Genomic DNA, 72089 nt, shown 5'->3' on the forward strand with positions numbered 1-72089 from the left:
AGAGCCTGTGACCAACCACTCCCCCCCCCACACACAGTCAAAGGCCGTGTGCAGAGTGGGTTTGGCTGCTTGCAGTGAGTTGACTTCAGGTATGGTATTAAAATATTACTTTAAATAAAAATAAAAAATCCTAGAAGTTCACTAAAAAAGGTTAAAGTTACTTTATAGTTAGGTAACAAGGTAACACTTTAAGCTAAACAAAACCCAGAAATTCACCAGTTCTAGTTCTAGTTACCTCAAGTAAATATAGTTACTGCAGGATTCTGGAGAGGGTAGGCAAGTCTGAAGCCAGGGGGAGATTTAAGCATGCTCCTGTGTCCTGGAGGCAAACCCCTCCTCTTATTTCCTGCCCACACAGCTGCAGGCAAGGAAACAGAAAAGATATTGCTCTCACCCAGAGGGAACAAGCATAAAAAGTTGCTTCCTCCGACACAGAAAAATACCACTCCCTACTAGGCGGGAAGCCAGCTTGGGCAGTGCAGACCCTGTTGCTCTCCTCCATCCTCCAATGTCTTGTTTGTGGGTGCCATAGGTGGGCACCTGTGACCCTGGGTATTGGGGTCCTCAGGTTCCAAAAAGGCTCAGGAAGGGGAGCTACATGTCCTTTCCCCTTAATTAAGCATTTTGGCCCAGGGAGATGGGGTCCTTGGGGCCTAACAAGGCTCAGTGTGGGAGGCCACATGCCTCCCTTCCTTTAGAATCTGAACCCAGGGGATGGGGTTCCCAGGGCCCAGGAAGGCTTGGGAATGTGGGCCACCTGCTCCTCTCCTGTAATTATTTGGATTTTGCCTTAGGGAATTGTGACCATGGGGTCTATTAAAGCTTAAACTGGATTTAGCCCCGGTATGCTCCCTCCCCTTTCGTTAAAATATGACCCCAGCGATGGGGCCCCTGGCAATGGTGTCCTCAGGGGCCATTTGGGTTTAAGGAGAAGGACAAACTCCCCTCTCTACTAATGTTAATGTATTTGACCCTGATAGATGGTTTCCTATGGAAAGAGATCCCTGGTGCTAATAGTGGGTGGCTTGAGGAGGGGGCCTGCGTAAACTCCATCCCCTTTTCAAAAACAAAGGTTCTCAGCATCCCCAGGACAGTAGTGACTTGGAGAAGGGGCTGTGTGACCCCATCCCCCAGCACAGGAATTGGGTGCTGGGGAGTTGGACGCAGGGCCATGCACGGCAGAAGGAGATATGTGGTAATTGACTTCAAGAGGTTAGCGTCAGCCATGCTGTGCAACAGAGGTTGGCTTTACATAAAACAACCCTAGAAATTCACTGAAAAAAACAAAGGTTAAAGAGACATTATAGTTAGGTGAGATTACAATATCAGATTTTCTTTAAAAAACATAGAAATTGAAAAAAACAAAGGTTAAAGTGACATTAGAGTTAGGTGAATATATCAGGGCAAACATACCAGATTGTACACAATAAAACCACAGAAATTCCCCCGGTATACTTAGCGGAGCTAACTATAACTTGTACCCTCACCATTGACTGCCTTTTACCTCACAAATTAAATCACTCAATGATATGTTGCATGGCATCACTATTGACATTACTAATGACTTCATTAATGAAATCACTGATATCATCACCGATCACATCATGCAAGCTCTGTTTGTACACATTACTAAATAAACAAGCATACATTAGAGGTCTGAAAGTAAGTACAGAATAGCTCAGAATATTATGAAGCATCATTAACACTATAACACATACAACCCACTTAGGTGGAGCAAGGTTGTGTTATTTGTAACATTGACTCTAAACCACACACCATACAATCCATGGGTAGCTGAGTTCATATTAGCCATCAACCACATGTAGATGGGTAACCCCTACTGCACATGGTGTTCAATCTATGTACAGTTGTTCAGAGAGAACCAATTTTCTCCAGGTACTCAATTTTTATTACATAAGTGTGAGGAAGTTATCCTTTTAGCATGTGCACCCCTATTTTCTCTGACTGATACTAGTGATAACTGACCCTGACTGTGTCCTGAGCTCTGCTACCCAGGCCCAAGGCCTGTGCTTTGATCAAAATGTATATGGCAATGTGGTACAATTACAAATTGGCAACAACAGACTCCTGTAAGTCCTTAGTATTTAATAGGGAATGCCATATTAGTAGTCAGGATTGGTTTGACCTTTATTCTGTTATCTTTAGTTATGGGGGAGAGTCAGTAACTCAGAGGGGAGTCCCAGTTTTCCCATTTAATACAGTTAGCAATGAATGGCTTGCTGATATTATTAACCATACTGACGTTGTCAATCCAATTCACAGTACAACCATCAGCTAAGCACTAGGTCCAGATGGGGTCACAATTGATTTATATAAACACAATATTGACCTATCAAATCAAATCAAATCATTAACATTTATAAAGCGCGCTACTCACCCGTGCGGGTCTCAAGGCGCTAGGGGAAAAAAAGAGGGGGTTAACGCTGCTCGAACAGCCAGGTCTTTAGGAGTCTCCGGAAAGCGGAGTGGTCCTGGGTGGTCCTGAGGCTGGTGGGGAGGGAGTTCCAGGTCTTGGCCGCCAGGAAGGAGAAAGATCTCCCACCCGCCGTGGAGCGGCGGATGCGAGGGACAGCAGCAAGTGCGAGGCCAGAGGAGCGCAGGTGGCGGGTGGGGACGTAGAAGCTGAGGCGTCTGTTGAGGTATTCCGGTCCCTTGTCGTGGAGGGCTTTGTGTGCGTGGGTGAGAAGTCAGAAGGTGATCCTTTTGCTGACTGGGAGCCAATGCAAGTGTCTCAGGTGTGCGGAGATGTGGCTGCTGCGGGGTACGTCTAGGATGAGGCGGGCTGAGGCGTTTTGAATGCATTGCAGGCGATTTTGGAGTTTGGCTGTGGTCCCGGCGTAGAGGGTGTTGCCGTAGTCCAGGCGGCTCGTGACGAGGGCGTGGGTCACGGTTTTTCTGGTGTCGGCGGGGATCCAGCGGAAGATCTTACGGAGCATGCGGAGGGTGAGGAAGCAGGCGGGGGACACGGCGTTGACTTGCTTAGTCATGGTGAGAAGAGGGTCCAAGATGAAGCCGAGGTTGCGGGCGTGGTCTGTGGGGGTCGGTGCGGTGCCGAGGGCCATGGGCCACCAGGAGTCGTCCCAGGCGGACGGGGTGTTGCCGAGGATGAGGACTTCCATTTTTTCAGAGTTCAGCTTTAGGCGGCTGAGCCTCATCCAATCTGCGACGTCCTTCATACCCTCTTGTAGGTTGGTCTTGGAGCTGGAGGGGTCCTTGGTGAGTATAAGTTGGGTGTTGTCGGCGTAGGAGGTGATAATGATGTTGTGCTTGCGTACGATGTTGGTGAGGGGGCTCATGTAGACATTGAAGAGTGTCGGGCTGAGTGATGAGCCTTGAGGTACGCCGCAGATGATCTCGGTGGGTTCTCAGCGAAACGGAGGGAGGTAAACTCTTTGTGAACGGTTTGCGAGGAAGCAGGTGATCCAGTCCAGGGCCTGGCCTTGGATCCCAGTGGAGCGGAGGCGGGTGATTAGGGTGCAGTGACAGACGGTGTCAAAGGCAGCCGAGAGGTCGAGGAGAATGAGGGCGACTGTTTTACCGTTGTCCATCAGGGTTCTGATGTCGTCTGTGACTGAGATGAGGGCGGTTTCAGTGCTGTGGTTGGTTCGGAATCCGGTTTGTGAGGGGTCGAGCAGGTTGTTGTCTTCCAGGAAGGTGGTCAGCTGTTTGTTGACGGTCTTCTCTATTACTTTGGCTGGGAAAGGCAGAAGAGAGATGGGGCGGACGTTTTTCAGGTCGCTCGGGTCAGCCGTAGGTTTCTTTAGTAGGGCGTTGACTTCGGCGTGTTTCCAGCATTCGGGGAAGGTAGCAGAAGAAAAAGAAGAGTTGATGACGGTCTGGAGGTGCGGGGCGATGATGTCGTCGGCTTTGTTAAAGATGAAGTGCGGGCAAGGGTCCGAAGGGGCTCCGGAGTGGATAGAGTTCATGATGGATTTGGTTTCTTCCGTGTTGATGTGGGTCCAGTTGTTGAGGGTGATGGCCGGGGGTGCGGGTTCGGTGGTGTTTGGTTGGGTCTGGTGTCTGAAGCTGTTGTGGAGGTCGCTGATCTTGCGATGGAAGAAAGTGGCGAGGGATTCGCACAGATCCTGTGAGGGCGTGACGGCGTTGGCGTTGGCGCTGGGGTTGGAGAACTCCTTGACGATGCTGAAGAGTTCTCTGCTGTTGTGGCTGTTTTTGTCCAGTCTGTCGGTGAAGAAGTTCCTTTTGGCAGCGCGGATCAGGTGGTGGTGTTCGCGGGTAGCGTTCTTGAGGGCGTTCATGTTGTCAGCGGTGTGGTCCTTGCGCCAGGCTTTCTCAAGGGCGCGACAAGTTTTCTTTGATTCTTTGAGGGTGTCAGAGAACCAGAGAGGTTTTTTGGTGTTGGTCTGTCGATGCGTGCGTTTGAGGGGAGCAAGGTTGTCTGCGCAGTTGGAGATCCAGTTTGTGAGTTTGAGGGCTGCGTCGTTGGGGTCGGTGGTGAGGGTGGGTTGGTTGGCGGCTAGTGCGGAGAAGAGTTGCTATTCAGGGATCTTGTTCCACTGTCGATGAGGGATGGGTTGAGTGCGGAGGTGGCGGGTCTCGCGTCGGAATGTGAAGTGGACGCAGCTGTGGTCGGTCCAGTGTAGGGCGGAGGTGTGGCTGAAGAAGACGTGTTTGCTGGCGGAGAAGATAGGGTCGAGCGTGTGTCCGGCGATGTGGGTGGCGGTGTTCACCAGTTGTTTGAGGCCGAGGTTGGTGAGGTTGTCGAGCAGGGTGGTGGTGTTGGGGTCGTTGTTTTGTTCCAGATGGAAGTTGAGGTCGCCTAGGAGGATGTAGTCCGGTGAGGCGAGGGCGTGCGGGGAGATGAAGTCGGCGATGGCGTCGCTGAAAGGGGCGCGTGGTCCGGGAGGACGGTAGACGAGGGATCCTCTGAGGGTGGTCCTCGGGTCAGTGCGAATCTGAAAATGCAGGTGTTCAGCGGCGAGAGGGGTGTCTTCGGTGGAGGTGGTGACGCTGATGGAGTCTTTGAAGACGATGGCGATACCTCCTCCTGCTTGGTTGGTGCGGTCTTTCCTGGAGATCTTGTAGCCTTCGGGGATGGCGGTGGCGATGTCTGGCGCAGAGGAGGCGTTCATCCAGGTCTCCGTGATGAAGGCGACGTCCGGTGCTGTGGAATCCAGGGGGTCCCAGAGTTCGACGGCGTGTTTGTGGACGGAGCGAGCGTTGACTAGGATGCACTTGAGGTGGTTGATGGCGCGTGGGCTTGTGGTCGTGGTAGTAGCGTGGTGGAAGATGCGTTTGCAGGAGTTGCAGGCGAAGGGTCCATGGGTGCGTTTGGGGTGAGCTTGGAAGCAGGTGTAGGAGCGTCCTGGGTTGAGGGCGTGGAGGGTGGTGGGGTCGTAGCGGATCAGCGGGGCTTGGGAGAGCTTGGGACCAGGGGTCGTGGCGCTGGGCACGGGCCAGGCGCAGACGGGCGCGCCAGCGGCGCGGTCGCGCAGCGGCCGCCATATGAGGTAGGAGGGGGGGAGGGGTCAGCTGGGGGCGAATGGGAGCTGGGGGGCGGGGGCGTGCAGGAGGTCGCGGCGGGAAAGCGCGAGGGAGGGGGGGGACAGGTAGAGTGAGAAGAGCTGGGGGAGGAGGGTTTAAGGGTGGAGGGGGGTGAGTGTTAGGAGGTTTAGGAGATTAGGGAGAAAGATAGGAGTAAGGTTGTGAAGATAGGGGAGGGGGGGTTGTAGAGATGGGTGAGGGTGAGAGGTAGAGTGAGAGGATAGGAAGATAGGTAATAGAGGGGGTGGCGGGAAGGGGGGGAAAGATAGAGAAGTAGATAGAGAAAATAGATAGATAGAGAAATCGATAGATAGGGAAATAGATAGAGAGATAGGAAGATAGGAGGAGGTGGAGAGTGAGGGAGATTAGATAGTGGGATAGAGAGATAGAGAGATAGGTAGATAGGAGGAGTGAGGGAGGTAGATAGTGAACGGGTTAGATAGGGGAGATAGAGAGAGGGATGCGAGTGAGGGAGGGGGATGAGGTAGAAGAAGAAGACGGAGGAGGCAGAAGAGCCGAAGGCAGAAGATAGAAGACCAGAGGACCAGAAGAACAGAAGAACAGAAGAACAGAAGAACAAAAGAACAGAAGAACAGAAGAACAGGGAACAGAAGACCGGAAGAACACAGAAGAACACAGAAGAACACAGAAGAAGATACAGAAAATGAAGAACAGAAGGCAGAAGACCACAGAAGAAGATGAGGAAGAAGAGAAGAAGAGAGAAGACGGGGAAAAGAAGAGTACAGCAGAAGATTACAGACGAGGAGCGAGGAGGAAGAGCAGAGAAGAAGAAAAGAAGAAAAGAAGCAGGAGAGAGGGTGAGTAGCGCGGGGCAGAGCGAGGGGCTGGGAGGTGGGGGGTACTTACTGTTAGGTGGGTCTCAGGAACTCAGGAACCTGGAGGAGCTGGAGGAGCTGCAGCGGCAGGGGGAGCGACCTACCCTTGGGTCAAGGGTCGCTACCACTGTCGCGCAGCGGCCGCCATATGAGGTAGGAGGGGGGGAGGGGTCAGCTGGGGGCGAATGGGAGCTGGGGGGCGGGGGCGTGCAGGAGGTCGCAGCGGGAAAGCGCGAGGGAGGGGGGGACAGGTAGAGTGAGAAGAGCTGGGGGAGGGGGGTTTAAGGGTGGAGGGGGGTGAGTGTTAGGAGGTTTAGGAGATTAGGGAGAAAGATAGGAGTAGGGTTGTGAAGATAGGGGAGGGGGGGTTGTAGAGGTGGGTGAGGGTGAGAGGTAGAGTGAGAGGATAGGAAGATAGGTAATAGAGGGGGTGGCGGGAAGGGGGGGAAAGATAGAGAAGTAGATAGAGAAAATAGATAGATAGAGAAATCGATAGATAGGGAAATAGATAGAGAGATAGGAAGATAGGAGGAGGTGGAGAGTGAGGGAGATTAGATAGTGGGATAGAGAGATAGAGAGATAGGTAGATAGGAGGAGTGAGGGAGGTAGATAGTGAACGGGTTAGATAGGGGAGATAGAGAGGGGGATGCGAGTGAGGGAGGGGGATGAGGTAGGAGCAGGAGGGCAGGAACGGGGAGAAGAAGACGGAGGAGGCAGAAGCGCCGAAGGCAGAAGATAGAAGACCAGAGGACCGGAAGAACAGAAGAACAGAAGAACAGAAGACCGGAAGAACACAGAAGAACACAGAAGAAGATACATAAAACGAAGAACAGAAGGCAGAAGACCACAGAAGAAGATGAGGAAGAAGAGAAGAAGAGAGAAGACGGGGAAAAGAAGAGTACAGCAGAAGATTACAGACGAGGGGCGAGGAGGAAGAGCAGAGAAGAAGAAAAGAAGAAAAGAAGCAGGAGCAGGAGAGAGGGTGAGTAGCGCGAGGCAGAGCGAGGGGCTGGGAGGTGGGGGGTACTTACTGTTAGGTGGGTCTCAGGAACTCAGGAACCTGGAGGAGCTGGAGGAGCGGCAGGGGTCCCACTATTAACTAATGACCTTAGGGCAGCTGTTAAAGGCAACTTGAAGGACTCCTGGAAAGAAGCTATCATAGTTCCCAACTTTAAAAAAGGTGATCGGAGTTCATCTACATGCTATTGTCCGTTCTCCTTATTAGACTCAATTGTGAAGATCCTTGGGCGGGTCATCTTCGATAAATTAGAGATTTGGGCTGAATCCTCTGCTTTCCTTCCACTATTACAATATGGCTTTAGATCTAAATTGTAGACAGTGGAGCAGGCGTTAAATCTAACCCTCATTTGTGGAAAGTACGTGGAAGCCAAGCGAGGTTTGCTTTATATGGCATTCATGGACCTCTCCTCTACTTTTGACCTGGTGGACAGGGATACATTATGGGTCTTAATGGATCAGACAGGGATTGATCGTCCTCTTGTGGATTTAGTTCAATGCCTTCATACTGGTACAACTACTAATGTGCGTTATACTCTTTCTGGTGATTGTACAGAATCGACTGGGGTATCCAAAGGAGTAAGACGGCTGTATTCCTGCTCCTTTTTTTTTCATTATACATTAACTCCTTAGGTCCCAGTTCTTCTTCATGCAGATGATGCTATTCTTTTGGCCTTAACCGCCAACGGCTTCCAAAAATTGGTAAATGGGTTTTATGACTTTTGTTATAAATGAAAACTTAAGGTCAATTTTCAGAAATTGATTATTATGACCTGCAGCCCTAAAGCAACCAAAACAAAGACCTTCTCCATTGGAGGGACCAAGTTAATGAAAGTCTCCTCCTTTTGTAATCTGGGTATTCTGTCTGATGCTCGTGGGTATAGGGAGAGGCAGCTCGCCCAACAGCACTCAAAATGGGGGCAGCCTCTGACACCCTTTTTAGATTTGCTAACTGGTTTGGCCACAAACCTAATAGGGAGTTAGTCCAGGTGTACAGGAGTAAATGCTTCTCACTTGAGGTGTATGGCGCTGGGGTGTAGGAGTTGTGTATCACCGGGGGAGTGCAAGCAGTCGAGAATACATTTTTATGTTGACTGCTAGCACTGCCACAAAATACTGCAAGCTTTATTCTTCATCTAGAATCAAGTATGGACTATATCGAGAATTTTGTAGCTATGGCACCTTTGTTGTTTTGGATAAAAATATGGGGCATCCCAAAGGCTAATGTTTCACAGCTAGTATTAGCAGACTGCCTAAAGCTAGATAATTGAGATATCATCCCATGGTTGATATATGTCAAAAGCCTCTTCTATAACCTTGATCTAAATGCAGTTTTGATCTTTCTGCTAAGATTCACTTCCTTCTAAAAGACTGTGTTAAAAGGCATTATCTCTCTTAAGCTGAAGAAGGGCGCATTGCAAGGGCCCTAAGTATGGTCACAGTGATGACTTTTATGCAACTTGATAATATCTCAGGGGCAAACATGTACTTGTTATGGTTATTTAATCCCCAACACAGGTTTTATATGACAAGGCTGAGGCTCAACAGTGGCTGGTTCAAGAGCAACTATGTGCAGCCGATGCCCCTGTGATGGTGTTTCAACACAATCCACGAGGCACTTTATGCTCTTCTGTAAATTGTATTCGGAGCCTCAAGGTTGTTTTCTTTGGCCCATTTTAAAAAGTATTCACTTTATAAGTCTCACATAAATGGCTTGAGGTATTTGCAATCTGCTGTTACACCAGAAGTCTCTTATGATGTTGTCAATTTTATTAGGGCCGCATTAAAATCACGGAAGCTATATGGTTACGGGGTTGGAATATTTAGTCAGTCTTCAAAATTTGAACGTTTAAGACAAATATTTTAAATATTCAAATATTGTGTTTTAACGCATTTCCTTAAAACAATGATGATGATTCCTTAGCATGTTGTCAGTTCTATGGGATGTACTGTTTATGCACTTTTAGATGGTAAGCTATCCGCAAGCCTATTCAACTTATGATATACTCGGATAGTATAGTTTTTTTGATTATAAGTATAATTTCTGTTTTTAATGTTTTATGTTTTTAGTGTCCTGGTCTTAAATATTTATGGATATGTTGTTGTTTTTGCACTTTATGGCACAATTGGGGCCATATAAAGTTCTTTTGATGATGATGGTGGTTGAATAGGGCAAGGAGGATCAAACTACCTATATGTCCCTATTATATAAAAGGGTAGCTAGGTTTAGAGGCCCCTTAGATTTCCAGCACACAAGTGTGCACTGCTGTGTTGCCTGCTGTCATTTTAAAGGCAGCCCTGCCATGCAGAATGTCTTTAAAAAGTAAAATGTGGGCTAATTTGACTTTGGAATTAAAAATATTTCTAAAGAGGTAATCTACTGTATTTTATATATGTCACCCCAAATGTTTCCCCTTATCTTATTTGTACATGTGCCACCCAAAATGTCTCCCCCAGGTGCCTCAGAGGTGGGGTGCCATGTAACTATAAGCAGGGACATTGTAAAAGATGTTTTATATGCCCTGGTGAGCAAAAAAGTGCCCATTTCATTTTTCCAATTGCAAATACTTAGCTCCAGAGGATAAAATTTGAATATTTCCTACAAGCATAAATATTGCTAGAGAGAAGCTTGTCTCATTCAAGGACTCAAATTATTGGTAATGATAACTCAAACAACTTGCCACTGTTGAATTTATCATAACCAACACAGAAGAGAAGTTATAGGACTTTCTTTACTGTAAACCAAAATCCAGCCTGCTTGTGGCCTCTCCTGAATGGTCAGCCTTAACAGGATTAGCCAGGCCGCTTTGATGAGGTGATAAGTGGTCTGCAGAGAGCAAAAGGTATCTATGGGAAGGAGCTCTGCAGCTGCAGGGCTCAGACCAGGAAGGGGGCTGGGTAGATCATACTGGGCTTCAAAGAGAACAGGCCAGCTAAGAATGCCAGCCAGGACTGTCCCCTCTTCCTGCACACCTCAGAAAGATGGCAGGCCCAGGAAAGGAGTTTGCAGAGGATCTGAAAGGAAGTGGTAAAGGAAATGAGACATACTAGTAGGTTTGTTTAGCCAGGTCTAACTCTACTGGAGTGAAATCATCCATCTTGGATGATAAAATGCAGTGCTTGTGGGAGAAGAAAATGCCACAGTTTGGAGGAAGCTGTTATGCTTTTAGTTGTCACCCTGCATCTTATTGGACAGGGATGACCACCTGCTTGTCCCCCAAGAATATTGAATTAATATTTCTAAGCTGCATTGCAACTCAGATCTGGTGCCTGGAACTATAAGGAGAAGGACTGTCCTGCTGGAACCATGGACCATAGCCCAAAGGACTGCACTCTGCAAGACTGCTCCTGTTGAAAAACATGCCTAAGGACTTTGATTTGGTTAAAAGGGACTAAGGAGTGGATTCCCTGAAAGTAACAGGTTAACAGAGGTTGCCTGCACCATCTGTCACAAATGTCCCCAGCCTGGAGTCCGTCCAGTGGATTATTAAGAATTTGGCCAAGTGCATTCTGGAATTGAAATCCCAAATTTCCAAGGGCAATCTCAGTGCTACTAGACCCTTGGATTTGTGTTCTGGACACTTTGAGACCCAAAGGAGAACTTCTAGAAGGAGATTCAGAAGTTTGAAGAGCTTTGAGAAAAAGCTCCATAAGGAGACCAACCCATCAATGAGAATCAAGCCGCTGCCGACGAGCCGTGAGCTGATCTGAATTTCAAGTTTGCCCTGTTGAAGTTCCAGAGCTTTACCCCATCAAGGAGACTTTCAGGATTTGATTGTGGCTTTGCAGAAACTCAAGCCAATGACATTGTATGGGATCCTGGCGTGAAGAAGAGCATAGCCCGATGAAGACAGAAAAACATTGCTAGATAAACTGACCCTTGAGGTGAGCAAACCTTGTGTCACTGGTGTTGCTGGGTGCTCCTTACTGGAGCTGCTCTCCACCTAATCTTGGGCACTACCTAGAGTTCTCTATTCTGTTTTGTATAATTTATGCATCACTCTAATCCTGCAAGGGTTTTGTTTTGACTTATACTGGGTACTTCCTTGTGTCTGGACAAAGCTAAACCCCTCTGAAGTGCTATAATGATAGCAAAACACATGTCAGGGATTGCTTTTACTCTTTCCAGGTTAGCTTGAATATCATTTTTCCAGTTCAAAGCTGTAATATAGTACTTGGAGTGGTGAATGGCTTTTGTCATTTTACAGCTCGGCAAGGATGGCACTGTGTTAATTCTATGCTTAAAGATTTTACTGTACAATTGGCAAAATATGTTTTCCCTATCTAGCCCAGCGTGGCTAGCACTGTGCTGATCCCATGTTTATAAAATTTGCTAGATAAACAGACCCCTGAGGTGAGGAAATCTAGAGTGCCGCTGGTGTTGAAAGGTGCTCCTTTCTGTAGCTCCTATCCACCTAAACTTGGGCACTACCTAGAGTTCTCTTTATATCTAGTTGTGAGACTATTTCAGTGAGCTTTTTACAGGCACGTTATTTTTGCTGTCTGCTGCTAATGCCCTTTAGCCTAATAATAATTTATTTTATTCATTTTAATTTCTGAACAGAAGCTGCATCCTGCTGTGATGTTTTATTTCTTTTATCGCATACACTTTTAGCCTAGAAACCGATTTCATTCTTGTTAGTAAGACATTCTCATTCTGTGCTCCGCTCAAAGCTCTACCTGATATTGCTGTCAATAGAAAATGTAACACCACTATCTTTGCCACTACACAAGAAGCATACATATTCTAACGTAAGGGCAGTTTTCTTGGAACATCAACTGTTTCATTACAATGCATCTCTCTGCCCCTATATGTTAGAGGGAGTGTTCCAGCCAGAAGAATTTCCACTGCATGATGTCGCTTTACTGCAGCTGTCTGCTGAGGCGACACATCTTTCTTCCCCACATGGGAAAGGACTATCAGTAAAATTTATTGAACCAGTTCTTGCTTCTGTTTGTCTTTGCATGTGTGAGATGAATGTAACTGAGAGAAAAGGATGAGATCTGTTAGACCATGATTTCCATGATAAATCAAAAATACTATGCGCATGGCTGCCACAAATCACTGCAACTTTCCTGTTTTGGTGAGGTACTGGTAGCTGGCTGAAGGTGTAGGCCGACAGTTGTCACACGGTGTCGAATTAGACTCACTTCCCTACAGCCTGATAGTGCTGCCAACACAACAATATATGATAAATAAATAATAATATCTATATGTCTATATGTCTATATGTGTATATATCTATATATCTCTATCTCTCTTTAGATATATATGTATATATATAGAAATCTATATATAAATATAAATCCATACATATTGAGGTATAGAGATCTGGAGGGGGTGATGTGGCTGCGTCTGTATGTGTGTTGCTTGCATGTGGCTCTGTGTGTTTTCTTGTGTGTTGTGTTGCTGTGTGGAACATTCAGGTGAAGGTGGTTTGTTGTGGTTGTTGTTGTGATGTGTGTAGTTGTGCTTTTTTGTGAGTGCATTTATGTAGCTGAGTGTGTCTTTGTGTTCGTAATTGTGGTTGTGTTGTGTGTAAGTATTGTAGGTAGTAGGTAGTGCCAATAGTGTGTGTATGTTGAGATTAGAATGTATGGCATTGTTTTTTTCCTGCATGTAAATGTTGTGTTGTGGTGGAATAGCAAAGGATTGTGGTGTGTATGTAGTGTGTTTTGTAGTGGGTGACACAGGTGGACACATATGGCTAAAGCTCATGGGATGTGTGTAATTTGCCTCTTTTCCATAGCCACTGCAGGTGCCACTGCCATTGTACAATGGACATTGTCTACCACGACTAGCTCACTCACATCAGCAATTTACCATCAGTACATCACCTGCAGAACTGTAACATCTAAATATGGTCAGCGAGAGTGCTGTACTGTGGTGGTCAGCAGTTCACCCACAATCCATCTAAATATGGCAGTCAGAACTCTGTTCGCTTGATGGAGTACATGGGACTGCCACTGCAGCGGGACAACAGTATTCCTGCCAAGAACTAAGGGCCCCATTATGAGTCTGGCAGTCTTAAGACCACCAGACTCACAGTGGTGGTTGGACCGCTGCACTCCTGGCTCTCCAACTGCCAGATTATGGCCCTGGTGGTTGGCCCACCAGAGCACCGCCACCACCACCAGGAACATCGTTCCTGACGGGAAGGTGGCGGTCAGAGTCGTGGTCAGCCATGGTGGCACTGAGTTTAGGGCCCCCATGCTGATCACGAGCCCCTTTTCTGCCAGCCTTTTCATGGTCACCATGAAAAGGCTAGTGAAAAGCTAATGCTGGGGTCCACAGGTGGGCCCTTGCATTGCCTGTGCCCATGGCATTGGCAGTGCAGGTGCCCCCCTGCCAGCACCCTCAGAATGCTCACTGTCTGCAATGCAGACAGTGCGCATTTCGAGGGTGCTGTGGTGCCACGGCATTGGACTTGGCTTCCTTAGGGGAGCCGAGGCCAATGCTGTGGCTCTGTTTCTGCCAGGCTGACTGGCAGAAACAACGTATTACGATGTTTCTGCCAGTCAGCTCAGTGAAAACATCATAAAACGACTGTGGGAGGGGGTCCTCCGGTAAGATGGCAGCCTCCTCCCTGCAGCTTTGGCGGTCTGATGATTATGACTGACAAAGTCATAATAAGGCCCTACTTGAGACCCTATGTGTCCTACCAACAAGACTCTGCTGCTGACTTGAAAGACAAAAGTATACTGTCATCCGTATATTAATGTAGGAAAGCGTTAATAAAAATTAGGCTATTGGGTCTTTTAGATTTATTATCTAATAATCAAATATTAATATTTATTTTTACACAGTTTTAAAATGCTGAATTAAAAATTGCCTTCCAGTTTTTTTGTAACACAAGCATAATAATTATATCAAAAGTGAACTAGTAGCGACAAAGGGAAAGGAATAATTCTGACAATACTTTTAAAAAACATACATTCTTCCTACAGGGATCAAAAAAATTATTCATCTAAAAATACCTAGTTCCTTTTATGCTAAATACAAGTAATTATTAAAATGAATGACATATTGAATTGCAATTATTATTTCCTTTTGTAGTTTTTAGACTATTCACTGAAAATAGAGTTATCCTTTCCATTTTAATGATCATCATTTAAAAAAAAAATATTAACACAATAACAATTTCTTAAACAGGGCAAATTGAAAGTAAAAGATTCTACAGCAAAATGTTTCTCTCTAGGTACTAATGCTAAAAGAAGGTTTTCACAAAACATGTATGGAACAAACAAGTAGAAATATTAAATGTATATATGATTTAATATAAACAATTATTCTTCATTGCCAAAAACAAATAAAACAGCAGAAGGGCACCTTCCACAATTATACAGTATCTTGACAGTTTAAAATAATCACTATTACTCTTAACATTTTTTAAAGTTTGAAAAATGATTATAACTAGGTTATACCTCTCTTTATGTTCTCAACACAGGTTCCACGGAGTGAAACAAAGGATCCAAAACATAAAATAAACATAAAATAAAAATAACTATTAAACAATTAAATAATAATGCTTTTCTCCAGAATATAAACATGGAAATATGCAATAATTATGCAATTTTGAAGATACAAAAATATACTGAATACATTCATTGGAAGGAGGGAAATAATGAGTCTCGGCCTCCATGGATGTGTGTGGACTACTTCACGACTGTCTGCAAAAGCTGAGCAGTTACTGTTGGTAATTTTTGGGGGAAAACAATGGAGCAAAACCTCTGCGTCAGAGTGAAAATTTAGAACAAATATTCAACATGTTAAGACTTTAGGTGCAACCACCAATGAACCCTGTGGCTCAGTGCTGGGGGAAGGTAGCCCAAAATATAATTATGAATCTTGAAAGAGAACTGTCCACAAATGCAAATTTAAAAAGAATAATTTATTTTAAAAAAAAGATAAACTGCAAATAATATCCAATTAACACAACCCAGAGCATATCATGATGTTAGCATTTCCCCAGGACAGAATCCTTCAACCATGAGCTCTTTCTTCTGTTTATAACAAGGATCCTTATGCAAATGACTAATATTTGCAACTTCACTTAATACGAATAGGTTTAGAGAATAATGAAGTCTGGATGATGTATAGGATGTTAAAAACTGCTCCCCATACATTTTCACTAATTTACACTATTCAGGCTAATGTAAATAACACAACACTACCTAGAATACACGCTTTGCTACCTGCTATTCTGGTATATATATTTGATTTTTCTTCAGTAATAAAAGAGACAGCTTTAAACAAAAATCCTAGGAAAATAATAATTGAATTTGAATCATTTATGATCTCTTCAGTTAACATAATCTGTCCTGCAATAGTTTGAATATTCTATGATTTCCCTAGTTAATATATTATGTCTGAAACTCAAAGTCAAAGATATTATTTTCAGACATATGGGAAAAACATTAAAAACATATTAGCAGAAGAATATAGTTCTAATAGCTAACTACAATTTAAATTAACAACACTTGGCGCCTCATTAAGGGTCTGGTGGTCACTAGACTGCCAGGCTTACGGTGGAAGTCAGGACCACCACTGCTGTGGCACTGCGACAATGACACTATAACCCTGGTGTTCCACCGAATTGGTGATCCCGACAGGCTGACGGTGGCAGAGGTCGGAACCAGCCAAAGCAGTGCTGAAATCAGCCCCTCCCTGCTGATTATGACCTGGATCTCTGCCAGCCTTTTCACGCCGGTTTCAGCTTTTCCAAACTTTGTAGCATTATTTAAGAATGTTATCAAATAACTGATATTTTTACTTGGACTGTATTTATAATTTCAGTTTCATTTATTGATATATTTATATGATACCATGTAACTTTCTTACCACTAGCATAAATCCTTTGCCAACTTATTGAACACATTCCGGTGTTTGACTGAAAAGTAATATGAGACAATTGGGAGTAGCAAATGTTATCTAATGTTATAGGAACAGATCACATTCGCCATGAGCCTGAATGTTATGTAATGTTACTACATTTTGTAACCTGGTCATCCACAGAGCTTTTTTGTCAAAATACAGGAAAAGCAAAAATATAAAAAGTGAGACCAATCCAAAAGATGCCTTTTCTTACACTTTCCATCTTAAAATGCCTGCACACAATGTGCATTTAATTGCCTCATATCTATAATGTCTCCAACCCTTGTCTTTTAATCTCACTAGATAAACAGATCTCTTGAAAGAACTATCCTTGAACCTAAATAATTACTCACTTCTAAAGGATTTGCTCATTTTCTGAACTCTGCATGCAGTGCTGCCTGGTGGATAAGGACCGCCAGCACCGCCAGTCCCTCCAGTGGAGGGAAACTGGCAGTGCTAGCCGTCTGACTGTGGCTGAACCGCCACAGTCAGATGGTCATAATGTGGCAGTCTGACCGTTGCCAAAGCAGTCTGACCACCGCTTTGGTGGCGGTCAGAACGCCACCACGCATCTGGCAACCCTAGGATCACCAAATTCGTAATGAGGGCCTCCGTCTTTACACTTTCAAACACATATTCATCATGTTCATCCTCACTCCCTGCTGAAAAGGTATGAATGGAACAAACAGCGATGTTAGACCCCATAGTATTATACTGGCTCCTTTTAATGCACTTCTGTTTTTTTGTTTTGTGAAGGCTACAATCTCCAATTGCTTACAAGTGAGTGCATTCCTCAGTAAGTGGAACATTCATCCTTGCCAACTTTCATACACCCTGTGGCGCTGATTCCAAATACTTAACGGTGATTTCACTTTTCTATCAAGTTTATTTTTTCTTTCTGACCCATCATAATCACCTTCGGGATAAAAATCACAATTCGAATTCCAAAAATCACTTTTTATCTATTGCTTTCCTACTGCGACTTTATCTTCCCATTTTCCAGAAGTCTGAATGCCTCTCAGGAGAAATCTCTTGAAATTGTTTTCATTCTGCTCAGCCCTAGAAATTGCCTTAGGTGTTACAGCACCATGTGGCTACTTCATTTCGTGCTATTATGGAAAAGCTTAATACAAATGACACTGATATTAGGCTTTGTAAACTGCAGATACCACCAGAAGCCACTGCGCTAAAAACCCCAGCCTTGCCTCTTCAACATCGAGCTCCTGTCATTCAAACACTGCTACCTGCTTAATATGTCTCCCTGGAAACAAAATGCTTCCTGCGAGATTTGCTCCCCATCTCCTCTTTTTTAATTATATTTGCTTTAATCATTTGTGTACTTGTTTCATGAATCTTTGATTCTGTATATTTGTGTTTTATGGTTCAAATTTAAAAATGCTTAGGCATGGGATACAAAGATATCAAAGAGTTAAGGACCACTCTAATTCAATATGGCCAGCATTTGTACTAAACCCTGCAAATATACAAGATCTTATGCTGGGAGCCATTGACTAGATAGCAAATAAAGATGGAGCACAGGTGGCCCGCTCCTCTCAAGGTGGCATCCCCAGGGCTCAAAATAGCTGCTGAACACTGTGAGCCACAAAATAAGCTTCTTCATATGCTGCACAGTCTGCCTAAATTAAATGCGTTTTCTTACCTGATAACATTGTGTAGAATGTAGCACATGTGTTTATGAAGGACGTTTCAGTAGCATTAGGGTCTGCAGAGGACTGTGGCATAATGCAAAATGATGTGACCCCCCTGCAGAATGTGACGAGGGGTCCCTGAGTCTCTCACAGATATTCATTGATCAATGGGAGGGCCCCTGCAACGCACAGGCTGTGGGGGTTTATGTTACAGGACTGTTTTTTTAAGTTTGAGATGCGGGATTCCACAGAGTCCCTGGGGCTTAATGAATATAGCCTTCCATCGTAACGACATATGGTTTTCTGCAAACCCAGTGAGTAAGCAAGCTCAGCTTCTTAAAATGCAAACACGTCATTTGTTGAATCCGGACTGGGGAAAATCAACATTCACAATAATTAACTTGTGCAATGGATATTCTTTGCCCATGTTATCATACCATAAGATAATACCTAAAAATAACATAGTAAAATGCTTGTTAGACGAATAACCAATTCTTGAAAACAGAAAAAATATATGTATACTCACCTGTCTGAGAGGCATCATTCAAAAGAGTGATATTCTAAAATATAGCTAGTCCAGGTACTCTGGTGCACATTCGTCATTCATGGTGTTCTGTGTGTTCTTTAAATGAGGTTATGGCATTAATGAGTATGCTGCATAATTCCAGCCTCCAGACCTGACAACAAATCAGAGAACATGGCTTCTAAAGGAGAAGAACTGCCCTCTTGCTGATTTGTATGGCTTGCCTTCCTAAATGAAAATGACTGCACTTGTCAAGACGCAAGAAACTTGTTCTTAAACTAACAATAAAGGAGGAATGGCTAAAAATGATAACTTAATTGAAGCTGTAAGTAAGTGGGCCCAATAACGGAGCTAACCTAATTGAAATCATATGCAAATGGGCCCAACACAAAATTTAATTTAATCGTCGAGGGTTTGTAATAAAAAATGCAGTCATAGTTTGTTTCATTTTATGCTGTTTTAGGGAGGGACTGAATAATAATGTATTTCAGGAAATGAGGATGATATTATGAACAAACCAGGGCTATGATCGAGTTGACATATTTTTGTATTCTTTGAGGTTTTGTGCAGACAACATTTGGATGATGGTTGCAGTGTTAAAGAGTGCAACTTGCTTTCTAAATTACAAAAGATGATTTACTGTATGGTATGAATGTGTTGAGTACAAAATACTTATTACCAAGATCAAAACTAAATTGTCCATTGTTAGACCTGGTATCGTTTATGTGGTGTTCCACCTAAAGTTTTGCCTTCAGACCACCTTTTTTTACTGGCTTTAGGACTGAGCAGTGCTGAGTGCTTGTGATCTCTTCTTAAAACAGTAGTCTCTAGTAAAAATCTCACTACCAGTGTCCAGGGCCTGTAAATTAAATGGTACAGGTGGACCTGCAGCACTGATCCTGCCACTCACGTAAGTCGCACTTGAAATATATCTCAAACCTGCCATTGCAGCTTGTGTATGTGCAGTTTTAAACTACCACACCTAAACCTTCCTTTTTTTAATACTTATAACTCATCCCTAGATTAGACTCTGGACAGGCCAGAGGGCAGGGTGCAGTGCATTTTAAAAAGTTAGACATTTACTTTTAAGTTTTACGTGTCTTTATAGTGAAAAACCCGTAAAGTCGTTTATCAGTACTGCAAGCCCTACCTCTCCCATTGGATAAAATTGGAGTTACCTTATTACTTTTTATATGTGCAATTTCCAAATCAGACCAAGTAACCAGTTCATCTTTGGTGTCTCTGCAATTGTAATGAAACATCCTAATATGATAAAGTTGGATTTTAGGCCTTATTTTTGTAAGTGCCAGATAGTTAGCATTTTCTTGCTTTAGCCATTTGTTGCCTGCAGGCTGTCTCTGGGTCACATGACTGGCTGATGGTGACTGTTGGGCTTTGTGCAATCCTCCTAGACAGCAACATGCAATGGTGAGCTTAAGAGTGACTGGATGTGATGAGATGGGAGAGAGGTGCTGGGCCAAACTCCACTTACCCTTGAATAGGCTGTGTCCTGTCTCCACACAAAGGGCTGTATACCCCCTTCAGCTCATCTGGATCCAGCAGGGCCCCTGTGTAGTTCAAAGGGATGTCTCTCCTCACTTCAAAGGCACAAACAGGTATAACTACTAGACCTCAGACACCAACTTTCCAGTACACTTCTGGAGAGTAGGATACTCTGCCAGGAAGAAGGGCTGCTATGCTCCTGAATGGACTGTTTTTCTGCTGGACTGCTGCTCTAAAGGAACTGCTGTCCTACTGCCTTCTTGCCTGGGTGAGAAGGCAACTGGACCTGCAACTTCACCCTTGAGCCTAGGACACCAGAAGGACTTGAAGGGCCAGTCAGCAGGCCTCCAGATCTAAGCCTTAGTAACACCCCTGCTGGTCTCTGTTGGAGTTAGTTCCTCATTCCCAAGAGGTGCCCTCAGGGCCTGGACCTTTGGCGTGGCATCAATGGAGCTCCTCCTCAAAGAAAAGGACAAATTCTGAAGTTTGCGTCTGTTCACAACTGTGAACTGGCCTGTTCACGCCAAGATCTTACTGCCTAAACCATGTCACCCATCGACACAAAGTTGCAGTGAACCTGATTCTCCAAGATACAGCAACCACCAGTGATGCCCGGCAATGCAAGAGCTGCACTTCATGGTACAGCTTCTGCACCCTGCAATGACCACCAAAATAAATCTCCAGCAAAGACTATCCACAATGCCCAACAAGATCATTTTGCTAATGCAACAACCAATTGTGACACCCGTCCTGCTCTTTGCACTACATCAACAACCATCTGTGACACTCTCCCCATTCCTTATGGGCTTCTCTACCATGAACCGAACTCTTCACTTTGGTCTTTTGAAGGTAACCTTTTACGTGGGTTAACCTGATCCTTATATCTGGCCTGAGCTCCATCTTAGTTGGCCTAAAGTTGAAAACTTTCATATATTCAAGTATGACCAACTGCGAGTGGTGCTCTGTGCTTTGAGACACAATACTTACCTTAAATCTTTAAAATGGCATATCACTTGTTATACTGATTGGGTTTTGCCGTTCTGGTCTCAAATAACTGATTAAATGTTACTCTCTTTTTCTAAATTGGTGTGGGATTTTTCTTGTGTTGGTTTTTACTTTATTTCTGTTTGAAGTGAGAGTTGCATACTTTACACATTGCCTCTAAGTTAAGCTTGGCTGCTTTAGTGTCACAAAACCAAGGGGTTTTGCAAAGGTTAATTTGGGGATTGCTTGTTTTTCACTCTGACAGAGATTCTGGTTACTGCTTCAGAAGAGTTTCACCCATCTCAAACAGTATCTCAATTTGCTACAGTTACATGTGGAACAACAGACATATCATGAAGAATTTGACACTGTGGTGTCAACAGAATGCCCCCTGCATATTCTTTTGAACTCAGGGGAGTCATCACCGTCCATTCAGGTCAGTTTATTGTGTGCTTCTGGAAGGAATTACACACCTCATTCTCATCTTTACCCAGGCTCAGCACAGGCTGGGAGTTGTTGGTGAATTAATGTAAATTACCCTCCAGGAATTTCTGGCAGGGAAACAGTAATAATTATTAAACATAGGGGCATATTTATGAGCCCTTTGCACAGCCAGAGCGTCACTTTTTCTGATGCTCTGGTGGGGCAAACTGTAAAATCATATCTATGAGGCCACACAAAGCCACTTTGCATGGCTTTCAATGGCCTTATAGATATGGAGTAAGCAAGGAAGCACACATTGCTGTGTTGCCTTACTCTGCGCTCAGGAGGCATTCCATGGGGATTGGATGGGTGTTCCCCTGCAACACCCATGGATTTTGATTCTTCCCTAGATTTTCAAAACGGGTAAACCTGGGGATGTGCCAAAACCTTACTCCTCCCAAGGTGAAGCGTAACAAGGAGAAAATCCTCCTAATTGTTTTCCTCTTTCCTTGTTTTCTGCATTCTGCAATACACATAGAAAGAGGAAAATGCCTCTCATGATTGTTTTTTGCAGGAAGGTGCCCCTTACAATCCTACGATCCTGCCGACAGCAGAGTCTCCCTTCCATCTTGCATTGGCTCTAGGCTGCCGAAGCTGTGCCAGTGCAGGGGGAAAAGACAGTAATGTGCTGTATTGCATACATACAGTGCATTCCTGTCCATTCATATTGATGTAGGGCAGTGGAACAAGGGGATTTGTTGTGCTGCCATTCGCCAAATCCCCCTAAATGAGGGTTATTGTGCTTAGCTATTGTGCTAGCTTGTTCCCTCTCTAGAAAAGCTGTATTCATACTTTATTCTGTATTCTGATTTTAAACATAGGACATCCCGGCCTGGTAAAGTGAAAATAGCTTTTAGGGCCTTGTCACTGGATGGACATGATATTTTACCTGTCCCACTTGTAAATATCATGCATCCTGCAATGTAGATACAAAGCTTCCAAAGAATTGACATTATGATTTGAAAGGGAGGTCTGTACCTATCAGAAAGGCATATTTCGAACATCGTACTGCAGGTTTTAGACTGCAGCAGTCAGGCTACACAGGGCAGGCCTGTAGATCGGGTTGCACTTTCACTTTCACTTTCAGTGTAGTAAATGGCAAAATAGGTGTAGCAGTCCACAAGTGGAAATTAACTTTCAGGCCCTAAGTGAGCTTTATACACTATGAACTGGGGGCTTACAGACAAGTTAAGTGTGCCAATTAGGAACAGGCCAATTTAACGATGTTTAAAGAGAGAGCACAGGAACTTTAGCAGGGGTAAAATGAAAACCAGCAAAGCGGATAGGGCAAAACGAAACAGGCCAACAAAAGATGGTCATTTTCAACACCCCACATTTTTTACTGACACTTGTCCACACTCTGCAGACATGCTAAAATTAGTTAATGCTTATTTGGTCTACCTCCGTAGCACGACTGCTGCAGCTTTTAAACCACCTGCAGGCAGCCTGTCAAAAACCCTTCTTGACAGGAATGAACCCTACTTTTAAATATTAAATGTCACCCCTAATTGAGTCTAATTAAGTCTTGTTGCCTAAACGGTAGGGTACCTGCCATTTAAATGAAGTACTTGTAAGAATTTAGCATTTAGCATTGGCCTGTAACTACAGTGACTAGCCCCAAAAAGCTGTTTTTACTGGAAATAGTTATAGCTATCCTACTATTAAAACTAAAGTTCAGAGTAAACTATTTTTATCTGCAATCTATGGTTTGATATACAACACAGGAAATATTCAACCACTATTTAATATTTATTAAAATTGCAATAAATAAATGTTTGATAAATATTCAAGAAAACTAACTTGTCAAAAGGTGGAATTGTTTGCATGAACCGCCAATGGGCTAATTAACATCAGGCTGCCAGCACCTGGCCCCTGTCTGTCCTTCCCCTTAGTGAGATGTGAAAATTGCACCCAGAAAATAATACAATGGCTTAGGCCTTTTGGCATGAAGACTTAGGTTCAAGGTAAGTGACTCCTCTCAGCTCAGGAAGGGTAGATGGACAGGGTTCATAGACTTCATCAACGTGAATGGGACCTGGGTAAGGCCTTTCCATTCATAGTTAAGTGTAAAGGGAGACTTAGGAAAAAAGCCTTTTTAAAAGGAGAAACTGTTTGCATGAACCTCCAATAGGCTAATTAGCATTAGACTGCCAGCACCTGGCCCCTCTCTGTCCTTCCCCTTAATGAGGTGTGAAAACTGCACCCAGAGCAGAATTAGCTCAGGAAGGGCAGATGGACAGGGTTCATAGACTTCATCAACGTGAATGGGACCTGGGTAAGGCCTGTCCATTCATAGTTAAGTGTAAAGGGAGACTTGGGCAAAAGAAGCCTTAGCTGGGCAGAGAGTTGCCAGTTAACCACCAGCCACTGGGAGTGGACTTAATCCTAGAACTAGTTTGGTGGGGTGAGGAGGAGACAGCTGCTCATATCCCAAAAGGCACTCTCTATAGAATACCAGAAACCTTCAAGGGCAGAACAGTGCTGTCTGGATAGTGAATCCCACAAAGGTGCACCTCACCCACACCTCAGCAGAGCAATTTCTAGACCTGTGGAAGAACAGAAAACAATTAGACTTGATATCAGTGATATGGATAAAGACCTGATGGGCTGGACCTGCACCCACTTGCACCAAAGCCTGAGGAGTGGACTCCAGGCATTGGTTGACTGACTTTCTTTGTGGTAACAAATGCACAACAAGTTGCAAGAGGCTTTCTTTCTGGAGTGACTGGCTGAGCAGTTACAGTTTGACCAGGACTCTGCTTGTGGCCGCTGCTGGAGTGATTGTTGCCCCTTAAGTGCTGTCCCTGAGGTCATGGGTGCCTTTGAAGGGGCCAGGAGGAACTGCTCCAAAGGTTCTGGAAAGTTGGGTCTTAGAAGACACTTCCATGGCCTTAATGTTCTCAGTGGAAACTTGCTGCAAGAATGTCTGATTTCAAGGGGACTTCGTTACATACAGCTTACACACTGGCGAATTTTTGGCTCCAAAAAGAGTCTAATAGGCTGAATTAGAGTTTGAAAGATGGCATTTTACTCCATCGGGGTAATGGAATGAAGTACTCACTGCCAAATTCTGAGATGTCCAATGGCGATTCAGGTCAATGCACAGTAAGTTTGACAGATGGCCCTGTCAACATGAAAGAGCCTTACAGGGAACTTAATTTTTTTTTTTTTTTCCAAAACAGAAACCCCAAGGTTTTTTGTTTGTTTTGCAAAACAAAATTTCAAAAAACAATGTCCCGCTCACCATGGGAGTTTTCTCCAATGATGAGGGGGGCATTTAGCATTTTTTTCTGCCGGCTGCCATCAGTTTTTAACTCGATAAAATGGACAGTTAAAACTAGCCATGTGTTCATTGACTCTGAATAAGGTAGGCAGACACATGGCCAAACCACCGACGGCCCTTAGTTCATCATAGTAGTTTCCGCCAATGACATAATGAAGGTCCACCCATCTCCAAATGAGGAGGGCAGACCTTCAGTTTGAGGGAGAGGGTACTCCATCACCTTTTTGACTTAATAGCCTTTTGACCAAACTCTAAATCGGCCGCTAAGTGTGAAGGTATAACTCTTGACTGAAGAAGGTGTGAAAAGTACCTGACTAATGAGAAGACTTTGTCAGGTGGAAAATTTGAATATTCTCACTCCAACATTTTTTTCCCTTAAATTGAATAGTTTCACCAGGGCCTGATCCAATGGCTATAAAAAATCAAGCAGACTTTACCAGACATAGCATTCAACCTTCCCCACTGGAGGTTTCAGGCTTCTATTTCAGAGACTAATTCAGAAGGCAAAATATTTGACTGGGATGGCCTCCTTGGTGTATATGACTTCTGCCTTTTGCTGGTTGATCTGAATCAAGGTCCCAGCTAACCAAAAACCATATGATCAGTGTCATATTTTGTATTGGTGATTAAAATGTCCCAGAACTTTAAAACTTTGTTTTGGTGTCATTTTTCTTATTACGCTTTTCTCAATTTTTAAAAATCGGTTGTGGTGTTTTTGATTATGTTCTGTTTTGACTTTTTAAATATTTTATTGCAGCTGAACAGTTTACACACTTTTCCTTACGTTAAGCCTGTCACCTCTGTGTTACAGCATAGTGTGTTGGACCTGCCAAAGGTTTGGATTTATCACCTGAAAATGACTCACATCCTCAAGGATTATTAACCCATTTTTCTGCAAGGTTCTGCTGACTGAATTGTGCAAACAATTTGTACATGAATTTCAGACTCCTAAACTTCTCTCTCTATTCTTCTGACCAGGAAAAACCTTGTAATGTCAGTGCAGGAATAGCTGCCTGTCAATAAGATACAATCATTGAGTTTGTAGTCAAATGTTTCAGGAATAAAGAAGTTACACAAATGTAGTAGCAATATAGTAGTTTATGAAAGACTAATACGGCTGGGAGCACAGCACCGTTCTGTAACTGAAAACTCTACTCAGCTCTTACAAACAGCAAAACAGCATCTTTTATATTCTTGGTCTACCATTGAAGTTCCACTTATCTTATGTGTTACAATTAACACAGTAGCACAACTATCTGTTGTCTTTATTCATTTTAGCAAAAAGCAATAACTCTCTAATAAGCATCTGACTACTTGTCACTAAAATGCAGCTGTGGCATAGATAATATATGTATGCATCTTTTAATGAGCACAGTGTACTTCTAATCTCATTTTCTGAACCCTATCAATATGTTCTCCCTACACGACTACTAGGCTTTTAAGTTTTACAGTCTGTCTCTCTTTCCCTGCCAACCTTGAAACACACAAGCATCCTGTGTTTTCACTTGTAGGAATGCCATGATGTAAGCTTCCCCTTTAGCACAACTTTTCAGGAAATAACTCAAACTCTCATGTGTATGCAACCTTCTAAGTTATCTGTGGTATGTGAGGTCTGGCTGTAATTGCTTTACCCTGCACCTAGCCTCTCTCTTCATTTTCCTTCCTGTCCTTACATTCCAGTCTAACATCATACCCAGATTGAGGCCTGTACTTTTCTCGGACCATGTACATTTCTGCACATTTCTCTTCTAAGTCATGTGTTGACCAGAGTAGCCCTTCTTTTGTTTTCTTGAGGCCTATTACATTCCCCCACTAGTTAAATCTCAACTATTTGCTCACCTTTCTTGTCCAATGCACCTCAGTGTATGCATTCTGCTTCTCCTTCCACATTTTACTAACTAGTCTACTAGTGAACATCCCTCCCAACTTCTGACTACTGGATTTACAACACCCTACGATAATCTGAACAGACAATGCATCAAAAGGATCACCAAAAGGGTTGGAAAAAGTCTTTTGAGCAATTCTGGTAACAGGATGGCATCCACGAAAACAACCCTGGATACCACTCGTTGGGGGCACCCCCTTCTTCCACCATTCTCTTCTGCAGATTATGCAAAGTCTGTATGGCCTCTTTTATTGTTCCATTGTCCGCATCATTAGCCGACACGTATGTACAGCAAGCCGTACCGATCTTGGCACAAGCCCCTCCCTCAATGGCCATCATCAAGTCTAACACATACCTTTGTTGCATAAGCATTACTCGCACTGCCCACTACTCTTCTTTGACTGCACTGAAACCATCTTCCAGGGCATTGATGGCTTTCAGCAGTTTCCATCGTATTATTTGCAACCAACGAGCAGTCCTTTCGCATGGATGAATGGGAGGATGCTTCCAAAAAACAACTGGGCACCATTAAACAACTGATTTCCTGCAGAATGTTTGCCCAAGTTGCAGTGCCAAAATACTCTGTAGCTCTTCTCCTCTGATGATGATGTAACAAGGTAATTGCACGGCTCATATGATGGTCATGTAGCCTCAAAATGTCCACTCCTGGAATCACCAACGAGGGTGTGTGCACAGTAACTAAGGAACAGAGACCTTGCCATCCTGAAGGAAGTTGTGTATATAGCCATTCTTCACACTGCCAATAGTAGTTCATCAGACTGGAGGTGTCCCATTGCATGTCAGCATTATACCTTGTGGTGATACAATTGACATTCTTCCCTACCGAGGCCGTTCTGTTTCCCCTAAAACATAAACAAAAGACAATGGGTGTTCGGCCTACTCGAAGAGTTGAAGGTCCTTCTACCCAGGTTAAGCGTTATATGTTCTCATCCCAGATAGCCTGACAGTTCTGTTGTGTGATAGTGTTGTTTTTACTCCCTATCCATAAGGAGAGAGCTCTGCATGCAAATGTCGTGCCATGGTGTTGTTGACCATGAGCATATACTGAGCCATTCACCTTAAGATATGGCCTCTCTTGACAATCATTGGGCCTAGGTGTGGCTGAATAGTAGGTTGTGATACTTCTAGGAATCCCTCCTCTAATATTCTAGCCTTCCACCTGTCCCCCTTGTACATTGGAACCCCAGTTCCAGCCATAGCCTCTATCTTCACTTCTATTTCTTCACGGTCGGTCAAAACATCCATTATGTCAGCTATCTCTTCCGCATATTGTGTGATGTTCACAAAAAATGTTCCCTGGTATACCTGTGAAGGTTGCATCCGTGCCCTCATCCTACACAAGAAAAGATGTAAAAGACACTGTGTGACATTAGGAGATACTTCTTTAGATAAATGTAATCTATCGGAATCACTGGCATGTGGAATTAAGGAACATACTAGATAAGACTCTTTAGTACTTTGCATGCGTACTTCTGTCATATGCTGGTACCACATATTATCTAATAAACTAGCATGAATATTATGAGATACATTAAGATATTCATATACTTCTCTTTGCAAGCGCACAATATGTGAGCATGATGCTATACATGAACCAAAATACCATTGTAATACAACCGTAAATATAATAAAACACAAGCAAGAATTCCTCCTTCTGTGCACTCTCTTCTAAATGTTCCTGTACCAATGACGATATTTGACACAGAGCAGGGGCTAGTCGAATGTCCAACAAATGGATCCACGGTTTCCTGTCCTCCACTTTCATTGCAGTGGGGGTGCTCTGAGTGACCTGATAAGGCCCCTCAAACTTGCTGTCTTTCCATCGCCTCACAAAATTGCGAATGTACACTTGTTGACCCACAGTAGTTGGACTGATCTGCTGGACTGTGGTGGTGCACTTCTGATATTGTGTCGCCTGTTTAGAGAAGAACTTAGCAGACTTCAGCAACTGAGTCAAATAACTTATTTCATCCCCCAGAACCTCAGCTGTTTTATGAGCATCCGTTTTTTGCTTAGTTATTGTTAAGGGGGTTGTCCTGGGATGCCTTGTTACTATCTGATGCGAGTTCAGGTGAGGATCACTTCCTGGTTGATTTCTAAGAGCATACAAGGCTAATGGAATGCAGTGGAGCCTGTTCTTATGCAATGTAGCACACAGGTTGCTCATTTTGTTTTTCAACAGGCCATTGAGGTGCTCCACTATACCATTACTTTGGGGGTGATAAACAGAAGATAATTTACGTTTTATTCCTAGGGAGGTGCAGATATGTTGGGAAAGGGCATTGGCAAAATGAGTTCCGTTATCTGAACAGATCGCTTCTGCTATTCCCCACCTAGGTAGTCCTTCTCATATCAAAAAGTTAGCTGCTGCTTTGGCATCATTATGTACACAGGGTCCTGCCTTAATCCACCTTGAGAAGGGACAGATGACTACTATTAAATACCTGTAGTTGTTACGTCTATCAATCATGTCAACAAAGTCTAAATGTAGATGTTTAAATTGACCTGTTGGGTGGGGAATTGTTGATGTAATAACTTTTAGTGTGGGTTGTGGGCCGTATTGTTGACATACTGTGCATTCAGCAATGTAAATAGTAATAATTTCAGATAGTTGTGGGATAATGTAGCAAGAAAATATTCTTTGGCTGTGTGTGCAGAGAGATGCAGTTGCTCCAGCGCTGTATACAACAGGGCTTGTGGCATTACTGGTTTCCCTGTACTTTCCTTCCTATAGATGAAATCTGTTGGTGATTTATGCACCCTCGCTTTTCCCATAATTCCCTTTCATGTGATTGTGCCTGTTCTTGCAACACACATAGATGTAATTGTGCTGTTTCTGTGTATGGGGTTGGTACTTCAGTATCATTCCTTTGTCCACTCATCATCATTTCTATTGTGTGCTCTTCTGAGTCCGTATAACTTGGAGATGTTTTGGCGGCTACTTAGGAGGCCCAGTCTGCTACAGCATTACCCCGGGAGACAAGGTCTTGCTTGTTTGTATGTGCCCACATTTTATCACTGCTACCTTGGATGGTAGAGTTAAAGCCTGTATCAATTTTGCCAGTAAGTCTCTGTGCATCACAGGGGATCCATCAGATTTAAGAAAACCTCTCCTTTCCCACTTGTGAATGCTAGAATGTACAGTGGTGGTGACAATGCTGAATTTTAATAGATGATGACTTCTAACTCCTCAGCATGATGCAGTTTTTCAATAATGGCCACTAGTTCTGCAGCTTGTGCTGAAAAATGAGAGGGTAGTGGTATGTGACTCACTATCTGCAAGGTATCAGACGATCTCTGCTGTTCGGCTCTTACAACTGCTGCTCCTGACAGTCTAATCCCTGTTTCCTGGTGTATGAAAGAGGATCTATCCACAAACAGCAGCATGCTCCCAGGGATGGGGTCCTCTCCCACCTTGCTCTCTTCGTCTGGCACATAATTGGCACAGTCATGTGCTGTTTGTCGTCAGTAACTGTGTGTGCAAAGAATGTTGCTGGATTCACTGTGTGACATCTGTAAACTTGCAAGGATGGTAATGAAAGTATTACTTCATAACCAGATACTCTTTGAGTTGTGAGAGTGCTTTTGCCTCTTTGCAAGATAGCGAATACCGCATGCTCTACATAGAGTGTTAAAGGTGATCCCATCACGATAGTGGTGCTCTTCTGGACTGTAACGACTGCTGTATCCAGGGCTTGCTCACATGGATAGTGACATTTCATGACATGATCTAGCAGACCACTGTAGTAGGCAATTGGCTTATGTCCCATAGATGTCTTTTGAGACAGTACTGCAGTCATTGTGATTCTGTTACAATGACAAAAGAGGTAGAATTGCTTTGTGTAGTCCGGTGTACCTAACACTGGAGCATTCATGATTGCTTTCTTTAGCTCCAGGTACTCTGTTTCCCCCTCCTCTGTCTAACTTATTTTATTTGCCGTCGAGTGAGACCCCTTTAATACAGTGAGGAGTGGTGCTGTTAGCGTAGCATAATCAAACACCCACTTTAGGGTGCTAAAAAGTGTTGCACTTGTTTAGTAGTGCTGGGCTTAGGCATGTTTCCACTGCTCTCTAATAATGGACCTCTGTCTGCTTATATTGTAACTTATTTTTGTCGACCTTGAACCCTTTGTCTGCAAGTGTGCAGAGGAGGCCAATGGTATCTTTTCGACATTTGTCTTCAGTAGTGCTACAAACCAGTATGTCGTCTGCATTTTGTAAAAGCGTACTCTTGCATTGGATGTTCGCCAAGTCTTTTTTAACTGTCTGATAAAAAATGCTCGAAGACTCGCAAAAACCTTGTGGGAGCCTCCTGCAGTAATATTGTTCATCTTTAAATACAAATCCGGTCAAATATTGGCTGTCTGAATGTAATGGATGCTGAAAAACACATTTTTCAAATCGATTACAGAGAAGAAAGTGGCATCTTCAGGGATATTTGTCAGTATAAGTGATGGATTGGGTACTACCGTGAACTCTGGAATGACTATGTTGGTCAGAGAGCGCAAATCTTGAACCATTCTCCAAGTTCCACCCTTGGCCTTTTTTTTTGCAAAAATCGGTGTATTAAATTGTGTCGGACTCTCATATATCGTTCCCTGCTCAAGTAATGCCTGAATTGTAGGTAAGATACCTTCCTCTGCTTCTTTTGACAGGGGGGACTGACGTATCCTGGGCAATATGGCTCCAGGTTTCAATGTAATTTTCACAGGTTGAGCTCCTTTAATTAATCCTACGTCATGTAGCCCCTTTGTCCATAACACTTCTGGTACTTTTCTCTTTCTCTTATTGTAGTGTCTTGTGCGTGTTTTGACACTGTCCTATACTGCAACTGCATTATTAGGGAAAAGTCCATTTCAAACACAACTGTTCCAATCAGGGGGCATTCGCTGAACAGTTCCTCATCTGAGATGTCCCTCAATTTAACCCTGGGATCTGTAAACAGTATTGATGCCCACATTTCCTGCCTTCTGTCAAATGTGATGAGCACCGCATATGTTGGTCTTATTTTGAGAACTGATATTTCCAGCATCTAGCATCTCTCGCTCTGTTATTGGGCCTATGGGTTCGCAAGTTCTGAACACCAGTTCTTTTGGTAATTGTACTATCTTCCCTTGCAGCACTGGTGTGTGCGCTATCAGAGCATGTGTGCCACGCAAGAATGCCTCTGTACCAACTGGTGCTGCTCTAACCTGCTGCCCTGATTCCTCACGAGCTACGAGGGACAGAATTCTGCCTGGCATGACACCGGGTGTAGAACACACTATCGATCCGTCTTCCAGGAACAAAATGGTCATATTCAATTTGCTCATTATGTCTCTCCCAAGGAGGTTGACTGGCTACTCTGGGGAATATAACAATGGCCCGTCAATGTATGCATCACTGACAGTCATGTTTAGTGATCCTGTGAAAGGAACCCATCCAACAGCCCCAGAAATCCCTTGTCTGTCCATAGGAATGCACAAGAGTGGTAATGTTCCTTCCTTTATGCAAGACTTGGTGGCCCCGGTGTCAATTAAAAACAGGGATGCCCTTCTATGGCTACTGTCACAGCGGGTTCCTCTTTTGACCTGTGAGTTACCGATAGTATTGGACACATAGGCCCTCACTGTTACACTGGCGGTAAATCCCGCTTACCTCCATGCTGACGGCCACCAACTTACCGCTGCGGTGGCAGATATCCATATGAGAAAACACACACACCAATCCAATATAATACAGCCACAATCAATTAATCAAGGATTTGTAAAGCACACTACTCATCTGTGAGGGTCTTAAGGTGCTGAGGAGGGGAGTGGGGAGAAGGTGGGGGGGAAGGTGCTGCTACTGCTCGAACAGCCAGGTCTTGAGAAGTTTCCTGAAGGTAAGGAGGTCTTTGGTCGGGCGCAGGTGGGTGGGAAGAGTGTTCCACATTTTGGCGGAAAGGTGTGAGAATGATCTACCGCCAGTTGTAGTTCTGCAGACACGTGGGATGTTTGCGAGGGCGAGGTCGGCGGAGCGGAGATGCCGGGTCGGGTGTAGAAGGAGAGTCGTCTGTTGAGGTATTCTGGTTCGGTGTTGTGCAGTGCTTGGTGAGAATGGGTGAGGAGTTTGAAGGTGATTCTCTTGTTGACTGGGAGCCAGTGCAGGTTTTTCAGGTGGTCTGTGATGTGGCAGTGGTGGGGGATGTCCAGGATGAGGCATGTGGAGGTGTTCTGGATGCGTTGCAGCCTCTTCGGAGTTTGGCTGTGGTTCCTGCGTAGAGGGCATTGCCGTAGTCCAGTTTGCTGCTTACGAGGGCTAGGGTGACTGTTCTTCTGGTTTCAGTGGGTATCCATTTGTAGATATTTCGGAGCATGTGGAGGGTGTTGAAGCAGGAGGAGGAGATGGCGTTGACTTGCTGGGTCATGGATGGTGCGGGGTCCAAAATGAATCCTAGGTTGTGTGCATGGTCAGTGGAAGTCGGAGCGGTTCTGAGAGTGGCAGACGACCAGGAGTCATCCCATGAGGAGGGGGTGGAGCCGAAGATGAGGACTTCCGTCTTGTGGGAATTGAGTTTGAGGCAGCTGCTCTTCATCCATTCGGCGATGGCCTTCATTCCTTCGTAAAGGTAGGTCTTGGTGGAGTCCTTGGTGAAGGAGAGGATCAGCTGGGTATCATCAGCGTATGAGATGATGTTAAGGTTGTGGGATCAGGTGATGTCAGTGAGTGGGGCCATGTAGATGTTGAAGAGGGTCAGGCTGAGGGACGAACCCTGGGATACGCCACAGATGATTTTGGTGGCCTCCGAGTGGAATGGGTTCTGCTGGTGAAAAAGGAGGTGACCCAGTACAGGGCTCTGTTGCGGATTCCAGCATTGCTGAGGCGTGAGCGTAGGGTTTGGTGGCAGACGGTGTTGAACACGGCCGAGAGGTCCAGGAAGATGAGGACTGTGGTTTTGCCGCTGTTCAGTAGGGTTCTGATGTCGTCGTCGGCGGCCGTGAAGGCGATTTTGGTGCTGTGGTTGCTGCAGAATCTGGATTGGGAAGGGTCCAGGGTGCGGTTCTCATCGGGGAAGCAGGTTAGTTGTCTGTTGACAGCCTTCTCAATGACTTTTGCCGGGAAGGGGAGCAGGGAGATAGTCTGGAAATTCTTGAGGTCCTTTGGGTCCGCCTTGGGTTTTTTGAGGAGGGTGTGTTTCCAGCTCTCTGGGAAGGTGGGGGATTCAAAGGAGCTGTTGATGATCTTCCGTAGTTGGGGAATGATGACGGAGCTTGCTTTGGTGAGGATGTGGTGAGGGCAGGGCTCAAATTGAGAGCCAGAGTGAATGGTGTTCATGATTTCCATGGTGTTGTTGTCGTTGGCGCGGCTCCAGGAGATCAGGAGGTTGGTCGGAGGTGACTCTGTGGTGTTGGTGGTCACCAGGGGTTCTGGGTGCTGAAGCTGTCGTGGATTTCTGCAATCGTGTGGTGAAAGTAGGAGGCTAGGGAGTTGCAGAGATCTTGGGATGGCGGAAGGCATTGGTTTTGGAGCTGGGGTTGTAGAGTTCCTTCACAACGTTGAAGAGCTCCTTGTGGCTATGTACATTGTTGTTGATTCGGTCTTTGAAGGGGGTTCTTTTGGTGGCTCAAATGAGTTGGTGGTGTCTGCGGATTGCGTTTTTGAAGGCTGTGTGGATGTCCAGAGTCTGATCTTGGGGCCCCTTTCTTTCGAGTCTTCAGCAGCTTTGCTTAGATTCGTGGAGGTCGGCATTAAACCAGAAGGCCTTTATGTTGATGCATCTATTGGAGGGATTTGTGATTGGGGCAAGAGTATTGGCACAGGTGTTGAACCATTGCCTGAAGTTGCGGGCAGCTGCATCAGTGTTGGTGGTGTCATGGGTAGGTTCTGGGAGAGGGTTGCGATAAGCTGGTCTTCGGTGACCTTGTTCCAACTGCGGTGGGGGATCATCTGCGGGTGGTGGTACATTGTGGGATTTTTGAAGGAGAAGTGGATGCAGTGGTGGTGTGTCCAGTAGAGTTTGGTGGTGTGGCTGAAAGAGGCGTGATTGCTGGCGGAGAAAATAGGGTCAAATGTGTGTCCTGCGGAGTGGGTTGGTGTTGCAATGAACTGTTTGAGGCCGAGGTTGGAGAGGTTGTCGAGCAGGGTGGCGGTGTTGTTGTCATTGGAGTTCTTGAGGTGGAAGTTTAAGTCTCCGAGGAGTATGTAGTCAGTGGATGCAAGAGTGTGCGTGCTGATGATGTCGGTAATGGAGTCGCTGAACTGCTGTCATGGGCCGGGTCAGTGTGGATTTGGAAGTGCAGGAGTTTGGCGGTGCTGAGGGTGTCTTCGGTGTTGGTTGCGATCCTGAGCATGTTCTTGAGGATGATGGCGATGCCGCCTCCTGGTTTGTTGGAGTGGTCACTGCGGGTGATCTTGTAGCCGTCCGGGATGGCTATGGCAATGTCAGGCACTGTGAAGGGGTTCATCCAGGTCTCGGTCAGGAAGGTGACATCTGCGGAGGCTGAGTCGAGTAGATTCCATAGCTCTACTGCGTGCTTGTGGACGGAGCGGGTGTTGAGGAGGATACATCTGAGATCGTTGGGTCCTGCCTTGGTGGGTGGGTCATTGTCATGGATGCTGGTGAAGGTGCAGTTCCAGCAGGAGAAGGGTCTGCGGGTGGTCTGCAGGGAGGCTTGAAGGCAGGCGGGAGAGCAGCCAGTGTTGAGGGCACAGAGGGTGGCAACGTTGTAGTGAAGACATGTGTGGCAGAGGTGGGGGGGACAGGAGTCAGGGGTTCCTGCGCTGGGCGTGGTCCAGGTGCGGACGGGGTCAAATGGGCTCACCTTTGGCGCACCTTCGGTGCACGAGAGGTGCGTCTGCTGTGTGGCCACACAGCAGTTACCATTAAGTTGGGAGGTGGGGGAAGAGAGGACAGCTGGGAGGCAAAAGGGGGATGAAAAAGGGGGCAAAGAAGGGGGTAGAGCTGAAAAGGGGGTTGGGCCGCGGGGAAGCAGCAGCGGGGGAGAGCGAAAGTGAGAGAGAGAGAGAGCGTAGTGAAAGAGAAATGAGGAAAAGGAGCACTAAGGGACAGTAGTGGAGCAGAGAGCAAAGCAAAGCAAAAGGAGGAGAGAGGCAGAAGGTAGCCTAATAGGAAAGCAGAGCTCTCCACTAGACACCAGGGATGAGGCGCAGGCAGAAGCCTGCGAGTGAAGGAGGGCCTCGAACTCCTGACAGGGGTCAGGAATTCAGAGGAGCCAGGGAAAGGGCTTTACTTAGAGGGTGGAGCCACGGGAGGTAGAGCAATGCACTGACCAGGTCAGTGGTATTGCTCAGCCTACCACGCAGCGGCCGTCATTGAGTAGGGAGGTGGGGGGAGAGGACAGCAGGGAGAGGGACAAAAAATGGCGCAAAAAAGGGGGCAGACCCAAAAAAGGGGGCAGAGCAGCGGGGCAGCAGCGGCAGGGGAGAGTGAGAGGGGGAGAGCATAAGTGAGAGGGAGAGAGAGCAGAGTGAGAGACAAACGAGGAAAAGGAGCACTAAGGGACAGTAGTGGAGCAGAGAGTAAATCAAAGCAAAAGGAGGAGAGAGGCAGAAGGTAGACTAGTAGGAAAGCAGAGCTCTCCCATTAGACACCAGGGCTGAGGTGCAGGCAGAAGCCTGCGGGTGGAGGAGGGCTTTGAACTCCTGACAGAGCTCAGGAGTTCAGAGGAGCCAGGGAAAGAGCTCTACTTAGAGAGTGGAGCCACGGGAGGCAGAGCAATGCACTGACCAGCCACATACACAAATCCGCTGGCAGTCTCAAAACCCACACCGTTACAGCAACAGAACAACGCCCATCATATTATGACCCACGAATCACCACGGCAGACATTCAATGGTGGATATTCCATTGGCAGTACATACTGCCACACTCACAATGGACACCCACATACAAAACAGCACCACATTGGACATTTCAAACAACACACACCTGACAACCATACACACCACACTCACACACCCACACCACTATAAAACACCCACCCGCATTACAAACAACCCTTTACGATTACAAATCATTGCCACAAGACTGACACCAACACAACAGTGACAACTAGACCCACACACCACTCACACCCATACACCCCTCACGCACTCCACATCACACACCCCAACATATTACCCAACACACCCTCACCAACACACATCACATAACAGCCATGGCACCACAAAGGCACCCCCGTTTCACTGAGCAGGAGTTAAGGGTCATGGTGGGGAAATTGTCAGGGTAGAGCCACAGCTATTTGGAGTATAGATGCATCAGATATCAATAGGACAGCACTCCAGAACAAGGGAGGACATCAGGAAGAGGTGGAATGACCTACGGGGGAAGGTACGTTCTATAGCAGTAAGACACCAGCTCGCTATAGAGAGGACTGGCGGTGGACCCCCACCTCCTCCCCCACAACTCACAGCATGGGAGGAGCAAGTTTTGGCAATACTAGACCCTGAGGGCCTGCCCGGAGTTGGAGGAGGACTGTACTCTGGTAAGTCAACTATCAACAATTGTCAGCCCCCATACCTGCATGCCATCACACACCATCACCCTCACTCCCATCACTCCACTCCATCCCAAACACTCCACCAGCACATCACACTAATCCCAATGCCAAGCCCTGCATGCTGCACGAATGCATGGACACCCATCACAGCCTTGCATGGACCATCATCACTAAAGCATGCACAGCATAGGGAAACTAACAATCCCACCATACACAAACATACACAAGCAAAAGCTGGCAGGACAACATCAACCATAGAGGAGAAGATACAGAAGTACAAATGTCAGACACCTAAAGTATAATACATAATTTACATCCCCACAGGTACTCCAGCCAATGTCACTGGAGAGGAGGTTCCACCACTATCCAGTCCTCCAACAGTAGAGGCCTACAGTGATGACATTAACTCTGGACTTCAGGATCTGGATGATCTACCTGTCCCATCAGGGACCACTGGACAGTCGGTCACCCAAGCCCACTCACAGACCACCACAGAGCCTCCCCCATCAGGAACCAGCACCACAGCAGCCACCCAGCATCCCCAAACCTCTATCCCCAAGACACGTCAATCAGCAGTGTGCCCACCTATACAGGGACCCAGGCCACACCTTGCACACAAGACAATCAGGGACCTGGGGTCAGTGGCAGTGGGAACACCATTCAGGGGACAGAGGCACGGGCCAACAGGAACACTGGGAGGACTGCTGTGCACCAGGGGGAGGACAGGACCAGGGAACGGACTCTCCTGGAGGCACTCTTAGAGATCCTGGGAGCCTACCAACATTCCCAGGACACGATGGGCCAGATTCTAGACAATGTGCAGGAGAACAGGTGGCTGCAGGAGGGACAGTATCAGGGGATCAGGGAGGACTTGCATGCCATCAACAACACCCTGATCTCCATTGCAGGGGGGCTAGCAGACATGGGCAACATTATGAGGTAGGCAGTGTCACACCAGCGGGCCCCTGCCACTAGCCAGTCATCTGAACAGCCCTCCACTTCCGCTGCCGCTAGCGACCAAGAGGCCCTGTCACAGGACCATCAGGCCACTAGCACCCCTCCTCCTGCAGAAGGTGAGCCACCTTACAAACGTTCCCTGCAAACCAGACAGAAGCAAGAGACCCTTGCCAAGTCCACCGCCAGGAAATGATATTCTCCTGATTGTCCCCCTTGTGTCCCAATCAGTCACCTTGTCCACCTTGAACTGCCATTGCTCCCCTTCCTATGTGCCCATGGACAATTCACCTGTGCTACAAACAGACTGGAACAATACCCTGAACTTTCCTCCATCATCACCCCATCCCATTGCACTTTCCCCTCCTTATATTAGCACTACAATAAACACCCGTGGATAAAAAATTACTATGAGTATTTCATGTATTTCAAATCTGTATTTGAAACAGCTACAACCATTGCAAATGAACTGTACATAGAAGGAGCATAACGTTAATGAACTGTAGCTGGCTGAATATCCAGAGGTAACAGTAAGTGGCAAAAGAAGTGGAAAATGCCAGCATGCCAATGCCACACAGAATACAACCAAAGTTATAGAAATGTAAAGTTGCACTGTCTCACCTGTGTGTCATTGGAAGTACTGACGTATCACAGATGTTCTGTTGTCCACATCCTCATCCTCTGCCCCCTCGTCCTCACTGTCCTCAGGGTCCACTGCTATCACAGGGGCATCTCCAGTCTCCTCCTCCTGCACAAAAGGCACATGTCGTCTGAAGGCCAGGTTGTGCAACATGCCACTACTATCTGGCAGACCTTCCTGGGTGAGTAGCACAGGGATCCACCTGTTAGATAATGGCACCGGAACCTGGCCTTAAGGAGGCCAAAGGTCCTTTCAATGATACTTCTGGTTCACCCATGTGCCTCATTATAACGTCCGTCTGCCCTTGTCCTGGCATTCCTCACAGGGGTCAGCAGCCATGATAGGTTTGGGTAACCAGAGTCACCTGTAAATATTGAAGGACAACATTTAGCCACACACTATCCTATATGTCCCACACCACACCCATACATCAACATATACTGGGTGGGAACCAGGGCTCACCTATTACCCACAGCCTGTGCCTCTGCAGTTGGGACATGTTAGAAATGGGGTTTTTGGTTGGCAGTTAGGTTGCCCTCTGTCCAAGCAAGAACCCTCACTCTAGTCAGGGTAAGTCACACACAATCCAAAATCAGCCTGTGCTCACCCTCCGGTAGCTTGGCACGAGCAGTCAGGCTTAACTTAGAAGGCAATGTGTAAAGCATTTGTGCAATAAATCATACAACACCATAGCATAACACCACAAAAATACACCACACAGTGTTTAGAAAAATATAGAATATTTATCTGGGTACTTGTAGGTCAAAACGATCAAAGTTGCAATACGAATTTGTAAAGATATCACTGAAAAGTGATATTAGGTGTCTTTAAGTCTTTTAAAAAGCAATAAAGTGTCTTTCAAGCACAGAGTACCTGGTTTCTGGTGGGAAATCTCCTCAGAGGGCCACAGGAGAAGGGATGCGTGGAAAAAGGGGTGTGTGCGTCGATTTCTCCTCAGCACACACAGACTTGCGTCGTTCTTTTCCACGCGGGGAAGTCGGGCGTCGTTTTCCGGCGCGCAGACAGTCTCTTTTTGTGGATCGCGGGGATTACCAGATGTCCCGGGTCTGTGCGTGGATTCTCCTGCTTATTTTCCGGCTGCGCGTCGTTCTGCGGGGCTGCGCGTCGAAGTTTCGATCGTACGGTAGGCGTCGCGTCGATTTCTCCTTGGAAGTCGGGCGGCGTTGTCCTTGCGAGGCCGTGCGTAGAAATTTTGGTCTCACGGCAGGCGTTGCGTCGATTTCTCCTTGGAAGTCGGGCGGCGTTGTCCTTGCGAGGCCGTGCGTCAAAGTTTCGCACTCACGGTAGGCGTCGCGTCGATTTCTCCTTGGAAGTCGGGCGGCTTTGTCCTTGCGAGGTTGTGCGTCGAAGTCTCGATCGTCCCGAGGGCGTCGCGTTGATCAGCGTCGGTGTGCGGCGTTTTTCTCGCCGCGAAACAAGCTGTGCGTCGAAATTTTCGGCGCACGGAGCGTCCACGTGAAAGGAAGAAGTCTTTTTGGTCCTGAGACTTCAAGGAACAGGAGGCAAGCTCTATCCAAGCCCTTGGAGAGCACTTTCACAGCCAGACAAGAGTTCAGCAAGGCAGCAGGGCAACAGCAAGACAGCAGTCCTTTGGAGAAAGCAGACAGGTGAGTCCTTTGAGCAGCCAGGCAGTTCTTCTTGGCAGGATGTAGTTTCTGGTTCAGGTTTCTTCTCCAGCAAGTGTCTGATGAGGTAGGGCAGAGGCCCTGTTTTATACTAAGTTGTGCCTTTGAAGTGGGGGTGACTTCAAAGAGTCTCTAAGAAATGCACCCAGTTCCCTTTCAGCTCAATCCTGTCTGCCAGAGTCCCAGTATGGGGTGTGGCAGTCCTTTGTGTGAGGGCAGGCCCTCCACCCTCCCAGCCCAGGAAGACCCATTCAAAATGCAGATGTATGCAAGTGAGGCTGAGTACCCTGTGTTTGGGGTGTGTCTGAGTGAATGCACAAGGAGCTGTCAACTAAACCTAGCCAGACGTGGATTGAAGGGCACAACAAGATTTTAGGGCAAAGAAATGCTCACTTTCTAAAAGTGGCATTTCTAGAATAGTAATATTAAATCCGACTTCACCAGTCAGCAGGATTTTGTATTACCATTCTGGCCATACTAAATATGACCTCCCTGCTCCTTTCAGATCAGCAGCTGCCACTTCAACAGTGTAGGAGGGCAGCCCCAATGTTAGCCTATGAAGGGAGCAGGCCTCACAGTAGTGTAAAAACGAATTTAGCAGTTTTACACTACCAGGACATATAACTACATAGGTACATGTCCTGCCTTTTACCTACACAGCACCCTGCTCTAGGGGATACCTAGGGCACACATTAGGGATGACTTATATGTAGAAAAAGGGGAGTTCTAGGCTTGGCAAGTACTTTTAAATGCCAAGTCGAAGTGGCAGTGAAACTGCACACACAGGCCTTGCAATGGCAGGCCTGAGACAAGGTTAAGGGGCTACTGAGGTGGGTGGCACAACCAGTGCTGCAGGCCCACTAGTAGCATTTAATCTACATGCCCTAGGCACATGTAGTGCACTCTAATAGGGACTTACAGGTAAATTAAATAGTCAATCATGGATAAACCAATCAATAGTACAATTTACACAGAGAGCATATGCACTTTAGCACGGGTTAGCAGTGGTAAAGTGCTCAGAGGTCAAAAGCCAACAACAACAGGTCAGAAAAAAATAGGAGGAAGGAGGCAAAAAGTTTGGGGATGTCCCTGTCAAAAAGCCAGGTCCAACATGACCCCCCACCAGCCTAAAGCCAGGGGAGAACAATCACTAGCCTGATGTACTTCCCTGTTTGAGGCGACAGAACAAGGACCCAGGCCCACAACAGCAGGGGCATGCTCCAGTTCTTCGCCTTCCTGACTCCAATTGGATCCCTCTGTCCATACTCTCAGGGCCCACTAAGCCCATCCATGGGGAACCTTTCTCCTTTCCTGCGGATCCCATCTGTGCAGCACCTAACCTTACATTGCTCACAGATGTATCCCAGGAGCAGGATAGTACCACCAGGACCAACACAGTGGTGTTGCCCATTCTATCCCCGGGGTGGGACACTTGTCCCCTCCCCAGGGATAACTCTGTCCACCCGGACAGCAAGCCACAGTGATTACTGACAGCTGCCAGGGATGAGAGCCAGGCCCCAGGCCTCTCAAAGCTCTCCAACCACTGTGGCTGTGGAGAGTGGGGGGCGGTAGCCCCAGGTGCTGGGCACCCTTTAACCACTCTCCCTTCCACCAGGTCAGGGATGACAGCCTGAACCTGGTCCTCCCCTCTGGGGCTTTGTACCCTCCCTCCTGGAGCGGTACCCCCAGAGTCCAACATGGCCAGGGGGCTTACAGAAGTCGCCCTGTACCATTCCTCCACCAGTGCAGGGCTGTTAACCTGCCACTGGCCCTCCAACCTGGGGTCTGTACCTTCAGGTTGGACTAGGGCCCGGGGTGAGGCTTCCCTCCCCCTGCCCTCCCTTCTGGGGTCCAGCACCCTCCAACTAGGAGTGGCCTCCTCAGAAGACAACATGGTAGGGGCACTGTTATCAGTAGCCCCTCCCTCCAGGTCCGGGGGGACACCCTGAACCTGGTCTTCCAGCCCAGGGTCTGTACCCTCAGACTGGATCACCGCCTGGCAAACCAGGACTTCCTGGGAGGCACACCTACCCCCCACCAGGTCAGAGTTTAACCTCTGCACCTGCCCATTTAACTCAGAGTCACCACCCTGAAGTTGAACAATTGCCTGGCACGCCAGGACTTCCTGGAGGGCACACTGACCCTCCACCAGGTCAGAGTTTAACCTCTGCACCTGACCATTCAACTCAGAGTCACCACCCTGAAGTTGAACAATTGCCTGGCACACCAGGACTTCCTGGAGGGCACACTGACCCTCCACCAGGTCAGAGTTTAACCTCTGCACCTGACCATTCAACTCAGAGTCACCACCCTGAAGTTGAACAATTGCCTGGCGCACCAGGACTTTCTGGGAGGCACACCTACCTCCCACCAGGTCAGAGTTTAACCTCTGAGCCTGGTTCCCCAACCCAGGGTCACCACCCTGAGGTTGGGCAATTGCCTGGCACGCCAGGACTTTCTGGGGGGCACACCTACCCCCCACCAGGTCAGAGTTTAACCTCTGAACCTGGTCATCCAACCCAGAGTCAACACCCTGAGGTTGGACAATTGCCTGGCACAGCAGGGCTTCTTGGGAGGCACACCTACCTCCCACCAGGTCAGAGTTTAACCTCTGAACCTGGGTATCCAACCCAGAGTCAGCACTCTGAGGTTGAACAATTGCCTGGCACGCCAGGCCTTTCTGGAGGGCACACTGACCCTCCACCAGGTCAGAGTTTAACCTCTGAACTGGGCCATTCAACTCAGAGTTACCACCCTGAAGTAGAACAATCGCCTGGCACGCCAGGACTTCCTGGAGGGCACACTGACCCTCCACCAGGTCAGAGTTTAACCTCTGAACCTGGTTCTCCAACCTAGGGTCACCATCCTGAGGTTGGACAACTGCCTGGTACACCAGGGCTTTCTGGGGGGCACCTCTACCCCCCACCAGGTCAGAGGTTAACCTCTGAACCTGGATATCCAACCCAGAGTCACCACCCTGAGGTTGAACCATTGCCTGGTATACCAGGACTTTCTGGGGGGCACACCTACCCCCCACCAGGTCAGAGTTTGACCTCTGAACCGGGTTAGCCAACCCAGAGTCACCACCCTGAGGTTGGGCAATTGCCTGGCACCCCAGGACTTTCTGGGGGGCACATCTACCCCCCACCAGGTCAAAGTTTAACCTCTGAACCCGGTTATCCAACCCAGAGTCACCACCCTGAGGTTGAATCTTTGCCTGGCATGCCAGGACTTCCTGGGGGGCACTCTCACCCCCCACAAGGGACACGCCGTCCCCAAGGGCCACACAAGAGTCTGGTTGGCGCAGGTCTCCCGACCTCTGCCCATCCGGCAGAGTCTGGGTTTCCCCCAAACCAGAAACGGTCTCACCTGGGTCATTCCTGGGGGGCTCTGCTCTCAGAGCTGACCCCTGACTTTCAAGATCCTCCACTGGGGTCTGCCACCCCCTCTCAACCCTATGTCTGGACTTCTGCACCCCCTCACTAGGAGTGGTACTGCCAGACACCAGAACTGTTGGGATGCTGTCTACAGTCATCCCCCCAAGTTCTTCTGACACTGCGGGGCTTCCCTCAAACGGTGGCCCTACGGTACAGGTTAGGCTCTGAGACCTACCTGGGACACTACAATCCTCTCCCACCTCACTTGGTCGGGAACCACCTAGACCACTCCCTTCAGGAGCACCCCCAAATGCCTCTTCAGACTCTCTGGTACTCACCCAAAAGTCTGCCTCCACTGTAAGTTCCCTGGGGTCAGAGAACTCACACTCCACCTGGTGTTGGCGTAGCTCTGGAAAATAAGGACCAGACATATGCTCTCCAGCAATTACATCACTCTGCCCTTCACATGTATTAACCACAGTACCCTTCACCCAACCACCTAGTAACTCAGCCTTGGAAAAGCACTCTACATCACCCTCTTGAGACTGGTGAGACAGTTTCTGTCTGTCCCTGACACTCAACCCAAACTCTTCTGGGATGTCTCTACACTCTATATCCAGGACGTCCACCAGGGGGGAACCCTTTTCTCTGTCACTCTCTGCTAGAGTCAGTAAAGTGTCCCTCCCCCAGTAGGAATATGACTCCCTGTGCCAGTTCCCCAATTCTTCTCAGGGACCCTGTGCATAACGGAAACTACCTCATACCCTTGAACTGCCTGGGGTGTGTCAACTCCCTTCTTCAAGTTGGGCACCACATCTCTGGGCTTGTGCCCTTCTTCAGCAGTACTAGATGCAAGATTTTTGCTGCCACCATCTGAACTGGACTCAGCCCTTCCGGCCTCCAGTTTCAGCTCTTTACAGCTCAGCTCTTGAGCTGCAATCTTTTCTTCTTCCAGGGCTAAGAGACTTGCTGCCTCAGCCCTTTCAATAAACTCATCTAGCTCTTCCATCCACCGTGCTTGAGCCATGAGCCATTCTTTTTTCACTGGGTCTCTTTCCTCATCTGAGTCGTCCTCCTCCTCCTCTGAGGGGTACTTAGTCATTTGGTTTCTTGCTGCCTCTCTCTCTGCCCATCTGTCTTCCTCCCAGACTATGTAGGCATGTAGCATCTCTGCTTTAGTAGATCTCTTTGCTACAGGAAGGCCACATTCTCTGCAAAGCTTCCTTAGGTCAGCCTTAGTGAGGTGGTCAGTAGGCAAAAAGAATAAGTAGGTAAGCGATCCCATTCTGATAGGATCTTACCCGCAAAAACCAAAATCCAAAGTCCAAAATATCAATAGTATATCCAGGAGGACATCAGAGACCAAAAGTCAAAAAAGAGATAAAAAATCAAGTTGACCTTCAACTGTGGGTAGGTAGTGAAATACTTAGCTACTGTATGTCACTGCACAAACACAAGTCCTATCCTCACCGCTGATCACCAATGTTAGAAATGGGGTTTTTGGTTGGCAGTTAGGTTGCCCTCTGTCCAAGCAAGAACCCTCACTCTAGTCAGGGTAAGTCACACACAATCCAAAATCAGCCTGTGCTCACCCTCCGGTAGCTTGGCACGAGCAGTCAGGCTTAACTTAGAAGGCAATGTGTAAAGCATTTGTGCAATAAATCATACAACACCATAGCATAACACCACAAAAATACACCACACAGTGTTTAGAAAAATATAGAATATTTATCTGGGTACTTGTAGGTCAAAACGATCAAAGTTGCAATACGAATTTGTAAAGATATCACTGAAAAGTGATATTAGGTGTCTTTAAGTCTTTTAAAAAGCAATAAAGTGTCTTTCAAGCACAGAGTACCTGGTTTCTGGTGGGAAATCTCCTCAGAGGGCCACAGGAGAAGGGATGCGTGGAAAAAGGGGTGTGTGCGTCGATTTCTCCTCAGCACACACAGACTTGCGTCGTTCTTTTCCACGCGGGGAAGTCGGGCGTCGTTTTCCGGCGCGCAGACAGTCTCTTTTTGTGGATCGCGGGGATTACCAGATGTCCCGGGTCTGTGCGTGGATTCTCCTGCTTATTTTCCGGCTGCGCGTCGTTCTGCGGGGCTGCGCGTCGAAGTTTCGATCGTACGGTAGGCGTCGCGTCGATTTCTCCTTGGAAGTCGGGCGGCGTTGTCCTTGCGAGGCCGTGCGTAGAAATTTTGGTCTCACGGCAGGCGTCGCGTCGATTTCTCCTTGGAAGTCGGGCGGCGTTGTCCTTGCGAGGCCGTGCGTCAAAGTTTCGCACTCACGGTAGGCGTCGCATCGATTTCTCCTTGGAAGTCGGGCGGCTTTGTCCTTGCGAGGTTGTGCGTCGAAGTCTCGATCGTCCCGAGGGCGTCGCGTTGATCAGCGTCGGTGTGCGGCGTTTTTCTCGCCGCGAAACAAGCTGTGCGTCGAAATTTTCGGTGCACGGAGCGTCCACGTGAAAGGAAGAAGTCTTTTTGGTCCTGAGACTTCAAGGAACAGGAGGCAAGCTCTATCCAAGCCCTTGGAGAGCACTTTCACAGCCAGACAAGAGTTCAGCAAGGCAGCAGGGCAACAGCAAGACAGCAGTCCTTTGGAGAAAGCAGACAGGTGAGTCCTTTGAGCAGCCAGGCAGTTCTTCTTGGCAGGATGTAGTTTCTGGTTCAGGTTTCTTCTCCAGCAAGTGTCTGATGAGGTAGGGCAGAGGCCCTGTTTTATACTAAGTTGTGCCTTTGAAGTGGGGGTGACTTCAAAGAGTCTCTAAGAAATGCACCCAGTTCCCTTTCAGCTCAATCCTGTCTGCCAGAGTCCCAGTATGGGGTGTGGCAGTCCTTTGTGTGAGGGCAGGCCCTCCACCCTCCCAGCCCAGGAAGACCCATTCAAAATGCAGATGTATGCAAGTGAGGCTGAGTACCCTGTGTTTGGGGTGTGTCTGAGTGAATGCACAAGGAGCTGTCAACTAAACCTAGCCAGACGTGGATTGAAGGGCACAACAAGATTTTAGGGCAAAGAAATGCTCACTTTCTAAAAGTGGCATTTCTAGAATAGTAATATTAAATCCGACTTCACCAGTCAGCAGGATTTTGTATTACCATTCTGGCCATACTAAATATGACCTCCCTGCTCCTTTCAGATCAGCAGCTGCCACTTCAACAGTGTAGGAGGGCAGCCCCAATGTTAGCCTATGAAGGGAGCAGGCCTCACAGTAGTGTAAAAACGAATTTAGGAGTTTTACACTACCAGGACATATAACTACATAGGTACATGTCCTGCCTTTTACCTACACAGCACCCTGCTCTAGGGGATACCTAGGGCACACATTAGGGATGACGTATATGTAGAAAAAGGGGAGTTCTAGGCTTGGCAAGTACTTTTAAATGCCAAGTCGAAGTGGCAGTGAAACTGCACACACAGGCCTTGCAATGGCAGGCCTGAGACAAGGTTAAGGGGCTACTGAGGTGGGTGGCACAACCAGTGCTGCAGGCCCACTAGTAGCATTTAATCTACATGCCCTAGGCACATGTAGTGCACTCTAATAGGGACTTACAGGTAAATTAAATAGTCAATCATGGATAAACCAATCAATAGTACAATTTACACAGAGAGCATATGCACTTTAGCACGGGTTAGCAGTGGTAAAGTGCTCAGAGGTCAAAAGCCAACAACAACAGGTCAGAAAAAAATAGGAGGAAGGAGGCAAAAAGTTTGGGGATGTCCCTGTCAAAAAGCCAGGTCCAACAGGACATCACAATTCTGATGCTGCTATTCCTCAGGACAAAGGCATCATGCACTGACCCTGGATACTTAGCATTGACGTGGGAGATGTACTCGTCCGCCAAGCACACCATCTGCACATTCATGGAGTGGGAACTCTTAAGATTCCTGAACATCTGTTCATTCTGGCGTGGGGGCACAAATACAATGGGGGTGATTCTCACCCTGGCGGGCGGCGGAGGCCACCCACCAGAGTTCCCCCCTCCAAAATACCGCTCCGCGGTCGAAAGACCGCTGAGGGTATTTTGGGTTTTGCACTGGGCTGGCGGGCGACCGCCAAAAGGCCACCCGCCAGCCCAGTACAAAACACCTTCCCACTAGGACGCCGGCTCAGAATTGAGCCGGCGGAGTGGGAAGGTGCGACGGGTGCAGTGGCACCCGTTGCGTATTTCAGTGTCTGCAAAGCAGACACTGAAATACAAAGTGGGGCCCTCTTACTGGGGCCCCACGATAACCCATACCGCCATCCTGTTCCTGGCGGGCGAACCGCCAGGAACAGGATGGCGGTATGGGCTGTCAGAATCCCCATGGCGGCGCAGCGAGCTGCGCCGCCATGGAGGATTCTTAAGGGCAGCGGAAAACCGGCGGGAGACCGCCGGTTTTCCACTTCTGACCGCGGCAAAACCGCCGCGGTCAGAATGCCCTGCGGGGCACCGCCAGCCTGTTGGCGGTGCTCCCGCCAACCCTGGCCCCGGCGGTCCATGACCGCCGGGGTCAGAATGACCCCCAATATGTGTTCCATCAATTGCACCAATTATATTGGGGATATGTCCCATTGCATAGAATCCGGCCTTTCAGTGGCCAAATCCTCAACCTGGGGGAATGCAATGTAGCTGCATATGTGTTTTATAAGGGCAGACAACACTCTTGTTAGCACATTTGAGAACATTGGCTGTGACATTCCTGCTGCCAATCCCACTGTCACTTGGAAAGAACCAGTTGCCAGGAAATGGAGAACTGATAGCACTTGCACAAGAGGGGGGATAGCAGATATCAGGTCAGGCTCCAATTGGGCACACAGCTCTGTGACTGTGGCCCTGTCCAGTCTATAGGTGGGTATTATGTGCCTGTCCTCCAGTGTAGTCAAGTCCACCAGGTGTCTGTACACGGGGTATGTCTCCATCTTCTATACACCCACAGCGGTAGGTATCTTAGGGACAAAAGAGTGAGTAGGCTGTCACAAACGGAACAATGGAGCCACAACAGCAGTCTGCAATGTGCAAACACTTCATGGGACAGAGTAATTTGTGAAGTATGTGCCTATTTATACTGTGACGCAGCATTAATCCATACGCCTGTTCACCCCCCTGAAATGGCATCTGCCTGTCCTGTGTGGAGGGACAGGTGGAAGTGAGATAATGCCGATGGTGTCGTGCACTGTGGCGGTAGGCGGTCGTGAACCGCTGTGCAATTCCTCATTGGTTATATTTGGGCCCTATGAGGTACAGTGGCCAATAGTGATCTATGCTGGCGGTGACGGTATGCACCGCCGTGGACGTGACTGCCATTTTCTATCAGATTCCTCACTTGTTTCCTGACCTTCCATAGGAGAGGACCTACACTGCACGTGCTGTTGTGACCTGTGTCTGGAACCTACCATGGCCTGTGTGACTGGGGAAGGGCCCCTGCCTTTACTTCGGAGGAGTTGGAGTGACTGGTGGATGGGGTCCCACCCCAGTACGGACTGCTGGATGGCCTCCAGACCAACTGGTGAGTACACTGTGGGCACGATGCATGTGGCATGAATGCATGGAGTTGTGTGTGAAAGCCTTGTGTAAGGGGGGTGGGTGGATGTCCTCTTGGTGTACACGTTGTGTGCTGGGCTATGAATGTGCCAATGGTGATGGAAATGGGTATAGTGGGCCATTTGTGTGACTGGCTTGACTGTTTGTCTAATGGTGTTCTCCTGTCTGTATTTCCTCTGCAAGTCAGCGGCCATCAAAAGAAGGGCATATGATGTGCCATCGCCAAGGACGTGCAGACCCTGGGGTCTATGGCAGGCGGAGCACCCACTTTCGCAAACGGTGGGAGGACCTGAGATGCTGGGCACGAAAGAACATGGATGCCCAGCTGGGGATGGCCTCCCAATGAGGAAGGGGTGCCCGTCGGACCCTGACCCTCCTGATGGCCCGCATACTGGCTGTGGCCTACCCTGAGCTGGATGGGTGCTTGAGGGCATCACAGCAGCCACAAGGGGGCGAATACAGTGGCTATCATTAAAACGTACGGCTAGAGGGGCGGGATTCGGGAGGTGGTTGCGTGTCAGTGGGTGCCCCTAGGCCAGGCCAGACATAGCAGCGTAGGTCATCTATTGGCTGGGGGTTTGATTGTGAAATACTGCTTACCTATCTTGTCAGTATTTACTACTGGTTAGGGCTGCGTGGGCTCCCAGATGTGCTGCAGTTGGCGGTGTGTACCCCTCCTCATTCCTTGTTGAGTATCCATTTCAGTGGTAGTGCCATGCATAGTGCGTAGGCCTGTTTCCTTCGTGTGAGGGTGCTGTGTACGCCAACAGTGGTGTTGGTGCAGTCATTGACCCAGTGTATCCTTTGTCTCTACCCCCCCTTTCTTGTTTTGTCATCCTTTCCTTGTGTGTATTAGCATCATCTGGTGGAGGAGCATAGGCATGGGCAACAGAGGGAGCTGCATCCCACAGGACCCTGGAGGCAGAGTCTGCTGACGCTGAGGGCACCAATGGGACAGAGGGCAAGGGGAGCACCACGGCAGAGACTGGAGGGGACAATACAGACTCTGATACCTCCTCCGATGGGAGCTCCCTGGTTGTGGCAGACACCTCTGTGACCACCCCAGCTGCAGGTACAGCCACCACCCCTGTACCAGCACCCCCCTCCAAGTAGCCCCTCAGTGAGTCACCGGTGCCCGCTCACCCAGGAGGGTGGGCATCTCCTTTGCCACAGGCACCTCAGGCCCTGCCCCAGTGAGCCCTGCTGCCCTGAGTGAGGAGGCTATTGACCTCTAGAGATCCATCTCTGTGGGGCCACCAACCATTGTGAATGCCATCCAGGGGCTGGCAGCCCAGATGCAGCAATCTAATGTAGTCCTGGAGGGCATTCATGGTGGATTGGCGGCCCAACAGAGATTGATTCAGGCTCTGTCCTCCTCTCTGATAGCAGGCATTGTCCCTGTTTCAACCGCACTCCCCCTCTAACTTCCACTTCCCAGTCCCATTCTTCTCAACCCCAACCCATCCCAAGCACACAGCCAGACGAGCATGCACACAAGACAACACCCAAGAGTGTCACAGGCAAACACAAGCATCACATTTCATCCCACAGGCACTCACACAAACACCATTCAGTTGCCAACACAACAACATCCACTATCTCCACTGTCTTCCTGTCCTCCTACTCCACCTCCCACCCAGTTACATCCACACTTACACCTGCATGCACTATATCAATATCCACTACCAGCATTATCACCACACCAAGCAGAACACATACCTCAATGGCAAACACCTCCACAACATCCATGCACACGTCCCCTGTGTCATCTCCCACTGTGTCTGTCCCCCCTCCTAAAGTACACAAATGTAAGCACTCAGACACCAAGCAACCATCCACCTCACAACAGCATACAGCCCATGGACCTGCACCCACATCCAGTAGACAAACACCTCCCACATCCACTCCCTCATCCTCCACTCCAATTATTGCTCCCTCTTCCCGCCCCAATGTCCCTAAAAAGCTTTTTCTTTCCCCAATTGATCTCTTCCCTACCCCCCATCCTGCATCTATGGGCAGGGTAACAAGGACCCAGACAAGCACCTCAGCCAAACATTCCTCGGCCCCAGTTAGCACCACCTACTCATGGTGGAAAGGATTCCAGGCCAACAATATTGAAGGGGAAGGAGCCTGCTGCAGCTGCGAAGAAGGGGTAGGGGCCTGCACCAGCTGCAAAGAAGGGAATGGAGCCTACACCAGCTGAAAGAAGAGGAAGGAGCCTGCACCAGCTGCAGAGAAGGTTAAGAAGCCTGCACTAGCTGCAAAGAAGAAGAGGGAGTCTGCACCAGCTGCATAGAAGGGGTAGGAGCCTGCACCAGCAGGCAGAAGGGGAAGAGCCCATCCACCAGTGCCAGGAAGGGTAAGGGACCCCCAACCCATGAGCAGGAGGAGAGGAGGCAATGTACGGCAGCGGAAGCTGACAGCCAAACCCCGCCACCACCAACAGCTGTCACAGAGCCCCCACCGCCAGCCGTGGTTGAGCAGCCATCAGAGAGTGCAGGGGCTGAGCAGGAGCCTCCCACAACCACCACCACAGTGCAGCCATCAGAGGGTGCAGGGGCTGAGCATGAGCCTCCCACAACCACCACCACAGTGCAGCCATCACCCCTGGCGTACACCATATATTCCAGCCTCCAAGGGATGCTCTGCAGCATGCCCCCTCCAGAACCAGTGGGCAAGTCACCCATTTGAGAGACTGTGGCCTTGCACTCCCCAGCACAAAGAGCACAGGGCATGTTGCCCCCTCCACAACCAGTGGGCAAGTCACCCACTTGAGAGACTGTGGCCTTGCACACCCCAGGACCAAGCACAGGGCATGTTGCCCCGTCCAGAACCAGTGGGCAAGTACCCACTTGAGAGACTGTAGCCTTGCACTCCTCAGGACAAAGAGCACAGGGCATGTTGCCCCCTTCAGAACCAGTGCGAAAGTCACCCACTTGGGAGACTGTGGCCTTGCACTCCCCAAGACCAAGCACAGGGCATGTTGCCCCCTCCAGACCCAGTGGGCAAGTCACCCACTTGAGAGACTGTGGCCTTGCAATCCCCAAGCCCAAGCACACGGCATGTTGCCCCCTCCAGAACTAGTTGACAAGTTACCCACTTGAGAGACTGTGGACTTGCACTTCCCAGGACAAAGAGCACAGGTCATGTTGCCCCCTCCAGAACTAGTGGGCAAGTCACCCACTTGAGAGTCTGTGGCCTTGCACTCCCCAGGACCAAGCACAGGGCATATTGTCCCCTCCAGAACTAGTGGGCTTGTTTCCACATCCGGCTGAGGTGACCCTCCTCCCCCTAAGGTGCCTACCTATTTGCCAACTGATGCCCCTGCAGTGTTCTCTCCGGACTGGGGCAGGATTCGAGTGGGGCCTTGGGCTTTGCCCTGTGGCCATGTGGCCCCTGTGAACTATGGACTGGGCAGTGTCCCTCTTTTGTACACATGTACCAATCTGTTTAGTGTGTAAATTGGATTGTTGATTTTAATTTTGGACTGATTGCTATCATTTTTGTAAATTCCTGTTGCCTTTGCATTATTCTGCAGATTTTGGGGGTCAAATTGTTTTTGTATTGCATACGGTTGTGTGTATGGTGTGTGTGTGTTGGGTGTGTGTTGTGCGTGTGCGTGTCACTCTTTTTTTCCTCCCACCCTCCCTTGTGTGCTAGACATCTGTACTCACCGTCATTGTCTTTTCCGGTGTTGGTGTTCCAGTTGGAGCATAACGAAGAGGATTATCGGAAAGACTTGCAGTTCGGGTTCCATGGTGACGTGGTTCTTCCCTGTGTCTCCCAAGGTGAGTCCTTTCTCTTCTGTGATGTGTTTCTGCCAGGCTTTTGATGGTGTTGCACCACACCAGAAAAGGTGGCGGAATCGTGAGTCACAATATGGTGGGCGGTACTTTGTCTTCCGTCTGGCTGTAGGTGGCTACCACCATGATGACTGTTGCGTCTGCCCTGGCGGTCAGTGTGGTACATTGGCTGTCTATCGGAGATATCACCGCCATGGTCATAATTTGGCAGTACTTACCGCCAGCCTGTTGGCAAAATTCCCGCCAGCCAGTTGGCGGAATTACCACCACTTTATCACCCACTGCTAGGGTCATAACGAGGGCCACAGCTGTTACCTGTGGGCTTTGTCATTGGACATAATTAGGTGTCAGTGTTCCACTGGAAACTTGGGGCAGTGCATAAAAGGGGTTGCCTCCTTGCACCAATACTCCTCCCACTTTAACCTGCGCTTGTCCTTCCATGTTATTGCTGCCACCCTGGGCCCCATTTTACGGCAGTGGCCCCTGTGGTGCCACCCAGTTAGCATGAGGGGTCTGAGGGTATTCTTATCTCACATATTGTTGTGGTCCCTATTGCATCTGCGGCGGCTTCCCCGCCTGTCCTTGCGAGGTATGCCCCCTTGCATGCATTCATCAATTCTTTTGGTCCTGCATTCTCTTGCAAAATTACCCATCTTGCTGCAATAATAAGATTGCTGACCCCCTCGACTTCCTCATTGTCTTCTCCCCTGCACTCCTGACGGACCTCCTTGTTTCCTTCCCATATCCCTTGTTATCTGCCCTTGCACTGGCGTTGTGACTGTTGCTAGTGGTGCTGTCACAAGAGCCCCTTCAGTGCTCGGGTTCTTAAGTTTTTGTTGCACCAACTTAGCTATGGCCCACTCAACCCACTCTGCTCTCTCTTTATTCTTTTCTTGCTTTCGTTTAAAATAATCTATTGTCTGAGCCTGTATTTCTGGCCATGGTTTAACCTCAATTCCCATTACCCATCTAAATTTGACTGTATTTCGGTGGGAAGACCTCTCTTCAACACATTGTAAAATAAAAAGTGCATTTCCTCCCGTATTTTCCTAATTGCATCTTACCTCCTGTACCCATTGTTCTTTCATTCAAATGATAAACTCTGCAATGTCCTCAGTCGGCTTAATGGTTTCTGCCATAGGAGCTCCGATGACTGGTCTGTCTGGGTATGTCCACCTAAGCACATCCCAAACATGCTGGCAGACAGTGCTAAAGGAAAACTCATCAAAATGCATATTTGTCAATGTAACTTGAGGGAGTCCTGTTCTCGCAAATATGGTATTTACCTCATCTCCGGCTAGAGAACTCATCAAACTCTTAATGTCACCCAAGAAGAGGTTGACTCCGGCTCTGTGTTTTTCAAAACATCCTATCCACTTCACTGCACCTTCAGACAGTGTGGGCAGCATTCTTTTAAAATTATTTTTGTCCATTTGTGGCCAGGGCACGTATGTTGGTACCTGCCCTCCCTTAAAAATGAGGGGCAGTTGAGTGATGGACGGGGGACCTGTTGGCCTGCGACTTAACCTTGGGTCTGGTCTGCTATTAAACGTCACTTTAGTCATTTGTCTTTGGCATACATCTCTCAGACTGCAAGGCACTCCTACATGTACGGGTAGTTCCAGGCCGGGGCACCCCGTCCCTGCAGTATACAGTCTTCTGCCATGGATGAGTCATAGGGTTGGAAAGACCCCTGTCGGGCCACAGTTTTCTTCTGTCTTTTCAGTCCATGTTGCCAGTTAGTCTGAGAAGGGGTGAGAATAATAACTACCCTCTTCTCGTTCTATTGTTTCTATGGGTATCAGACTCAATTTTGTTGTTTTTAAAATTGACCTTCTCTTTGTCTCTACTGGGTCTCTTGCTATCAATTGTAGCCTTCATGTAGGGCGCGGTCGAAAAATATACAGGCTTCTGTTGTTTTCTTGTGTATCCTCATTCATATCAGACCCTTCATTCCAGTCTTCGTCTTCCACTTCGGACCCTGCTCTCTTTCCTGTCTCATCTAGGTGTTCATCATCTCGTGACCTCTCTACCTCTTCTTCCCAATCCCTTTCTTCCAGCAACCAATCCCCAGATGCCTCTCTCAATGTTTTTGCAGATGTGTCTCCCAGCCTTAGGACAACCTGCCCTGTAGTCCATTTCCCTCGAAGAGGATCAAGGCTCCCATATCTTTCTTCCTGTTCTCTAGTGTGCTGCAATGTAGGTGTTGCCCTGTCTCCTCTCTTCTGTTCATGGCCCGATTGAGGAGCTTTTGGGAAGGGACCGGGTGTTCCCCCAGCCACCTTCATATCTGTCCCGTCCTCCTTGGGTTCAACCTTTACTAGATCCTGATATCCTGCAGCCGGTAGAATGGGATACAGACCATACGGTGGGGGCTCCTGTACAGCCTTTTCTGGGGGTTTCTCTTGTGACTGTATTGCTGCTCTTCAGGCTCTGTCACTCTTGCATTTGCCTTTGTATCACAGAAGACCTGCCATTATGACAAAATGGCTTCCTTCTTCTTCCTCTTTTTCTTTTGATATTTTGATCTAATGTAAGTCAGTGTATGTTCAACTATTGTCTTAATCAAATGTCCCTTACTTTGGCCATGGGTGGGCATGGTCTTTAGTGTCTCTATGCCATTGCTTACAATATTTATGTATTTTCATTTTGTCTGACGGGAACGTTTTTATCATATGTTCCGGGGGGCATCCACGCTTTACCCTAGGACATATGCTTCCTATACTTCTATATACGTTTAACTACTGTCCACTCTTTGTGTCCCTTCTCTGCTCTTCATCTCCCTCACTACTATGTCTGTGTCCTTGTCAATGTCACTAACCTATAGCAGTGTGCTTGGCGAAGAGGTATTTTCATGGAGTGTTGCCTGACTTGACATACATCGCTGTAAGGCCATATTGGTAAACATCAGCAATAAGAATCGCTAACCTGTGCAGCACTTCTTCTATGCCAATATCAGGTGCGGGAGCATTTATGGGGGGGCGAGGTGGATTGTTGCTTAATGCAATACGGGTTATAACGTTATCATGAATGAAAATTATTAGTAGTGGTGTCTAGGGATGTGGCATCCCTTCCATCATTTAAAACCCCAGGATCATGGAGGTCTGTGAAAAATGCATCAAGAAGGGCTTCTAATACAATAGATTCCTGCATTATTATGTGGAACCGAGGGGTGTAAAATGGACATGGGCAGTGGCCATAAGCCCATTTAAATGTTAAACTAGGTCAAGGGTATCTGCTTCCTGTCACATGGAATCATCAATCTCATCCATAAACTCTTTTATTTATTCCCACTAATTTTTGGTGTTATCTAATTTTAATCCTTGGGTTTTATTTGCACTAGTGTTTCCCCATTTACAGGACACTTCAAGTTTTCCTATCGGGATGCCAAAAGTATGGCAGAGATCTCGCACTCTCTCTTCCTCACTTATTTCAGATTGTATAACCACTGGCGATATCCCTTGCCTTTTTTCTATAATTTGACCGTTATGAAGGATCACACTTTTTTTATCATCCTTACTACTCATTACCTACACCAAAATATTTATTCTTTGCTGTTGCGCATTTTCAGGTTTGCAACCCAGGTTCTGACCGTGCTCAGGGTAAAGTCAATTGACACTGACCTTTCGGTCCTCCCCTTACATAAACGTCAAACTCTCCACTGATGCCTCAGCCTTAATTGCTCTCCTTCAAAGATGCCTTCCCAATATTTTAAATCGAGGAATTAGTGAACCAGGTATCTGACTTTTTCAGAGTGAGGCCTACCGGCACCGTTAAACTGGCCTTCTCCTGGCACATCAGACTTTATACGTTACCTGATTCACCCTACTTTCTCTACTCTAGCCCTCCGGATCTAATCGGGATATCTGATGTACACAAACTGTCCCTTCCAGGAACTGCTTCCTGGGTAATTCACTAGTACCTAACTATGTCTTCCAGGAGCTGTCTCCTAGGTAATACACTGCTATAAAACTATTTATTCCAGGTGCTATACCCTCAGTAATACTCTAATATAACCCTATGTCTTCCAGGAACTGTCCCCTGGGTAATTCTCTAATACATAGCTATGTCTTCCAGGAAATACACTACTATAAACCTATATCTTCCAGGAGCTGTCTTCTGGGTAATACACTGATACTCATCGTACCTCCTTTCTATTACAAAAGGGAATCCCTACTAGCTAGTCTTCCAGCCTGGCTGGGAAATCACATTTAATTTCTACATCAATATGGTATTTAAAAAACCACACAAATCCTGCATGCACTTATTCCCTCCTATTATAATTGCCACAGAAATATGCCCTTTAAATATTAGAGTTCAAGGCCCGACCTCTCCTCACCCTTAGGACAGCAGCCTCTGGAACCCCGACTGTTCGCTCGAACAGGCAGGTGTAATGCTCACCTGGTTTGCGCGCAGTGTTCTATTCAAGCGTCGCAGGCAGTGTTTCCTTCAGCCGCGGTCCATAGAGTTGAAGAGATGGGAGGTTCTTTGCTCCGGTTCACCAAATGTAGTTGAATTTTTCAGGAATAAAGAAGTGACACAACTCTGGTAGCAATATAGTACTTTATAAAAGAATAAGATGGCCGGGAGCACAGCACAATTCTGTAACTGAAACCACACTCAACAGCTCTTACAAACAGCATCTTTTATAGTCTTGGTCTACCATTGAAGTTCCACTTATCTTATTTGTTACAATTAACACAGTAGCTCAACTATATGTTATCTTTATTCATTTTAGCAAAAAGCAATAATTGTCTAACAAGCATCTAACTACTTGTCACTAAAATGCAGCTGTGGCATAGATAATATATGTATGCATATTTTAACGAGCAGAGTGTCCTATCGATCTCATCTTCTAACCCCAATCAATATGTCCTCCCTTCACGACTACCAGGCTTTGAAGTTTTGCGGCATGTCTCCCTTTCCCTGCCAACCTTGAAACACACAAGCATCCTCTGTTTCCCTTCAAGGAATGCCATGAAGTATGCTTCCCCTTTAGCACATGTTATCAGGAAGTAAGTCAAACTCTCATGTATATGCAACCTTCTAAATTATCTGTGGTATGTGAGGTCCGGCTGTAACTGCTTTGCCCTACACCTGGCCTCTCTCTTCATTTGCCTTCCTGTCCTTACATTCCAGTCTAACATCGTACCCAGATTGAGGCCTGTACTTTTCTCGAGCCATGTACATTTCTGCATGTTTCTCTTCTAAGTCATGTGTTGACCAGAGTAGGCCTTCTTTCGTTTTCTTGAGGCCTATTACAATTTCAATAGTTGTTTGCCATTCCAAAGTGCCAGGCTTGCAATAGTGTCAACATAATGGACTCAAATGTCATTATATCATGTGCTATCAAGATTTCTTTGTGTGGTATTATCATAAGAGAAGCAATGTGACTCTTGTTATGCAGATGTTGGTGTGTTGTATTTCTGAAAGTGGTGCATGTTTGTGTTCTTATAGTACATTATAGACAATTGTACAGAGGTTTTAAAAGCAAGTGAAGCATCCATTGAAGTTGTCTTATGAAGCCTGCTATTTGAAAACGTCACAGAGCATGAAGCTTATAATGAGCACTAAAAAGTAAAAAATATGCAGCAAAAGCCGATCTGTTAACTTTTTCAAAAGTTGCTATCCACTGATCATGTATAATGATAGAATGTACCCAATTCACACAAATACAGACAAATTAATATTAGTTGAAAACAAAAAAATAAAGGCACACAATAATGAAGGTTAAATTATGATGCAAATTAATCTCTAATGATTTCTAGTAAAAAGCAAAAAGTAGTAGAGGGTCAGGCATAAAATTGGTGAACAGCTGAGAGGAAGAGAAAGGCAGGCTCTGAAGAATACACTAGTGAGAGGGGTGGAATATCTTGTTTTTCAGATATTTCCATTATCTGCTGTTTGAGGTGTCTTTGGAAATAAAAGGCGACTCGCAATGAATGGCAAAGTGCAAGCGCAACTATGTGTCATAGCAACCTTTAGCACAGAACTAAACAGAAATGGAAAAACAACCTTCCTGCAAATGAATGGTCCTGTGGTGACTCAGAGGAGGGTTCCTTAGAATCTCATTCACAGTGACAATACCCAAAACTACACAAGAAACTCAAATCTAACGAGCATCTATTACTATTACTAATATGAACTAAGGAAACAGAGCAGCACATAAGTAGCCACAGTCCAAACGGACAACAAATCGCTTCATTTCACAGCAGCAGCCTTCCCTATTTTGTATCCTCTTTTACCTATCAGAGGCTTTGGTATGGTCCATAGTCAATGTGCTATTCCCCAAAATGGGTTTCAAGGAAGCATAATGGAATGATTCTCATCTTACCTCATAATTATTGCCCAGCTTAAGCCGATGGGCACCTACAGATTGAAACCCTTCCCAGTGACCTTTGACATACCGTAAAACTGTTTTTCCAGTTACCTTAAGTCAGTAAGCAGCCCATTAGAGCCCGGCAAAAACTTCTGAGAACATGTTATGGGATGTTAAAAAACTGCCTCGCCACTATCAATATATTAACTCATACTGATTCCAATAATAACTTAGCTCATCTTCTTGGCATTTAAGACTATAGGTCACCAAGTTCAAAACTGCTTCTTATCACTGAATCTGGATGGCCTTGTCCCCAACAAACCAACGTTGCCAAGTCCTTTGACTTCCACATTAACAGCTTTCTCCACTTTAAGATCTATGTCTCAGACCATAAAAAACATCTGTCACAAACTATCACTGTTACAGAAACTAAGGCCCAAATGTATACTTTTTGATGCAAAACTGTGTTTGTGCAGTTTTGCGTCAAAAAGTATAGCTCCGGCTTGTGCCATTCCAGGACGCCAGCCGGGCGCCAAACTAATGAAATGGTACAATCCTGTGCAAAGGGGGGGCTAGTGTAAAAAAAAAATTACGTTAGTCTGGAGGGGGTGGCGGTATGGACGAAGGGGGTTTTGCACCAAAAAATATTAGGCTGGTTAGACTTAAAAAAAGATGACTCTAACCAGCCTAGCATCATTTCATGATGCAAAATGATCCATACGACATGACTCCTGTCTTAAAAAAGACAGGAGTCATGCCCGCCACCCTAATTGTCAGCACAGGGGACAAGGGTCCCCTGAGCATGGCCATTGCCCCCAGTGCCATGTAGGGGGGCCCATTTCAGGGTCGCCAATGGCACTTTAAAAAATAATAATGTAAATACTTACCTATAGTTACTGTTGGACCTGGCTTTTTGACAGGGACATCCCCAAACTTTTTGCCTCCTTCCTCCTATTTTTTCTGACCTGCTGTTGTTGGCTTTTGACCTCTGAGCACTTTACCACTGCTAACCAGTGCTAAAGTGCATATGCTCTCTGTGTAAATTGTACTATTGATTGGTTTATCCATGATTGACTATTTAATCTACCTGTAAGTCCCTATTAGAGTGCACTACATGTGCCTAGGGCCTGTAGATTAAATGCTACTAGTGGGCCTGCAGCACTGGTTGTGCCACCCACCTCAGTAGCCCCTTAACCTTGTCTCAGGCCTGCCATTGCAAGGCCTGTGTGTGCAGTTTCACTGCCACTTCGACTTGGCATTTAAAAGTACTTGCCAAGCCTAGAACTCCCCTTTTTCTACATATAAGTCATCCCTAATGTGTGCCCTAGGTATCCCCTAGAGCAGGGTGCTGTGTAGGTAAAAGGCAGGACATGTACCTGTGTAGTTATGTGTCCTGGTAGTGTAAAACTCCTAAATTCGTTTTTACACTACTGTGAGGCCTGCTCCCTTCATAGGCTAACATTGGGGCTGCCCTCATACACTGTTGAAGCGGCAGCTGCTGATCTGAAAGGAGCAGGAAGGTCATATTTAGTATGGCCAGAATGGTAATACAAAATCCTGCTGACTGGTGAAGTCGGATTTAATATTACTATTCTAGAAATGCCACTTTTAGAAAGTGAGCATTTCTTTGCACTAAAATCTTGTTGTGCCCTTCAATCCACGTCTGGCTAGGTTTAGTTGACAGCTCCTTGTGCATTCACTCAGACACACCCCAAACACAGGGTACTCAGCCTCACTTGCATACATCTGCATTTTGAATGGGTCTTCCTGGGCTGGGAGGGTGGAGGGCCTGCCCTCACACAAAGGACTGCCACACCCCCTACTGGGACTCTGGCAGACAGGATTGAGCTGAAAGGGAACCGGGTGCATTTCTTAGAGACTCTTTGAAGTCACCCCCACTTCAAAGGCACAACTTAGTATAAAACAGGGCCTCTGCCCTACCTCATCAGACACTTGCTGGAGAAGAAACCTGAACCAGAAACTACATCCTGCCAAGAAGAACTGCCTGGCTGCTCAAAGGACTCACCTGTCTGCTTTCTCCAAAGGACTGCTGTCTTGCTATTGTCCTGCTGCCTTGCTGAACTCTTGTCTGGCTGTGAAAGTGCTCTCCAAGGGCTTGGATAGAGCTTGCCTCCTGTTCCTTGAAGTCTCAGGACCAAAAAGACTTCTGCCTTTCACGTGGACGCTCCGTGCGCCGAAAATTTCGACGCACAGCTTGTTTCGCGGCGAGAAAAACGCCGCACACCGACGCTGATCAACGCGACGCCCTCGGGACGATCGAGACTTCGACGCACAACCTCGCAAGGACAAAGCCGCCCGACTTCCAAGGAGAAATCGACGCAACGCCTACCGTGAGTGCGAAACTTTGACGCACGGCCTCGCAAGGACAACGCCGCCCGACTTCCAAGGAGAAATCGACGCGACGCCTGCCGTGAGACCAAAATTTCGACGCACGGCCTCGCAAGGAAAACGACGCCCGACTTCCAAGGAGAAATCGACGCGTCGCCTACCGTGAGATCGAAACTTCGACGCGCAGCCCCGCAGAACGACGCGCAGCCGGCAAATAAGCAGGAGAATCCACGCACAGACCCGGGACATCTGGTAATCCCCGCGATCCACAAAAAGAGACTGTCTGCGCGCCGGAAAACGACGCCCGACTTCCCCGCGTGGAAAAGAACGACGCAAGTCTGTGTGTGCTGAGCGGAAAACGACGCACACACCCCTTTTTCCACGCATCTCTTCTCCTGTGGCCCTCTGAGGAGATTTCCCACCAGAAACCAGGTACTCTGTGCTTGAAAGACACTTTATTGCTTTTTAAAGACTTAAAGACTCTTAATATCACTTTTCAGTGATATCTTTACAAATTCGTATTGCAACTTTGATCGTTTTGACCTACAATTATCCAGATAAATATTCTATATTTTTCTAAACACTGTGTGGTGTATTTTTGTGGTGTTATACTATGGTGTTGTATGATTTATTGCACAAATGCTTTACACATTGCCTTCTAAGTTAAGCCTGACTGCTCGTGCCAAGCTACCGGAGGGTGAGCACAGGCTGATTTTGGATTGTGTGTGACTTACCCTGACTAGAGTGAGGGTTCTTGCTTGGACAGAGGGCAACCTAACTGCCAACCAAAAACCCCATTTCTAACATTGGTGATCAGCGGTGAGGATAGGACTTGTGTTTGTGCAGTGACATACAGTAGCTAAGTATTTCACTACCTACCCACAGTTGAAGGTCAACTTGATTTTTTATCTCTTTTTTGACTTTTGGTCTCTGATGTCCTCCTGGATATACTATTGATATTTTGGACTTTGGATTTTGGTTTTTGCTGGTAAGATCCTATCAGAATGGGATCGCTTACCTACTTATTCTTTTTGCCTACTGACCACCTCACTAAGGCTGACCTAAGGAAGCTTTGCAGAGAATGTGGCCTTCCTGTAGCAAAGAGATCTACTAAAGCAGAGATGCTACGTGCCTACATAGTCTGGGAGGAAGACAGATGGGCAGAGAGAGAGGCAGCAAGAAACCAAATGACTAAGTACCCCTCAGAGGAGGAGGAGGACGACTCAGATGAGGAAAGAGACCCAGTGAAAAAAGAATGGCTCATGGCTCAAGCACGGTGGATGGAAGAGCTAGATGAGTTTATTGAAAGGGCTGAGGCAGCAAGTCTCTTAGCCCTGGAAGAAGAAAAGATTGCAGCTCAAGAGCTGAGCTGTAAAGAGCTGAAACTGGAGGCCGGAAGGGCTGAGTCCAGTTCAGATGGTGGCAGCAAAAATCTTGCATCTAGTACTGCTGAAGAAGGGCACAAGCCCAGAGATGTGGTACCCAACTTGAAGAAGAGAGTTGACACACCCCAGGCGGTTCAAGGGTATGAGGTAGTTCCCGTTATGCACAGGGTCCCTGAGAAGGATTGGGGAACTGGCACAGGGAGTCATATTCCTACTGGGGGGAGGGACACTTTACTGACTCTAGCAGAGAGTGACAGAGAAAAGGGTTCCCCCCTGGTGGACGTCCTGGATATAGAGTGTAGAGACATCCCAGAAGAGTTTGGGTTGAGTGTCAGGGACAGACAGATACTGTCTCACCAGTCTCAGGAGGGTGAAGTAGAGTGCTTTTCCAAGGTTGAGTTACTAGGTGGTTGGGTGAAGGGTACTGTGGTTAATACATGTGAAGGGCAGAGTGATGTAATTGCTGGAGAGCATATGTCTGGTCCTTATTTTCCAGAGCTACGCCAACACCAGGTGGAGTGTGAGTTCTCTGACCCCAGGGAACTTACAGTGGAGGCAGACTTTTGGGTGAGTACCAGAGAGTCTGAAGAGGCATTTGGGGGTGCTCCTGAAGGGAGTGGTCTAGGTGGTTCCCGACCAAGTGAGGTGGGAAAGGATTGTAGTGTCCCAGGTAGGTCTCAGAGCCTAACCTGTACCGTAGGGCCACCTTTTGAGGGAAGCCCCGCAGTGGCAGAAGAACTTGGGGGGATGACTGTAGACAGCATCCCAACAGTTCTGGTGTCTGGCAGTACCACTCCTAGTGAGGGGGTGCAGAAGTCCAGACATAGGGTTGAGAGGGGGTGGCAGACCCCAGTGGAGGATCTTGAAAGTCAGGGGTCAGCTCTGAGAGCAGAGCCCCCCAGGAATGACCCAGGTGAGACCGTTTCTGGTTTGGGGGAAACCCAGACTCTGCCGGATGGGCAGAGGTCGGGAGACCTGCGCCAACCAGACTCTTGTGTGGCCCTTGGGGACGGCGTGTCCCTTGTGGGGGGTGAGAGTGCCCCCCAGGAAGTCCTGGCATGCCAGGCAAGGATTCAACCTCAGGGTGGTGACTCTGGGTTGGATAACCGGGTTCAGAGGTTAAACTTTGACCTGGTGGGGGGTAGATGTGCCCCCCAGAAAGTCCTGGAATGCCAAGCAATGGCTCAACCTCAGGGTGGTGACTCTGGGTTGGCTTACCAGGTGAAGAGGTCAAACTCTGACCTGGTGGGGGGTAGGTGTGCCCCCCAGAAAGTCCTGGCGTGCCAGGCAGTTGTCCAACCTCAGGGTGTCGACTCTGGGTTGGATGGCCAGGTTCAGAGGTTAAACTCTGACCTGGTGGGAGGTAGGTGTGCCTCCCAGAAAGTCCTGGGGTGCCAGGCAATTGCCCAACCTCAGGGTGGTGACTCTGGGTTGGCTAACCCGGTTCAGAGGTCAAACTCTGACCTGGTGGGGGGTAGGTGTGCCCCCCAGAAAGTCCTGGTATACCAGGCAATGGTTCAACCTCAGGGTGGTGACCCTGGGTTGGAGAACCAGGCTCAGAGGTTAAACTCTGACCTGGTGGGAGGTAGGTGTGCCTCCCTGAAAGTCCTGGCCTGCCAGGCAATGGTTCAACCTCAGGGTGGTGACTCTGGGTTGGATATCCAGGTTCAGAGGTTAACCTCTGACCTGGTGGGGGGTAGGTGTGCCCCCCAGAAAGCCCTGGTGTACCAGGCAGTTGTCCAACCTCAGGATGGTGACCCTAGGTTGGAGAACCAGGTTCAGAGGTTAAACTCTGACCTGGTGGAGGGTCAGTGTGCCCTCCAGGAAGTCCTGGCGTGCCAGGCGATTCTTCTACTTCAGGGTGGTAACTCTGAGTTGAATGGCCCAGTTCAGAGGTTAAACTCTGACCTGGTGGAGGGTCAGTGTGCCCTCCAGAAAGTCCTGGCGTGCCAGGCAATTGTTCAACCTCAGAGTGCTGACTCTGGGTTGGATACCCAGGTTCAGAGGTTAAACTCTGACCTGGTGGGAGGTAGGTGTGCCTCCCAAGAAGCCCTGCTGTGCCAGGCAATTGTCCAACCTCAGGGTGTTGACTCTGGGTTGGATGACCAGGTTCAGAGGTTAAACTCTGACCTGGTGGGGGGTAGGTGTGCCCCCCAGAAAGTCCTGGCGTGCCAGGCAATTGCCCAACCTCAGGGTGGTGACCCTGGGTTGGGGAACCAGGCTCAGAGGTTAAACTCTGACCTGGTGGGAGGTAGGTGTGCCTCCCAGAAAGTCCTGGTGCGCCAGGCAACTGTTCAACTTCAGGGTGGTGACTCTGAGTTGAATGGTCAGGTGCAGAGGTTAAACTCTGACCTGGTGGAGGGTCAGTGTGCCCTCCAGGAAGTCCTGGTGTGCCAGGCAATTGTTCAACTTCAGGGTGGTGACTCTGAGTTGAATGGTCAGGTGCAGAGGTTAAACTCTGACCTGGTGGAGGGTCAGTGTGCCCTCCAGGAAGTCCTGGCGTGCCAGGCAATTGTTCAACTTCAGGGTGGTGACTCTGAGTTGAATGGGCAGGTGCAGAGGTTAAACTCTGACCTGGTGGGGGGTAGGCGTGCCCCCCAGGAAGTCCTGGTTTGCCAGGCGGTGATCCAGTCTGAGGGTACAGACCCTGGGCTGGAAGACCAGGTTCAGGGTGTCCCCCTGGACCTGGAGGGAGGGGCTACTGATAACAGTGCCCCTACCATGTTGTCTTCTGAGGAGGCCACTCCTAGTTGGAGGGTGCTGGACCCCAGAAGGGAGGGCAGGGGGAGGGAAGCCTCACCCCGGGCCCTAGTCCCACCTGAAGGTACAGACCCCAGGTTGGAGGGCCAGTGGCAGGTTAACAGCCCTGCACTGGTGGAGGAATGGTACAGGGCGACTTCTGTAAGCCCCCTGGCCATGTTGGACTCTGGGGGTACCGCTCCAGGAAGGAGGGTACAAAGCCCCAGAGGGGAGGACCAGGTTCAGGCTGTCATCCCTGACCTGGTGGAAGGGAGAGTGGTTAAAGGGTGCCCAGCACCTGGGGCTACCGCCCCCCACTCTCCACAGCCACAGTGGTTGGAGAGCTTTGAGAGGCCTGGGGCCTGGCTCTCATCCCTGGCAGCTGTCAGTAATCACTGTGGCTTGCTGTCCGGGTGGACAGAGTTATCCCTGGGGAGGGGACAAGTGTCACACCCCAGGGGTAGAGTGGGCAACACCACTATGTTGGTCATGGGGGTACTATCCTGCTCCTGGGATACATCTGTATGCAAAGTAAGGTTAGGTGCTGCACAGATGGGATCCGCAGGAAAGGAGAAAGGTTCCCCATGGATGGGCTTAGTGGGCCCTGAGAGTATGGACAGAGGGATCCAATTGGAGTCAGGAAGGCGAAGAACTGGAGCATGCCCCTGCTGTTGTGGGCCTGGGTCCTTGTTCTGTCGCCTCAAACAGGGAAGTACATCAGGATAGTGATTGTTCTCCCCTGGCTTTAGGCTGGTGGGGGGTCATGTTGGACCTGGCTTTTTGACAGGGACATCCCCAAACTTTTTGCCTCCTTCCTCCTATTTTTTCTGACCTGCTGTTGTTGGCTTTTGACCTCTGAGCACTTTACCACTGCTAACCAGTGCTAAAGTGCATATGCTCTCTGTGTAAATTGTACTATTGATTGGTTTATCCATGATTGACTATTTAATCTACCTGTAAGTCCCTATTAGAGTGCACTACATGTGCCTAGGGCCTGTAGATTAAATGCTACTAGTGGGCCTGCAGCACTGGTTGTGCCACCCACCTCAGTAGCCCCTTAACCTTGTCTCAGGCCTGCCATTGCAAGGCCTGTGTGTGCAGTTTCACTGCCACTTCGACTTGGCATTTAAAAGTACTTGCCAAGCCTAGAACTCCCCTTTTTCTACATATAAGTCATCCCTAATGTGTGCCCTAGGTATCCCCTAGAGCAGGGTGCTGTGTAGGTAAAAGGCAGGACATGTACCTGTGTAGTTATGTGTCCTGGTAGTGTAAAACTCCTAAATTCGTTTTTACACTACTGTGAGGCCTGCTCCCTTCATAGGCTAACATTGGGGCTGCCCTCATACACTGTTGAAGCGGCAGCTGCTGATCTGAAAGGAGCAGGAAGGTCATATTTAGTATGGCCAGAATGGTAATACAAAATCCTGCTGACTGGTGAAGTCGGATTTAATATTACTATTCTAGAAATGCCACTTTTAGAAAGTGAGCATTTCTTTGCACTAAAATCTTGTTGTGCCCTTCAATCCACGTCTGGCTAGGTTTAGTTGACAGCTCCTTGTGCATTCACTCAGACACACCCCAAACACAGGGTACTCAGCCTCACTTGCATACATCTGCATTTTGAATGGGTCTTCCTGGGCTGGGAGGGTGGAGGGCCTGCCCTCACACAAAGGACTGCCACACCCCCTACTGGGACTCTGGCAGACAGGATTGAGCTGAAAGGGAACCGGGTGCATTTCTTAGAGACTCTTTGAAGTCACCCCCACTTCAAAGGCACAACTTAGTATAAAACAGGGCCTCTGCCCTACCTCATCAGACACTTGCTGGAGAAGAAACCTGAACCAGAAACTACATCCTGCCAAGAAGAACTGCCTGGCTGCTCAAAGGACTCACCTGTCTGCTTTCTCCAAAGGACTGCTGTCTTGCTGTTGCCCTGCTGCCTTGCTGAACTCTTGTCTGGCTGTGAAAGTGCTCTCCAAGGGCTTGGATAGAGCTTGCCTCCTGTTCCTTGAAGTCTCAGGACCAAAAAGACTTCTGCCTTTCACGTGGACGCTCCGTGCGCCGAAAATTTCGACGCACAGCTTGTTTCGCGGCGAGAAAAACGCCGCACACCGACGCTGATCAACGCGACGCCCTCGGGACGATCGAGACTTCGACGCACAACCTCGCAAGGACAAAGCCGCCCGACTTCCAAGGAGAAATCGACGCAACGCCTACCGTGAGTGCGAAACTTTGACGCACGGCCTCGCAAGGACAACGCCGCCCGACTTCCAAGGAGAAATCGACGCGACGCCTGCCGTGAGACCAAAATTTCGACGCACGGCCTCGCAAGGAAAACGACGCCCGACTTCCAAGGAGAAATCGACGCGACGCCTACCGTGAGATCGAAACTTCGACGCGCAGCCCCGCAGAACGACGCGCAGCCGGAAAATAAGCAGGAGAATCCACGCACAGACCCGGGACATCTGGTAATCCCCGCGATCCACAAAAAGAGACTGTCTGCGCGCCGGAAAACGACGCCCGACTTCCCCGCGTGGAAAAGAACGACGCAAGTCTGTGTGTGCTGAGTGGAAAACGACGCACACACCCCTTTTTCACGCATCTCTTCTCCTGTGGCCCTCTGAGGAGATTTCCCACCAGAAACCAGGTACTCTGTGCTTGAAAGACACTTTATTGCTTTTTAAAGACTTAAAGACTCTTAATATCACTTTTCAGTGATATCTTTACAAATTCGTATTGCAACTTTGATCGTTTTGACCTACAATTATCCAGATAAATATTCTATATTTTTCTAAACACTGTGTGGTGTATTTTTGTGGTGTTATACTATGGTGTTGTATGATTTATTGCACAAATGCTTTACACATTGCCTTCTAAGTTAAGCCTGACTGCTCGTGCCAAGCTACCGGAGGGTGAGCACAGGCTGATTTTGGATTGTGTGTGACTTACCCTGACTAGAGTGAGGGTTCTTGCTTGGACAGAGGGCAACCTAACTGCCAACCAAAAACCCCATTTCTAACAGTTACCCTTACTTACCTGGGATGGGGTTCCCCCATACTGTGGTGTCCCTCGAATGTAGGTGGGGGTGTTCCTCGGGCTTGGGGAGGGCACCTCTGGGCTCTTTCCATAGTGTTTGACCATGGAAATGGGTCCACAGGTCCCCTAATGCCTGCCCAGACAAAGGAGTTAAATAATGGCTGTAAGCAGGCTTAGCGCCATTATTTAGGCCCACCTCCCTCCTGTGCAGCATTTTTGCATGGAGGATAAATAAGGCGCTAGGGCCATAGAGTCATTTTTTTAATGGGAATGCCCACCTTGCATCTCATTGACGCAAGGTGCTTTCAGGCATTAAAAAAGTCAGGAGTTAAGTTTGTGCTGAATTTGCGTTAAAAAAAATTACGCTAATTCAGCGCAATAGAGTATAAATCTGCTAACAAGAGTACCGCATTTTCTTCTTAAAACTGGCTGATCTTTGATCTCCCAATAACTGATAGAGTCAAACCTGTGCTCAAGGAACTTCCTATCAGAGACATCACGTTCAGGACATGCTGTCTCATTTACAACACACTTCACCTGAGAGGTCCCCTTAGCAAGCATCCAAGATCAGGAGTTTGCCTAGCACTCACCCAAGCACCCACCTTTCATAGTGGCAACATTGCAAGACTGAATACCGAGAGATCCACGAAGGAGCAAACAAGACTGCAAACATTCTTCTCGTTTGTTACAACTGCCTGATGTGTAGCCCTCTTCCTTTTTTAATTTACTCAGTTACTTTGTTGCTAAATTTAGTGTGCATAAATTAAGTAAATGCTTGCAATGCTGTCATTAATATCACTTTGAAACAACCATATGCAACATAATTTTGAAGCTCAGAAATTGTTTTCAACACATGCAGCGCATATCAATTAGAAAGGCGACATTATGTTTTTATGATGCAATATGTTACCTTTATGGTGTGTCTGATAACTCTGAAGATGAACTTAATCTTCTAGGTCACAAATGCAATAATACTACAGGATAGCTTGGCAGTGACCATTTGGCCACAACGCTGCTGTCATCAGAATTCAGAGACAGATAACTCATATAAATAGGTGAACTTTACATGTGTGACTTATCCTGTCAGCACCCAAAACACACAATATGCTGAATATAGGCCCATATATAAGGACTAACGCCCAGGTGCAGTTAAGGGGTGACCAGTTAATTGGTATTATTTTTATTGCACCTGATCTCCGACTCTGCTAACTAGTAATATTTTGGGTGCAAAGAATATCGCCGAGATTCGAGTTTTTGGGGAATAACAAGCATTTTGGTTATTTTTGCACCAAGCTCCTCGTGTTTGCTCCATACCTGTACGTTTAACCTGCTGATATGTATTACAAAACCTATAATTGCAATGTACTCTGTACAGCACTTAGTGCACATATTGAAAATGTACGGACACCTCGTCTTAAATTTATAAGGGCATTGCTCAACCACAAGGGATATGTGCAATGAAAAACGTGTCCAATGCACAATTGCTTCTAAGATATTCATACCAATTCTGAAAAGTGGAATCTAAAGATTTGCTAAGGTGGGAAATAGTGCACCTACTACCCGCATGTGAAAGATGGGATTAAGCATGAGAAGGCAACTCAAGTTCTCATAATAACTATAAATCAAGTACACTAAATACAAATTATTAACCTCATAATATTGATTATATTAATAATAATTACTTGTACATTACAATAACGTAAACACGGTATGAATTATAATGAGGAGACAGACCTCTTTTATTATTTCCTGTTCTTCTATTTGCTTGCCATTGAAATTACAGGATTAATATTTGTGGGATTTAATATAAACATGTTACAAACGGCAATGGATTTAATTTTCCGTGCAATATATCAGTGTCTCAATGGTGATAATAAGAGCCAGGAAATACGTTTAGACATTTAAGAATGATCAACACTGTGCAGTGAGGTACCTGTGTAAGGGCAATTTCGAGATAAGATGGTACTCTCCTATTGAAGTTTCTTTGTGACTCATGCCCTCATTGTCGGAACAATGACATCCAGTCCTGAGATTGTGCATTTTTCACATATTCACTAAGACAGAAAGAATACCTTATCAGCTAGAAGAAAAAAAACTTGCCCATCCCCCCCAGGAAAATGATGGACAAAAAGAAGCAGTATAATTTCAATCTATTTATCAGATTTAAAACAAATGACTATTCAATATCCCTTATCTTAATAATGCGACACTTACAACAGTTCAAACGCTATAATTCCCAGTGCACTCTTAAAACAAGCGTCTTTGAGGACTGTAAATCCGCGGATAGGTCAGGAGTCGATCAAACAAAACTACTTTAGGAAAAAAAATGCTCAAAACTCCAATGCAGCCCATTTGATGCAACTTGCATCGTGTGCACCCGTTAACTTCTGATAGCACATGGTTTGGTGTTTATCGAGTCTGCAATTTGACTCCAATTACACATTTCACATTTTGGGGTAATACTCCAACAGCACGTTAATCACTTTTCGAGAGTGCGAAATCATAGGATGTTCGGTGTTTGCCCACAAGATTTGCACCAGGGTTTACCTATTGAAAATATTTAGGGCACAATCTTCCCATGTGTCCAAATGCACTCTGGTCTCAAAGCTTATTAAAGTGTGAACTGGCATACAGGCCTGAATCAGGATTTAGTCCTGACTGAAATGAGGAGCTAAACAAGGCCAATCAGATTCATGTATGTCAGGGTGAGAATTACTCGAAATTCATGGGCTGAAACCAAACTCCCAATTTCAGTTCACATCTTATACACTTGTTAGGTTTAATGACTCAGAAAAAAACATCTCATGGGGCTGGATAAGTAGAAGATCCTCTGTATGGACCTCGTTACCCCTGATTGCCAAACTGTAGACCGAAGTCAAGCATGGCCCTGAGAGTGATGTGGAGAAAAGACAACAGTAACGCAGAAAATAAATGAGAGAACATGATCAGACTAAAGTTCGACAGCAGAAGATAAATTAAAGCACACTTAAGAACAGGTCATAACTTGCTGGTATGCACCTTTATCTTGTCATCACAGAACAATTCTTCATCACCGAATATGTTACCCTCCTTATTAACAAAAGCAACATCATATTAACCTCTTCAGATGTTCAATGAATTCCAAAATAATGAATTGAGCTTAAATGTATAAAACGGCCTAATAAGTACACTTGTACAGAGTCGGGATTGGTCTAAACGTCGCTTTCTGAACGTCTCTGCCTTTGTGTTCTCTCACTGTGAATCCAACATCATC

This window comes from Pleurodeles waltl, chromosome 6, assembly GCF_031143425.1.
Source record: "Pleurodeles waltl isolate 20211129_DDA chromosome 6, aPleWal1.hap1.20221129, whole genome shotgun sequence".
Lineage (NCBI taxonomy): Eukaryota > Metazoa > Chordata > Amphibia > Caudata > Salamandridae > Pleurodeles > Pleurodeles waltl.